The sequence below is a fragment of the Trachemys scripta genome, chromosome 15, assembly GCF_013100865.1.
Source record: "Trachemys scripta elegans isolate TJP31775 chromosome 15, CAS_Tse_1.0, whole genome shotgun sequence".
Taxonomy (NCBI): Eukaryota; Metazoa; Chordata; order Testudines; family Emydidae; genus Trachemys; species Trachemys scripta.
The window spans coordinates 18,906,943-18,978,227 of record NC_048312.1 but is presented as its reverse complement, the minus strand read 5'-3'; the positions used below and the strand labels follow the sequence as shown (position 1 = coordinate 18,978,227).

General features: G+C 51.7%; 1 protein-coding gene across 1 annotated transcript; it reads right to left on the bottom strand.

Moving 5' to 3' along the window:
* Positions 1-21,665: 21,665 nt before the first annotated feature.
* LOC117888219 (carbonic anhydrase 15-like) lies at positions 21,666-48,445 on the bottom strand. The gene is made up of 8 exons (XM_034791451.1): positions 48,385-48,445; positions 34,364-34,399; positions 29,991-30,161; positions 29,338-29,498; positions 28,517-28,609; positions 25,005-25,071; positions 24,161-24,327; positions 21,666-22,109 (listed from the first exon to the last, which is right to left on the bottom strand). The coding sequence occupies exons 1-8, from the start codon at positions 48,443-48,445 to the stop codon at positions 21,888-21,890; spliced, it is 978 nt and encodes a 325-aa protein (XP_034647342.1). The 3' UTR covers positions 21,666-21,887.
* Positions 48,446-71,285: the final 22,840 nt, after the last annotated feature.

Below are 71,285 nucleotides of genomic sequence, written 5' to 3'. Positions count from 1 at the left end.
AGGAGAGGAGAACCAGGGGGCTAAAATTAAATGAACAGGTGGCCTTCAAACGCCCTATCCTTCCCTCAGGACTGAACAAGGGAATCACCAGGCTGGTCTCGTCCAAACCAGCTCTGGGCAGCTGCTCCAGCCGGCTGGCCTCCTTCAGGGACGTTATTTTATCACCCTCGCAGGAGGCACTTTGCTTGGGTTGGGTTTGTTTTTCTGGTCTTTTCCCTCCAGCTGCTGCCTGGGGCAGCGGTTACCAGAACACGTCCCTGTTAGTGCAGCTCCTGTGGAGCTAGACTGCTGCAGGGCCGGGGGCAGGGCTGAGGCAGAAGCACCAGGCCTCTGCATGAGTGGCCCTGGTCTCCCATTGATCCCCCAGGATCCACAGTGTGTGGGACAGGTCCCACGGCCTCCTCCTCGCTGGGGGCAAACCCTGACGCCCAGCAGAAGATTTCCTCCCGGGAGAGGGTAGTGTGACCCTCTTACAGTATTCACACCTGGGATGCTGGAAAGGGTTTGAAATGTTCTGCCCCGTGAGCCTGCTACAGCCATAAATAATACGCCAAGCCCTGAAGGCCTCGCCCAGTCCTTATGGAAACAAAACCCACAGTGACTCCACAAAGAGCTTGGCTGAGGGAAAGCCAAAGGGCTCAGGGCATGGAATAATAATGCTATAATATGCTTCACCCCCAAATAGCCCACTGCATCCAGATATCTCAAAGCACTGCACAGAGGAGAGCAACACTTTACAGATGGGAAACTGAGGCACAGAGGGTGGAGGCCTCCTCCAAGTCCCAGCCTCATTCAGGCACTTGTAAGTCACTCAGCTGCATCAGGTGGCGACATGGAGCCCAATTTTCAAGTGCTCAGCATCCAATTCTTGGAAATCCAGCCACTTATTTTGGTGTGTAAATGGAAGCTGGGCTCGTCTGAATCCGGCCCATAGAGCAGGGTGTCAGCAGTGGGCTGAAGGCCCCCAGCCCACCCCTCCTCATATACACATTGAACAGCAAGCGTGACAAGACAGCACCTTGTGGTACCCCAAAGCCAGCAGGGCACCTGAGCAGCTACCAAGTGCTAGCTTCTGGGACCCCTCACCAGGAATGTTTTGCACCTGTGCACGACGGATGGGCTAGGAATAACAGATGTGTTCACGCTCCCTCAGGATCAATGGTTTTGAAGGTGGCTGATGGATCTAAACTAATCCACAGGTCCATCGACTCTGGGAACTTGGCCCAGAGATTATCCTTAATGAGGGACATGCGCTGTCCATCAGTGCTTTGTTAACCGAGTGCAGGGAAAGCGCTACAATTCCCCACAGGAGCTAACACGAGGCAGTCTAGCTTTTCCCTCTCATGCTTCACCCTCTGCATCACGCCGCTGCTGCGACCCCCCTGAAACCGCTTTTATTTCTTTGATTCCTTGTTAATCAAAAGCCAATTTCCCAGCCACATTCAGGAGGCCTAGTGACTACAGCACTTGGCGTTCACCTCTGCGGAGTCAGGTTCAGGTCCTGAGTGTCAGGAGCCTGATGAATCTCAGCTCAGTCCCTAGCAGAAATAAAAACCTCGACCACACGCAGTTCAGCACAGCTCTCAACCTCGGCCGTCGGAGAGGCCCAGAAATGAGCTGATCCAGAGACTAAGGGGCAAATTCAGCCTTGGCGTCAGCTAGTATGGACTTCAGTGTAGCCTCACCCGTTTGGATGGGGGCTGAAATTGGCCCTTAGGACTTTTCAGCACCTAGAGATGTGGGTCCATCAGGTGAGGTTTACACAGTATTCCGGGAAGGGAGCCCTGGCCTGTACATAAACAGAAATGACTTCAGTTACAGGGGCTGCAGCCTTCCCAGGCATAAGCGACCTCTGTGTTTCCTGAAGGGAGAACGTAAAGAACCAGATACTAACGAATGAGCCGTTCTCTGGCCCCTTCGGCATCTGGCAGGGATTTCATCTTGCTCTCCGGGAGGCAGAGCTGTAGCCGATGGAATATCCGGCTAGCCGATAGCCTGACTGTTGTCTGGGCTCTCTGCTGTCTCCTGGGCCACCCCCTCTTCCTCACCAGCCTGCTGGGATGTTTTGCACCTTTGCACGAGGGATGGGGCCAGCTGTGTGTGGCATGGCTGAGCTGAGTGCTGATGGCAACCTCCAGACCATCAAGGGGAAGAGGAGCCATCAACGAGCAAATCCACAGAGCGCTCCAGGCCCGCTGCTGCTTCCATCGAAGCAATTGGGCGATTGGCCACTGATTTCAGTGGGACCAGGGTCGGATCCCAGCGCGAGCGTGTGTCTATTTCTCTTCTTCTCCTTCTAGCTTCTCCCCTCCCCCGACTCTCCCTGGCTTCGCCAGCCCCTGCTGCCTCTGATCCTCATCTCGCTCTGGGCAGCGCCTTGTTATTCCACTAACAGGCTGGCGAACGTGGTGACTGATTCATAGTGATGCATACCCCCGTTAGGCTGTGCGTATTTTATTAGAGGGACTCGTTTTAATTAGGACGAGGCTGAGAATATAGCGTCTACCTTAATTAACACTCTAGGGGAGCAGTATTCCCGGCATAGCTGCAAGTCATCTCTAGCAGTGAGTGACTCAGATGAGCCTGCGTACTGGTTGTTAGAGGGGAGACGGGCCCTGATGCCTCCCACGCTGCTCGGCCGATGGTCCCTGGTGGATCCCTTTCTCCTTGGCCTTTGCCAGCCTCGGGGTCAAAGGAACTAAGCAGGGCGTCATCAGGATACTGAAGGACTTGTTCACCTGTGAAACAGCCGTGCTGACACCACAGACCCTTGTGTATGATTCGGTTTCACTGCCTCCTCAATGTTTTCCTCTCCCTTTTAATTCCCTGGGGCTGGGAGCTGCTGGCAACTCACCTGACTTCGTTAACATGGTGGCGCTGCTCTTTCCAGGGCCCACAACAAAACAAGCACTGCTGGTGTTTCCCAGCCGCCGCTGCCTTCTCCTGTTTCTCGCCGAAGTTTCACCAGCTTCAGTATCTTGGGGCACTGGCCTGGAACCAAGCTCCAGGGAGACACAAACCTCGTGAGAAAGGTCAGAGCCCTGGGCCCTGCAACGCTCCCCAGTCAATGGCTCTGAGGTAGAAGGCCATGCAGCCTCTACCGAGTGTTTCAGGAGCTCGTTGAAGGAACTTGATAAATGCCCTTTTAGAGTCCTAGGTTTTAACGTCAGTGCTGGCCAGCAATGCAAGGTTATCATTGTACTAGGGCGAAATTCACCCCTGTGCAGAGAGTCTGCACCACTTAAGCCCTCAAAATAGGTTTTAAGTGAGACTTATATGGTGCACAGGCCTTTTACTGGCCTTTGCATAGGGGTGAATTTCCTCCACTACTGAACCTTAGTGATAGCACCATTGCTCTTTCCTGCCAACAATCTGCAAAGAGATTAAACACCTCAGCTGGGGCAGTTCGGCATAGCTCCATCCCAGTCGATGAAACCACACCGATCTGCAGCAGCTGAGGAGCTAGCCCAAGAACTAGGACGACCGAACTTTCAACGGGCACCAAAGGAGCATTTCAGCAGCACGAGGTGTCAGAATCACAGTGTAACTGGCAGTCCAGATCCCCTGAGTCTCAGGCCTAACAACTGCTGGAGGAAGACAAGGCATATTCTTCTAGCCCCTCCAAATAAGAGGATAAAACACCAAAAAAAAAGGGGGGGGGAAACAAAAGAAATGCTGCTGGCCAGTCTGAAGGACCAGGTCCACCTGATGGAAGCAAACCTCTAACACCACATGACATAGACTAGGGAATCACAATCCATCTCAAACAGGGGGCATTATTAAAGAAAATAACTACAAACTACAGATACAAACAAAAAGACCTCCACACAGCTTGAGCTCCAGCTTTGTCTCCCTTCTTCGCCAGGTCCACCAAGTCACCTTGTCTGAGGGGCCTCTACAGCTCACCTAGTGGCTGAATATATGTTGCAAGTAAATGTATTGCACTGCCAATGGCTGTGGGAACCTGAGAAAAACTGTTATAATACTAACAACCAAAGTCCCCTCTCCCACCCACCAAGAAGAAACAACAAGGAAGAACAAACTTGCCGCTGTTGCTCCACCATCTAATCACTGCCTGAGCAATCGGCCATTTGACTAGGGAGAAGGGAAGAGAATCTGTTGATAAGAGTCCAGAGAAAATGGGTGTGAGAGTAAAGCACTGAGCCTCTCATGGTGGAGAATCCCACTCATGCACCTCTCTGTACACAATCCCTCCCTGCTTAAAATTTCTTGCAGATGCTGGTTCACCGTCCAGTCTGGAGACGTGCACATGCTATGGCTGAGCCATTGGAAGAATAAGGTTGGTAACGGCTGCATGGTGACTTACAAAACAGCATTTCAAAAACAAATGGCAAATCTGCTGAGCCGGCGGCCCTGCATTGCGAGCGGTCTCCAGGCCGCAGCGTTCCAGGAATCATGGCACCCAGGGAGAAGAGCCCAGACTTCCATAATATGTGTGCTGCCTCCTCTCATTCAATCTGCACACGCTGTGGCTACTCGGGGGCTCTAATTGCTCTGGTAGCTCAGAGAGCATTTGCTATTGCAGGTCAGAGCTGTATACTCAATCTTTACCTGCTGGAGGTTTCCTTCACACTCAGCCAGGGACTGTGAGGAGAAATGAGAGTCCAATAGGATGGATGAAAAAAAGAGCAGCTCCTTCCTTCTCAGGAGTCTTGCCGACATGGATGTCAAATGCTGCATTTGGGACACAACTCACTGCTCTCCTGTGGACTGGGGGGGGATGAGCAGACATTATCCAGCCCCTGTTCAGCATCTGATCTGGAGTCTGGCTCTTGTACTACAGGGAAAACTGGAATTTACGGCATATTCCCAATGCCAGAGAACTCTAGGGTTACTTTAGGCCTGGAGCGGGGGCTCGATTGTTGGTATTTATTTGTATGGGCTGTGACAACACCAAGGCCCTGCGGGAATTTGTCGAGGGACCCTTAATGAACCTGCGGTAGGGCAAGGAGTGAAAACAGCACCAGGGCTCCCAATTAATGGCCCTGCACCTCAGGTGCAAACAACAGATTGAGTGGGTAATGATTTTGTGATCGGTGTCAGCAGGGGCTATAATTCAGCAGGGCCCTGCTCTGCCCAGGGCTAGAGAGGTCTCCTCAGGGCCTCCTGGAGCAGTGAGAGCCTGGCTCAGGCCTTTCTGATGGCCTCACATACCAGACTGCTCAGCCCCGGGGCCTGCGGAGCAGCAATTTGTGAGGGGATTTGGTAGGTTATACTGTGAGGCCTGCAGGTGAAAATGAGCTGGGTCACCTCAGCCCAACTTCTCGGGACTGGGGGAGAGGCTGGGAGTGGTCTGCGTGTGATGTCGCCTGGCGAGGAACTGCGAAGCCGCCAGCAGGGCAGGTGTGGTGGACATCAGGGCCTCCGTGTTGTTTTGCTGATAGCAACCGGCACAAACAAACAAGGGAACCCAATGCAAAGGCAAACAGGAGAACTGCCAGCCCCACACACCAGGTTTGGCACTCCCCAGCTCCCACACACCAGCTCTGGACACGACCTCTCCTCAGAGGCCAGAGAGCCCACTCCACCGGCCATAGGTGTCGGGTGCGGGCAGGGGAGGTTACACACAGGACCTTGGCCCTGCCAGCTGGGAGGACACTGAGCAGCTTGGCAGGTGGCCCACAATGCCTTTCCCCAGCCCCGCACACACGGTACCAGATCAGCACATTCCCTCACCCCAGAGGGGAAATCCCATTGTCCCTCTGCACACTCTCAGGGTAAGTGCAATGCTCAGCCTGCCGAGTGCCAAGCTGCCCGACCCTCCTCCTGATCCGGGCTGCGCGGATTCAGCACCCTGTGCCGAGGGGCTGGGACTGAGCCCCTCCCTCAGGCATTGGCTGATGCCCCTGGGGATCTGGAGGGGCCAGAGAGCACTTTTGCTTAGTTGGACGAGTCCCTTTGAAAATCGGGCCACTGTTATTCAGATGCCTCATTAAGGACTTCAGTCCCACTTTGCTAACCATCTGGGCTGAACTTCACTACATCTATAATTCCCGGAGCAGAATGCACCGGGCCTCTGGTGTACGGCCAGCATTGCTTCTCCAGGATGGTCTATAGCACAGATAGCTTCTTCCTAGGAGATCCCACCATTAGCCCTTTGTACCCAACGTTACTATTATTTCACTCCTGTCGCTGCCGTGCGTTCCCTGCTGGAGAGATGTTGGGTTTTGTGCAGAGGATTGCAGCCGGAGGGTGAGGGGGTTACTTCCACTCCCTGTTTCTAAAATCTCAGCTCCCCAGCTGGGTTGGTAGAAAAGCCTAGGCCCAAGAGTGGGGTAAGGAAACAGTAACAGAGGAATTCCCTGCATCAGCAACTCAGCTCTTCTGTGTTCCTAAGTTGGCGGTTGTTAAGGTTCCACTTATCAGTAGCTATAGCAGTGATTTTCTGGCACCTCCCCAGTCTCCTCCTTCTCCCTTTGGGATCCCCCAGGTCTCAGCTCAGGGTTAGTCAACACTAACGATCTGCTACACACTCTCAAACACGCAGCCGGCAGTGTACAGGCTGAGCTGCAGTTCGGAGGGCCGGAACATGGCCTCCAAGCCTAACAAAACTTGGAACAACGTGCGTCTGCTTCATTCCATCACCGATGGCCTGCAGAAGGAGGGGGACCCTGCTTCCCCCTCTGCTCAGAACACGGCATCTGCTCACAACAAAGAGAGGAAGCAGCAGAGGAGAACAAATAATTCCGTGAGCCCAGACACAGGCGAAGCCCAGGGTACTGGAGACGAACGGCAGGAGGAAACCCCGACCCCCCGAGACCCCAAGAGACAGAGCGTAGGCGAAGAGCGAATGGCTCAGCTCCGAAGCCAGCTGCGAGCCCAGGTGTCCGTCAGGGAGCCACAGGAGAACCCCAGCCCAGGCAGCCGGGTGATGGAGCTAGTAGAGAAATTCATGCACGGGGAGGCGGATGATGGAGGAGCTCTGTCTCCAAACAGCAGCACAGGCCCCGAGGGCACAGCAGACAGTGCCTGTGCAGTGCGTGGGCAGCACAGCGATCCTGCTGGCTACGCCGGGGAGCTCCCTGCAAAGGTGGAGAAGCTGCAGAAGGAGCTGGCGGCACTGAGAGGGGAGGTGACTGCCAGCATCGAGGCCATGAGGAAGGATGTGACTGAGGAGCTGAACAGCCTGCGTGAGACCCTGCAAGCTTACGGTGAGCATCACGCGCCACTGCCCTCAGAACTGAGCCCACTGGGAGAGGAGGACGAGGCCACATTTGGCCAGCTGAAAGGCACTTACCACAGGGCTGGACAGAGAGAAAAGCCGGGGGGGCAGATCCCATCAACCTTGGAGGAGCAGTTCAAGGCTCGCTCCGTGCCCTCCCTCTGCCCACTGCCAGGCCCCACCAGAAACCAAGTCCTGCTCCGAGCCATGACCCTCGTCACAGCCCAAAAAGCCCTGACTGGTAAACTAGGGCCCCGATCCAACTCCGACCCTGTGGAGCCATTGCAGGGGAAAAGCACCTTTCTACCCCCTGCAAACCTGAAACCCGCTGGCAAGAAGCAGCCTAAAAAGATCATAGCACCTCCAACTTCCAGGGGCCACCAGGAGACAGGAAAGTGTGGCCACAAAATGGCCACCAGAATGGTGATACCTCACCCACCATACGACAGCACCATATGACAGCCCACTGAGCAAGCCAGGCATGGGAGAGGACGGTCAATGGGCTTTTGTTCTGCTAACAGAGCAGCCCCCGCCTCCAATCCTATCTGAATGGAGATGTTAGGAGAGGGAACTAGCCAAGCACTGTGTAAAATACTGAGGCACCAGCATCGAATTCGTGGGCTACAGAGATCACTGCAGAGCACGGATCCTGTAGCCGGCACAATCACCAGGAAATGAGCACACCATGGTGCCCTGCAGGGAAGGAGCGCACAGAGCCTGGCCACAGCTGCACTCTCCGCACGGAAGCCTAGGTGTCCTCCAGACGGGTACACTGCAGCCAGCACAGAAATGCTGTCTTTGATTCCTTCCAGGGCTACTCTCCGTGGAGCGGCAGTGAGCAACGACTGGCCATACTGTTGTTCCAAGCCAGAGCAGTGGCTTTTAAGCTCCTTTTTATGGGCAGCCTGATGCATAATCTGTTTAGTCTTTAATTTTTTTAATTAGCACCTGGTTGTTAAAGCGATAGACACTTAAAAAAACCCCAACAACCTTGCAGTAAAGAAAGGCTGATGCTACGACAGGTATTTAATGCTAAGTAACAATATGCCGCATTGCTAGGAGATGTTCCGGGGACAGCACAGAGTTGGTACAGCTGCAAATTGCTAAATTACAACAGTAGCTTTCAGTCTTCTTCTTGGGTGGAGATGCCTGAAAGGTGAGGGCTCCCATGTGTCATTTACGATCTACAGAGCAGACTGCACTATGTAATGCAACCAAAAGGCTGTGTAAATGATGTGTAACTTACCTAGTAACTGCTCAAGGCAGCAGCGGTTGAAGGGGAAATGTTATGCTGAAACGAGAGATGGTAAAGGGAGACGTATAATGCTTAAATCACAATGCTTATGGTTCACTGGGGATGTGCTGTTACCACCAAGTGAAAGGTTTGGGGTGGGGGGCGGGTTGAGATAACCGAACTGGAGGAATATAGAGTACAGGTGGGCTCAGACCAAAACTCTGGAACCTTAACATATGTTTGAAATCCAGGGCAGGATTCAGAGCCGAACGGGTCATCTTTATAGCTGGCCAAACCAAAACCCTAGATTGTCAAACTCAATAATGAGCCAAACCAAAACGGTGCTTAGATACTAAGATGACAGGCACCTGAACAACAGCTAGAAAGACAGATCTGACTACTCCCCAACTTTGGAATGTCTGAAATCCAGATCTGGATTCAAATCTCATGGCCTAGCCCATCCCTAGTATATATTGTTATCTGTATGCATGTGGTGAGGGGGTGGGCAGCTCTGCAGTGCTGCTCATGCATTAATAACCTGCCCAGGGGATAGCTTGATTTAAGAGGTGTTGAGTAAGAACACCATAGAGTTCAAGGTATTTTGGTAGCTACAGCTCAGGCTGCAGATGCACCAAGCACAGAGTTAGATAGGAGCTCAGTAGATTGCTTTATGTCTCTAGTAACATGCCTGAAAATGAAATGGGGGCAAGGACACGTCCATTTCAATTATAGTAGGGGAATCAAACCTTCCTCCTTCCTTAATTCTAAACCACTCCATATGTCCCTTTTGCCCAGACCCTCCAAGGTATGTAAGTGCCCAACTCCCATTGATTCAATGGGAGATAAGCGTCTAAATATCTTTGAGGTTCTGGGCCTTTCGGACCAGCATGTACATCATGCCCTGAAACAATATCACTAAGGGATTTGCATTGGGTGTGATCTGAGCCTACACACAGGCCTTTCTCTGTACTTATAGCGCAAGTTGTGAGTGTAACATACCAACTGAGCTGGGTATTTTCCTCTCATTGCAGACGTCATTTTAAACCTACTCCCCTCTGCTATTTTAATGAAATTCTGGGATGATTTTTTTTAATTACTGGACAAAGGGAGCCCTCATTTGATGCCATTTACAGCTATTGCCCCATAACAGGAGATAAACCCCCGGCTTGCCTCAGCAGCTGAGGGTTACCAGCAGGGATCCTAGTTTTCCATGATAAAAAAAATTTCTCGGATTACAAAAATATAAAAATCTGTTTTTCCGCGATTTAAATGAAATGCTGAACTTTACTGCCCCTAGCCATAATATATATATAGGGTGTCGGTTGAACACAATGTTTTATTGATATACAGTGGAACCCCGTTTATCCAATCTAATTGGGACCAGGACCATATCAGATAATGAAAAATGTGGATAATCTGGAGAATGGGCAAAGGGCAGCGGCCCCCGCAGCAGGCCTCGGGCTGTCAGCCCCGGTTTGGTTAATATGGAGAGCTGGATAATGGAGGCTCTGATAAACAGGGGTCTACTGCAGTTAATATATGGCTTTATTTTTTCCACAAAATGTAAAAAGTAAAGATTCTCTGTAAAAACACAAACTCTGCATTTTTCTGCCTCTTCCCCGGCAAACGGATTTCTGGGATCCCTGGGTATCAGTCCAAGTGCAGGGCAGGGAGAGGCAGCAGCTTCTGGAACATTTCACGTTTTTGTTGGGTCTCTCAGATGCATTAGCACTGGGCAGTGTAGGTGGAGACCAAGCCACCCCACTGGCTTAGTAGAGGGGGCATGGTCATGAGGTCATCATTGGGCAGGACCAATCTATGTCCAACCTAGATCTAAGGCAGCGGTTCTCAAACACCATTGCACCATGACCAGGGGCGGCTCCATGCACCAAGCGCGTGCCTGGGGCGGCAAGCCGCGGGGGGGGGGGCGGCCTGCTGGTCGCTGTGGGGGCGGCAGTCAGGGAGCCTTTGGTGGCGTGCCTGCGAGAGGTCTGCCAGTCCCACGGCTTCGGCAGTGGGTACACCGAAGCCATAGGACCGGCGGACCTCCCACGGGCATGCCGCCGAATCCACGTTACCAGCGGACCTCCCGCAGGCGCGCCACCGAAAGCCACCTGACTGCCTTGCTTGGGGCAGCAAAAAACAGAGCCACCCCTGACCATGAGCCCCTTCTGACAAAAAAAATTACAGCCCAACCCCACAAGGGGTGCCCAAAGCCTGAACCCACCTAAGCCCTGCTGCCCGGGGCAGGGGGGGAGGGGGGCAAAGCCTAAGGTCTTCAACCCTTGGCAGGGGGCCTGTAGCCGGATACCCACTGCCCAGGACTGAGGCGGCTCGGGCTGAGGCGGCTCAGGCTTCAGACCCGGGCCTCGGCATGTCTAACACCAGTCCTGGTGACCCCCTTAAAACAGGGTCGGGACCCACTTTGGGGTCCCTACCCACATTTTGAGAACCGCTGATCTACGGGATCCGGACACCAGCTACTCAAATAGAAAGGCAGGGAAACTGTATTCAAAGCCCTGAGTGACAGAGGCGTGGAGCATCCGCAGCTCCCAGTGCTTTCATTAGGAATAATGGGTACTCGGCATCTCTGACAGCCAGGTGCCCAGTCCCCACTGTCTCTTATAGCTAATGTCTGTGTATGCGCGAAAGATAAATAAACGCTGAGATGCTCAGTAGCGAATCTAAGCAATTTAGAAAAGCTCTATTCAGGCCTGACTAGGGTGACCAGATGTCCCGATTTTATAGGGACAGTCCCGACTTTTGGGTCTTTTTCTTATATAGTCTCCTATTATCCCCCACCACTTGTCCCAATTTTTCACACTTGCTGTCTGGTCACCCTAGGCCTGACCTGTCCAGCCACCCTGCAGGGCGCTGAGCCTGCCAGCTCCAGCAGCCACAGGTGGTGGCTGTTTTTCTACACGCCCGCTGGCACTGTTGTCACGTGCAGATTAGCCTTTCCCTGCTGGGCCTGCTACAGAAACAGGGTTTGACCCAAAGCTCACTGAAATCAGGGGGAGGCTGTTCCAGTGGCTTCAATTCGCTTTGGATCAGGCCCACAGCAAGGAAATCCTGCTGCTGTGCTCTGATTGCAAAACCCTTTCTCTTGAGTCCAGTGAACGTCAGTGTAACTGCTTGAGGAGGACGACCCTACTCAGGCGAAGTAAGGAGGCCAGAATCTGGCCCCCGGGGAATGGCTCTCTTTTCCAGGCGCTGTTCATACATCTACCGTGTGGCATGAGCCAGGGAATTGACAAGTTGTTAAAACGCTGCAGTCCTTGTACAAAGCATTTAATTATTTTTCTCCGTCAGTGTCAATATGTTACTATTACATCGGTGAGCGCATATGAGCAGTGTCTGGTGAATAATTGATCATGGGGGAATTTCTGCCATCCTTGATGGAGCACCTTGTGCAGCCCAGTAAATCAGGCCGGCTGTCTGACATTGGAATCCTGTTGGTTCAAACTCTCTTCATGCTGCACTTCCATTAAGTGAACTAATATTTCTACCCGTTCTCTCGCTCACTGGGCTCTGGATCTAGGATGTGTCAGTAACTTGAAAGTAGATTTTCTAAAATGCAATATCCCTCAGTCTCCCCACTCCATTATTTCCTAAACAAAGCAGTGATATTTGAATCAAAACGCTTACTGCTCCTTTCATTCTCGCTTCCCCTGAGAGGAAGAAATGCAGCCAGACAAAGGAGAACTGGTTGCAGCTTTTTCACTGAAGTCAGGGGGAGGGAGAGGGGGGAGTTGTATGCGCATCACAAAGATCAGAAATTGGACTTTCATTGGGGCACCCAGTTTAAAACCCCAGACCAAGGTTTTCAAAAGTGACCAGTGAATTTGGGCCTCGCCCTCTGCTGGTGTCCAGTTTGAGACCCCATAAAGGGGCCTAACTTCCAGAAAGTGCTCAGCCTGGGAAAATCAGGGCCCTTTGAGGTGTCTCAAGTTAGACACCCAAAATTACTAGTCACTTTTGAAAGGCTTAGGCCCACTGTCCTGCTCAGTTACCTATTAGCCTCCCGTCCCCTTTCTACCCCTTTCCCCGGGGAGGATGGACATTCATACGATTGAATCATACATGTTAGCCATGACTGGATGCAACGTCCACGTAGGTAATGACTTCAATGGGATTCAGATCCGCCCCCTAGAGCGCTGCCACCGTCCTCTGCCAGGTTGAGCAGTGAGAACCCAAATCTGGAACCTGAACCTGATAACAGCAGAGCTGAGCAAATCCAGCAAAAATTGCTCTTTAATGTTCATTCAAATAAAGGTGTTGAATTCTCAGTTACTATATTTATGCTCGTGTGTGTTTTCCCGTTACACTGCTGTTCTGCTGCACACTTTCAATGGCAGACATGCTTGCCGAAAGACACAAGTGTTACATGAATACTAGAGAATATTTCCAGAAAGCAAATTTCTAGCTCAGACTTGGGGCATTTGCACTGGAATCCTAAACCTAAGTGTTAAACTCATCCAATCAGGGTAGAGAAATAATATCATGTGGCCTACACATCCAATCAAAATGAGCCAATGCCCCTTGAATTTTGGATATTTGCAATGAATGACTCAAAAACAATCTATGGACCAGAATTCAATGGTTCAGTCCAAAAACTGAACACCACAAACTGTTTGTGGACACTTTCCAGGAAAAAGGCATGAGTTCTCCAATAGATTAGTCATTGTGGATTGATTGCTCTGCTCCAGTAGAATCCAGACTACCGCATAAAATGCTACCTCTAGGCACCTAGGCTGGGCCTATGCATCTGTGTTGCAGTGATGATTTCAAAGCTGTAACTAACTCTGAAGAGATGCCCTTAACAGCACACACTAGATATTTTTATGGCATCGTTTGTGGCCAGAACTAAATTATAAAATTCAAAATTATAACAAGAAATACTGAAATACAGTCACAGCAATTTTTATGGCAACAATTGCATGAAACTAACCTAGGTTTGGCCCTGATTCAGCAGGGCACAGACGCATATGCATAACTTTAAGCATATGAATAAGTATGAGCTTGATTTAATGGGACTACTTACATGTTTAAAGTTAGGTATGTGCTTCAGTTCCTTGCTGAATCAGGGCCTACAAAATAAAGCTTTATATTTACTACAATAAGCCAGTGGTTCTCAAGCAGGGGTACATGTACCCCTGGGGTACACAGAGGTCTTCCACAGGGTACAGCAACTCATCTAGCTATTTGCCTAGTTTTACAACAGGCTACACAAAAAGCACTAGCGAAGTCAGTATAAACTAAAATTTCATACAGACAATGACTTGTTTATACTGGTCTATGTACTTACATTTCAGTTTGTAGTATAATATTTCTATTCCAATCAATTTTATAATTACATGGTAAAATGAGAAATCCGCAATTTTTCAGCACTAGTGTTCTGTGGCACTTTTGTCTTTTCATGTCTGATTTTGTAAGCAATTAGTTTTAAAGTGAGGTGAAACTTGGGGATACGCAAGACAAATCAGACTCCTGAAAGGGTACAGTAGCTGGAAAGGTTGAGAGCCACGCCCTAATCCATTGCCTGTTGTCTGACGGCTATTTATTTTGAAGTTATTAAATTATAGTTATTGATTTAGCACAGTGCCATAAGTCATATGTCCTACATATGTAGAAGAAGAGTAGTTTGCCTTATAGGCTACTGAAATCAGAGTTCTACTAGAGCATTTATTTACTTTAAATATTATTTCAATTTTTTTTAAATGGGAGAAAAAGAGTAAGTAGAATTTGCTGATGTGCTCATGTCCCAGAAGAGTTTCCTGATGCCCTTTAACAAATACTATTTAAAAAAAAAAAAAAACCTTTTCTTTTACAATAAAAATCCTGTAGTTACGAGCTAATGGCAGAAGACCAGAGAGCCACAAAGCAAAGGCTCCTGGTGCCAGACAAAAGTCTGCGATCACAACGTTCCGTTCCCTTGGACCGAAAGATTTACGATGTGGGTGGAATGGTTTTCACAGATGGACTCTGGGGCGGGCAGTTGCTCAGTGTTCTCTGCCATTATTGACCTGCTGCGTTTCCCTCATTTACTTATGGAAGAGACTCATTCTGTGTTTTAAACAATCCGAACCAAATGTAGGTCCTGTGGGGGTAGAACCAAGCCCATACCCAGAATACGACCTGCAGTTCCCAAAACAAACTGGACATTGGTGCAGACACCTTATAGGTTTAATCCATCTCTGCCCTCACTAACTAAGGCCCTGCTCCTGCAAGATGTCTGTCCCATGCAGAAGAATCCCAGCGCACAGAGTCCTGCAGCACTCAGCGGTTCCCATACACGGAGCCACTTGAAGGAGTAGGGCCTGGGTGTCTCACTGTTCAATAGAGGTAATTGTGACATTCTATACCTCAGGGGAGCTCCCTGTAACCCTCGTATTCCACATCTATATATAATTGTGATATTGCATATAAAGCAGGCCCGTGTGAGGTATCAGGGGAAAGGTTATGATCTGCTGAAAGCCATTGTTCTATCACATCAATGCATACGAAGGTATAAGAATTATGTTGTATAGTTTTCACTAAAATATGCTGTGGGTTTGGGACGCGCCCAGATCCTAGCTCTCTAGAGACCATGACAAGGGAAGAGGTAACCAATGCCCAGGTGGGTACTGAACAGACATCACCAGCCATTGTCCAGCAAGGGAGTTAAAAGTCAAGGACTCACCTGCATGAGGCCAGCCCAGGGGAACTGCTTAACCTTGCCGGGGGACTCAGCAATGCCCCCCAGACATGCCTGGACTTGTGTTCTCCAAGCACATGGACTAAAGGTATAAAAGAGAACACAGGGGCCACCTGCCGGGCCTTTCTCCTTCCCCCACCTATGCTGCAAGCAACAAGGACACTCAGAAGACTGAAGACTCCAAGAGAGGAGACTGGCTCAGGTTTCAAGGGTGAAACCTGTGTACTCTGAACTACAATATCTAGTGGGGTGAGAAAAACTGCTTAATCTAGATGTTGCCCAGTCTGATCAGGTTGAGAGTGTAGATGGCATGCTTACCAAAATAAAATAAAATGTAACTACCTCTGACTTTTTGCCTATCACTTATAATCACTTAAAATCTACCTTTTGTTGTCAATAAATTTGTTTAACTGTTTATCTTTATCAGTGAGTTTGCCTGAAGTGTTTGGTAAGGGTGTTTGCTCAGGTTTACAAAGGCTGGGGTATATCCACTTTCCATCGATGAAGTGGTGAAGCAATTAATACATTTGCACTGCTCGTCTTTATATTCCTGAGGTACAAGGCTGGGAGCTGTGGGGATTTGGCTGGTGCCTTTATTTGTGTGATTCATGAGTGGCTCTGGGAGCATTCCATGCAATCTAGCTGGGTGTGGAGCTCCACATACGGTTGTGCTGATAACAGCACCTGGAGGGGCTTGCTGCTTGTCACTAGCAAAGCATTGTGAGAGACAGCCCAGGTTGGGGAGTTAAGGGGGCACAGCGGTCCCACAGTCCCAGGCTGCACCCCAGGGATCCCATCACAGTAATCACTAAGAAGAACTTCCTGGAACGTTGTAGACAATAGTGAATTTCTCCCGCTGTCGCACAATGACTGCTCTTTGAAATGTCACAGCACTCTCATTAAATGTAATCTGTCTATGTTTTTCCTAAGACAGCTGACACCTTCAGTGACAAAGGCAGGTGGGGGTGCTCAGAAAAACTTCCTTGGCTATGGCATTTTTATAATTCTCAGTAAACTTCATGTATGTCACAGGAATGTTCAGATACATTTTATCAGTCTTTGCACACGTGAAAATGTGGGGGGAGAACACCTACTGCAAAATATTCCACTATCAACCAAATACAGGGCTCTGTCCTTGGTCCCCTTCTCTTATGGCTCTGGGCTTATTTCTGGGTAATTTCATCCTCAAACACACATTAAACTGCCATCTGTATGCTGAAGACTTATGGATCGACCTCTCTACTCCAGACCTGTCACCTCCTGTCCAAACTAAAATCTTGGCCGGTCTCTGACATCTCCAGCCATCAACTCAAGCTCGATATGGCTAAATAGAACTCTCCATCTCCCTCCTCTTCCAAGTCCACCCTGCTACCTCCTTTCTGAATTGCTAAAGACAACACCACCATCCTGCTTCTCACTCAGGCCTGTAACCTGGGTGTCATCTTCGACTTGGACCTCTCTCTAGGTCCAGGCTATGTCCAAACCTTGCTGATTCTTTCTGAACAACATTTATAAGATACAGCCTTTCTTATCCATCCAGACAGTCAAAATTCTCATCCAAGCTCTCATCTCACATCTCAACTCCTGCAACGTTCTTCTCTCTGCCCTTGACAAATACAATCTTGTCTTCAAAACAGCACAGGAAAGATCATTTTCATAGCCCGTCACTGATTGTGCCATCCCTTTCTTTGCATCCCTCCCCGGGCTCTCCCTTCTCTAGCACATGAAACATAAGTTACTTGGCTTCCCCCCTACTTTCAAGCCCTTCCTCGTCCCCACCCTCCCCACAACAGCTTTCATTCCTTGCAAGATGTCCCTCACCTCCGATCGGCCCCTGATGCCATCCTCGATTAGCTACTTGTTACGTTTTCAAACAAGCACCTTTGTGCTTTCTCCCACGCTTCTCCTCACAGTTGGAAGGGGCTCCCCATAAACATCCACAAAGCTGCCTCATTATCTTCCATCAACTCCTTCTGCAAAACTCTCCTTTGCCGGGATGCCTACAAAAAACTTGAGAAGCGTTAAGCCACTAGTGTTCAGCGACCACTGCCTATCACGAATATTGTCTCATCATTTCCACGTACCCCCACGTCTATTTGTCTGTCTGTCTTACGCTTAGATCAAGGAGTAAGCAGCCATGGCCAAATGAATTCCTATCTTCCCCTACTTTTACCAAAGTTCTGCCTAGGGGAGGGGATCTTTGAAGGGGCAGCCCTCTTTCTCTTCTGCATAATCTGCTTTTTAACCAATGTATAACCAGTGGTCCCCATTTTGAAAGTTGGGCAACTAAAGTTAGGTGCAGAAATCCATATTTAAGCCCCTCACGAAGGGGTCTGATTTTCAGAAGGACCCGGCAGCTGCTACTGAAGTCCCTGGTGCCGTGGGTGCTCAGCACCAATGAAAAATCAAGCAATTTATTACGTGTCTTAATCTGGATGTAGCTGCCTAACTTTAGTCATCCAGTTTAGGAAATCTTGCCCTTTTGATTGTTAATATGTTGCACTTCTCTAGCACCTTCCCTTGGAAGATCTCCAAGCGCTGCATGTATATTCGTTACTTAACCCCACACGGCACCGTTGTGACTTTTTTGCAGCTAATGGTTGAGCGTCCACTAAGCTCGGACGAGACCTCTAGACTCAATCTGGGACCTAAGCCAGGTTTGGACCTCAGACTTTAAAATGCAAAGAAAGGAAGCTTACCTGGGCTGGACCTACCAGCCTCAGCCCTAGAGGTCTCTAATTCATGCAATCAAGCTCGGAAGCATCTCTCTGAAAACGGGCATTTTTAGAGCCGACTGCTGCCCCTCCATAAATAACGGAGCTCTCTGAACGGGGAAAACCAACGATGGGCAGGGAGTGAAAGAGAAAGCCCTTCCCCGGGGAAAAGGCTCAATTGAAAGGCCTGTGTGGATGCAGGGGACTGGGTTATAGGCACTAAAATTGACTGACCTTTTCCAGAGCTAACTTTAGACTCCATTCATTTTTCTCCGGTTCTAAATTTAAACCTGCAATTACTGAGAATAAAAGGAAAAGTTCAGGCTCCTGAGATCAGGTTCGCTCTTTGCAAAAGAGCCAGGTACCTCAGCCCTCTGCGTGTTAACCCCAGAAGGGCAGGCGATTTTTATCTCAATAGTTTTTCCTGCTCTAAACATCTCTGACATTTCCATTATGGGGAATGCACAGGAAAGGGGCTATTAGAGAGACCCAGGGATGCAGATAATCTTATGTTTATTAGCTGGGGATTTAGTTGCCCAAATCCCATTGAAAGTCAGTGGGCTCCCTTAGGCTGCTAGGGAAATCCCAGCCATTGTACCTGTCACTCTGAAGGATCCCCCAAACATGTTTGCAAATCTGACATACGAACTATACTCCGGGTTTCTTTCACTACTAAAATCTGGGATGAAAGCAGCAGCTGCTACGGCATGACAGTGCTAGTTAGGACAGGAAATTAAAAAATAAACAGAATTTCTATTCATTCCTTCCCGCCCATTCTTTCCTCTCTTAGAAGATGATCTGAGTTATTATTTCCAGAATTCAGGAAGGGACAAGACTAAAGTCTGAAATTTCAGCACATAAATGATGAACATCCCAATCCCCCCCCCCCCCCGCCATGGCACCCCCAGTCCCTGTCCTCAGCAATGAAGGGCGGCGGGGAACAGAAGAGCAGGTCTGGCAGGTACACGTTCATTGCATTTCAGTCATTTTAGCCTTAACAGTTTCCTCTAGCAGGCGACCAACTGCGTTCCCCTGCCAGACCAGAGGATTCACCACGTGGAGATGTCGCTCTTGACAGAAATAAAACACAAGGTGAAGGCTGGTACGGCGAATTTGTGTTATGCTCTCGGCAGTGCCTTAAGAGGAGACTGAAAGGCTGGATTCCCCTCTCACTGACAAGTGTGAATCAGGAGTGACTCCAATTAAGTCAATAGATTTGGTGTAAACAAGAGGAGGAATCGGGCCCTTCAACTCAAAGTCCCATGCCTCATCACCCGCAGGAAACACTTAGCCCATGAGGAACACCCTGCAGGAGTGTCCAGAAGCTACAAACCATCCGTGAATGGTGTCCCCCGTGCTTCCTCCCTGATGTGTGGGTCTACACCTGGACTCAGCTGCTTGCAGTTCCATGTCTCCGACGAGAGAATACTCAAGTACCATGTAACCCTCTGGCCTGTGCTTTGAAATGCAGGCTAAAAAATCCAGCCCTGTTTATGGCAAGACTGGGGGATGACAAATTCCTAGTGCTCTAGGTGCCAGGGGCCTAGATAAGGCCACCAAGCCTTCCAGGAAGGGAACCTGAATTTTCATGGGGAAAAAGCAAAACAAAAACAAAAAAACATTTTGATAAAAATAAAAATCTTCCAGGCTTTTTTATCCATCAAAGTAAGGGGTGGGGGAGGGGGAGGCCCAAGCCCCTCTTCATTTGAAAGGTGCTAAAGGGTGAGTCTTTGATCCAAAGATTATCCCAGGCCCACATAAAGTTAACGGATGTGCCATGCACTCTTACAGACTCAAAGGAGAAGGGCAATTAAGCCTGTTTATGTAGAAGAGACACCTATAAAAAATGGAGGGACTGCCCAAGGCACATGGCAGGACAGAGCTAAACCATGTGGACTGAGGGGTTTCCCTGGTTGCAAACCCAGAGAATAGAATGTTGGTTTTGCTACCTGAGCATGGTAGAGGCGGGAAGCCTGGAGAAGCAATTCTGAGCCTGACCCTGGGCAGAGACAGAGCTTCTTGAGCACAGAGGTCACTGTGGGGAGGGCGGAGGGGGAGAGCAGACTTGGGGATTTCCGAGCAAGAATTTCTGCTACTGTTTGTTTCTACTGTGTTCAGGGGGAAAGGACTTTGTGCACATTTTTGGTCACTAAACAAGATCATGCCCAAGAATAAACCTGACTCATATAATTGATTTCGCCTCCTAACGGAAACATCCCCTGCAAGACCTCGAACATTGACTATCCACAAGAGCCAAATGGGGCAACCCCCCTGTGCAGGATGCCGCGGAGACGCACAAAGTATCAAATGGAAACCAACAAAAAGCCAGGTGATTCTGACCAGAGAAGTAAGAACTCTAGATTTATTACAATTGCATTCTGACATCAGTTAAAAATTTCTTCTCATTCAGGGAAAGCACTGTGTGTGTCATATCATCAGTCACTCCAGTATAGCGCAGCTGGCAAAACCAAAGGGGTCACATTTGTCAATATGCCAGTACTGGATGTGAGGCTCCAGTCCTGCAACGCCAGTGCTTAACTTTAAGCAGGTGAGGAATGGGAGAGCTCAATGAGAGTTCTCATGTGCTTAAAGTTACGTGAAAGTCTTGGCAGAATCAAGGTCTTAGTTATTTTTTAAACTAGCAATGAACATTTCTTTTCCTTTGATCCCTCACCATTGGCTCTTAAGCAATGTAGGCAGTCATGGGATAAGAGAGAAGTTCCTCATGGATCAGGAACTGGTTAAAAGATAGGAAACAAAGGGTAGGAATAAACTGTCAGTTTTCACAGTGGAGAAAGGTAAATAGCAGGGTCCCCCCAAAAATCTGTGCCGGGACCTGTGCTGTTCAACATATTCATAAATGATCTGGAAAAAGAGGTAAACGGTGACGTGGCAAAGTTTGCAGACAATACAAAAATATTCAAGATAGTTAAGCCCAAAGCAGACTGTGACGAGCTGTAAAAGGACTCTCACAAAACCCAGTGACTTGGCAACAAAATGGCAGATGACATTCAATGTTGAGAAATGCAAAGTAATGCACATCGGAAAACAGAATCCCAACTATACATACAAAACAATGGGGTGTAAATTAGCTGTTACCCCTCAAGAAAGATCTTGGAGTCATCGTAGATCGTTCTCTGACCATATTTGCTCAATGGACAGCAGCAGTCAAAAAAAATCTAACAGAATGTTAGGAATCATTAGGAAAGGGCTAGATAATAACACAGAAAATATCATAATGCCACTTTATAAATCCATGGTATGCCCATACCTGGAATACTGCATGCAGATCTGGTCACCCATCTCCACAATGATTTATTAGAATTGGAAAAGGTACAGATAATGGTAACAAAAATAATCAGGGGCATGGAACAGCTTCCATATGAGGAGGTATAAAAAGACTGGGACTGTTCAGCTTAGAAAAGAGACAACTAAGGTGGGATATGCTAGAGATCTATAAACTCATGACTGGCGTGGAGAAAGTGAATAAGAAATTGTTATTTACCCCTTCACAACACAAGAACCAGCGGTCACCCAATCAAATTAATAGGCAGCTGGTTTAAAACAAACATTAGGAAGTTGTTCTTCACACAACGCAGTCTACCTGTGAAATTCATTGCCAGGGAATGTTGTGAAGGCCAAAAGGATCACTGGGCTCAAAAAAGAATTAGAGACTTTCACGGAGAATAGGTCCATCAATGGTTATAAGCCAAGATGGTCAGGGATGCAACCCCCGGCTCTGCCTCTCCCTAAGCCTCTGACTACCAGAGCCTGGGATGACGGGATGGATCACGCGAGAATTGCATGTTCTGTTCATTCCCTCTGAGGCACCTGGCATTGGCCACTGTCAGAAGACAGGATACTGGGCTAGATGGACCTTTGGTCTGGACCAGTATGGCCGTTCTTATGTACCCCTCGCCAATCTGCTTTCATTTCATTCGTCGTTTTCAGTCCTGTGGCTAGAAAATGATCACAGTGTGGAATCACGGATATGAAGACATCATAAAATAATCACGAATCATTCATGACAAAGAAGGGAGGGAGTCGGGGGAGGGGCCTTTAGGAGGGGCCTGAGAAGTGGCCAATCTGGAGAGCCAAGAGCAGAGGAAGGAGCGGGAGGCTGACGCTGGGCATGGCACTGCGGCTGATTGTGGCATCTCTGGACGCAGAGACTTTTCGGTTCTTGAGAGGCTGTGGTGGTCGAAAGTTGTTGGTCATTTTCACTAGAGAGGTGCCGGTGCCATTGGCCGGGAAGTGAACTGTGTTGACAAATGCGTTCAGCTGCAGATGTAAGAGACAGAGAGATTTCAAGCCACTTCATTATGTTCAGTCAAAATACTTTTCAGGCCCCTGATTCAGCAAAGATTTTAAGCACATGCTCATCTTTAAATACACGTTTAAGTACTTTCTTGAACAGGGATGGACTTAAACACATGGTTCAGGTTAAGCACATGCTTAACTGCTTTGCTAAAGTGGGGCCTAGGCAGACATCAAAATCCATCCCCATGCTTCCCTGTGACTCAGGGTTGCTCACTCTTGGACAAGGCTCCTGATACTTGGCATTTTTCTTAAAGACCCAGCTCCTGGAGTCAAGTGATCCCACGAGAATCTCGGCTTCCAGTAAAGTTAAAAAAAAAAAAAAAAAAAGTTTAATCTAGTTCTCACACCTGTGGAGAAACCCTTGAAAACAGGACTTGAGTGCACCCAGCAGCTTAGAAACCAGCAGGTCAAACACAATGAACCTCAGATCATAATTTTTGTAAAATCTCATGATTTTTAAGCCAATCTCATTATTTTTGAGGCCCAACGGATGGCTTTGCAACGCACATGGCTGGCCAGGTGGCACCTGCCTCAGGGAAGCTGGGTTTGCAGAGCAGCTCCGAGCCAGGAAAAGAGGACTTTCCACCAGTCTGCCTGTTCCTCTTGGAATCAGGAAAGGGAACCAGCATGTTATCTTGGGACACCGCTGCCCATACGGCCTTTGCCCAGTGGTCCTACGAGGGAACATGCCAGTGCAGCAGAGCAGTGCACCTGGAGCACAACTGACTGAGCTATTTGTTCTGAACAACCTTTGTGGCAAACGTAGCTCACTTTTGGGAATTGCCAGCAACTGATCCCCAATTTATTCAGCAGGGTTTTGGTGGGGAGGTTGCCAGGATGTTTCTGGAGAGTCTGGGAGTGGAGAGCAGCTTTTCTGTTGCTTTGATTTACTGTCTGGCTTAGTTAATTTGTTCCTGTTCCTGGTTGCGGATTGCCGCTGGCAGGCAACGTGCGCTATCCATATGTGATTTTTTAATGTTGCCTAGTGGTCATGATTGATTAAATTGCTAGAAAACTAGTTAGTTATCAGGGCCCTAGAGCTTCTTGTGCAAGTGATTTATTATTGTTTCAATCTAAGAAATAAAACGAGAAGTGGCTACATAAGGCACATGATATTGCTGCAGTCATCCAATCAAGGAGAAGAAACAACTGTATTCACTTTCCGGCACAAAACAGTGAAAATGACCTGGGGCCTCCAGAGCTCGAAGCATGAACTAAACAACTGAGGGTATGTCTACACTACTAGACACGATAAATCGACCCCCGAGCGCTCTCCCATTGACTCCTGTACTCCAGCACCGCGAGAGGCGCCGGCAGAGTCGACGGGGGAGCGGCAGCAGTCGACTCACCGTACTGAAGACACCGCGGTGAGTAGGCCTAAGTATGTCAACTTCAGCTACGTTATTCACGTAGCTGAAGTCACATAACTTAGATCGACCCCCCTAGTGTAGACCACGCCTGAGAGCTGTAACAGGCTGCCATCTTCTGTGGACACAACCCGACAGTGTACCTGACAATTTGGTACACTGGCAACTGCCCAATACTCACTGAAGAGCAAATAATATTACACTACTAATCACAGCAGCAGGAACTCCATGCTCTTATTTTCAAAGATAATAAGAGTGCGAACGCTGGGGGGGAGGGGGGTGTGACTCCCCACTGTTTGCCCAGCTCTGACACAGAATAGTGCAGAGTACCGTCCCCAGGAGGAGATGCACCAGGTGAGAACTGCAAAGCCCGTGTTGTTTGGATGCTATTTCCCTTGGGAGCACATGTACTTGAAATTGCTATTTGTGCCCATCTGGAATGGGTTTCAAGTCCAGCACCTGCAGCAGATGGTCCTGTGTGGTATTTCAGTGGGCACGGATGGTAAGAGGAGACAAATTGAGCAGTATCTCTGCTCCCTGAACTGCTGCCCACAAGCTGGGATTGGGAAGGACCTCTGCATACTGAAGACCCTCTGCTGGATTCACCAGAGCAGTAGTTACAACAGAACTGTGATGCACTTTTACCTGAGACTGGCTGATAGGGATGGGCTCCTCAAACAGCGTCCAGACGACAACCTCCGCGCAATCCGGGGTGGTCAAGGAGCCCTGATAGCGGTAGTACTTGGACAGCTTGGCCATGCTGGGAAGAAGGTTGTTCAAGCAAAATGTGGATGCTAAATCCACAAAATCCCCTTTAGAGAGAGAGAGAGAATGAAAAGCCATCATCATAAAAGCCCATCCGGGGGATGGATGGCTTGGAAGAGCTGACGTTTCTAAAGCTACAGCGGGCACCATTCAACCCTGCCTCACACCTTGCATCCTTTGCCACCACAGATGCTGCTAGACCGCCAGGTGCAACAGCAGCATCTTGGCTCTGCTTGGCAGACCCTGTGGAGGCTGCCCTCACTGCACCTCCACAAGTCAGTCTACAGGTTACAGTGTGAGCACGGGCAGAAGGGCATCAGGCATGGCTCCTCCCCAGCACAGAATGAGAACCCAACACGGCATCAGCGGGTCATTGGCTCAGACAGCCCGAAACTGGCCCTGGGTTCCAGACTTTCCACACCAGGCATGGACCCCAGGAAGCTCAGTGCCACCGATTCTTAAAAGGGGCTGTTCACAGCAGAGCATCCTTGAATTAGACAATAGGCAGGCCATATAGATTGATGGCAGGAACACACCTGTGCCCACGTTGTGTTAACCCACTGGGAACAACTCAGTTACACTGTGGCATGGAAATGAGTCAAGGGGTCCTTGAAACCAATGACTGGTGCCCCTGCCTATCCCCTTCCCTCCTGCTTCCGGGTTCCTCTCCTCCTCTATTCTGCCTGCCCTGGAGTGGAGATGACAGAGGAGCGGGAGGACTCACCTTGATGGGAAATGTTCTTCAGGCCAGCTACAATCGTGTTGTAATTGGAGTTATCAGCATCCGACACCTGCCAAGCATTACAGGGGGAGAATGAACGACCAGCCCAGGGCAGATCTCAAGGATTCTATTTACCAGGGGAGTCCAAATGGTTCCAGACAAAAACTGGGTCCCCCGGAACCCGGGTGCGTTTGCAGCTCTTGTGGACAGCGATGAGTGTCTGGACACCTATGCTTGTGCTGTGCTTCCCCACCTTGGACAATGATGGAGATTTTTATTTCGACAGCACCTGCTAATCTCAAATGATCCAAAGTGCTTACAAACTAACGTGTGAACTATAAAGTTGGCTCACGTCCACCTTCACTGAAACTCAGCCACCTGCAAGGTTTGTGCAATCATTGCTCAGCGACACGCAGCGACTCTACCCAGCAGTGAATAACTGTGTCCTACAGACGCTGCAGGAGTTCTCAGAAGACTGAGGTCAATACCAAGAGGGAATTGGGCCCCGGCACTGGAGTTACCACCCACCTCTTATGAAACATGCCGGAGGATCTTTAGTGACATTTCCCACATGAGGATGCTTTGAAACTTCCTTTACACGCCTATTGGAGATTTCACTGCTGCTCCCTAAGCCATGCCCACAGCGAGCTGCTATTCTGCAAGGGGAAGCAGTACAATAGAAAGCCGGGATGTCAACTGCAGTTCTTAAACAGTAGTTTAATGCTGTCTGCTCAAGCTGTCAGTCAAAACTGCCCTTTCTCTGCCCTGATCTACAGCGGAATGGGGGTGGGGGCGTATTTTTAAATCTCCAAGATTCGGTATGTTTTTGAGTGACAGCTTAATGGGGGAACACTCCAGCAGCCATGTATTGCAGACAAAACTGCAGCCCACGGCTATGATGGGATAAGGATCCCATTCTGATCACAAGACAAAACCAATCTCAGGTTGCTAGATCATAAGCTCCTCTGTGGGGCGGGCGAGATCACTGAACCAGACAACCTCCTGATTACAATCCTATCCCAGCAAACAGCAAAGTAGGTGACTAGGGAGGCCCCCAGGAGACTTGAAGCTCCCACCCGGTGTGCTGCCTGGATAGCTGGTGGGTTAAGCGTCTTTGTGAGACGCGATGCTGGTTTTCACCTCACCGGTACACAACTGAGTCATAGCTACCAGCAAAGAGGCAGAGAGAGAGCAGCAGGGGACCAAAACACTTCTCTTTTTTGGGCTGAGAACGAAGCCAAGAAGGCTGAGAGAAAGCGTGGTCTCCTGGTTATAGCAGAGGACTGCAAGTCAAAAGCCGTGGGTTCGATTTCTATACTGCTACCTCTGATTCACAAGGTGACCTTGGGCAAATCACATTGCTACTCAGGGCCTCGGTTTCCCTGCCTATAAACAAGGAATAATAATCCCCCTTCATCTCTAGTGTTTCAAAGCACTTTGAGGTCCATGGACAGAAAGCACTATAGAAACGCAAGGTTTATTATTATTATTAACAAGATTTTTTTCCATGCTTTGCGTTCTCCCCGTGGAGAGAACAGAGGCAGCTTTCTAAGTGCAGTCACCGTACGTAAACATTTGCACTCCTTTCCTCTTCCCTTATGTCTCACACACACTCCTAGCTTCAGAGAAATGGCGCTGCACTGATATAAACCACACAGGTTCACTCCCACGTCAGTTAATTGAAGTTTTCCCAGAACCCTTAAGCCATTGCGTGCGACTTTCTTTCATAAGCAGCATAATGGGCAGTCAGGAAAGCTATTTTCAATGGTGTTGGCAGGCATCTGGAGCCCCAGCTGCTAACACCATTGTCGGAAGGGGGGTATCATGTAACTGATTGAAACAAGTCTGATTCAGCCCTCACCATTCACCTGTACTTTGGAGAGCTGGTTACAATGCGACCCGGACTCCAACCATGCTGGCTTTGCACAGTTCATATCCAGGGGAGCAGGGGAAGAGAGCACTGCCCCAGCTGCAACAATGGTCTCTCAAACCTATAAACTCCCAGCTGACCTCCCACTACCTATCTGCTTAACCTTTCAATAGTATTCTTTAAGGTTTATAAAATGTTTTGGACAGAGAGAGCAATCTGACTGGCTGATGATCTCTGTTACGGCACATGTGGTAATGTAGAAGGTTTTGTCTTCTGTGCATTGCACCTTTACATTTCTAAAAATCTACTGGGCTCCATTAGCCGCAGAAGAGACACCCACACTGTGCTCTCTCCTGGAGACTTTAGTTTTGTTCTTTCTTGTTTTATTGCTGCTTCTTAATCACAAATCAGAAGTAATTTAGACTATAAGTGTGTCGTTACTCGGTGTATGGAAAACGTAACTTACGTAATTAATGGACCAAAACCTGCAATGATCAAAACTCAGATACAGAAATGCACCTGCAGCGTTCAAGTGCTTTACTGAGTCTGGAACGTTACTTGCAATCCAGAAAAGGCTAAGTGTGTGCTAAAGCCTATTCTTTCTAGAAGGAAATGATCAATAGGGTCCATCTAACACCATGACCCTCTTTATGCATTCCAGGTCGTTTTTCACTCTTGGGCACGTCAAACTGCAGCAAAAAGCACATGGTTCTTAGGAGCTGCAATGACAGCCAGAAGGTGAATGTTTTCAGAAATGGAAATGTGTGACTTTCCGCACGCTAAGTGGCCTGGCGCTGGAATGAGCAATGGGGCAGCTCTCGGGACGGAACAGCCTTTGAACGAAATGAGAACTTGGCTACATTCTAGGCAGCTCCCGACAGCAGGGTGAACCAGGCTGTGTTAAAATACACATTTGTCCATTTGCTTTACAAAAACAGGGAACCCCCATGACCGCCTCAAGATGCCACATTCGGTTTAGCGGCAGTTCAACTCAGTGGTGATTTCTACTCTGTCCAGAGGGTTTGCGTTCTTGGGTTATTCTTCCGTTGGGATGAATTTCAAACCTTTCCCTGCTGCATTCCATCGGATGCACCGGGCACAGAGGCTGCATTTTGCCCTGTTCCCCAGCACTCGATGCAGCAGTTACATGGTAAATTAAAATCTCAAATCAGAGATTAAACCAATAGTTACCGCGAGGGTACAGTGAACACAGTGACTTTGAAGCGAGCCACAGACGTGTTTCTCAGGCCTGGCAACACACAGCCTGCGAACTGAGGATTCGCAGCACACCTGAGCTGTGGCAATCAGAGCCCAGGGCACCGCGGCTGTGCTGCGGGAATGTTTCCATCCACATTGGAGGCAAAGTGCCATTTCTGGTGCTGGTTAAAGGGGCTGACTTGGCAGCGTCAAGGGTCTTTAGACCCAGAGTGGGTACTCTCCGGGCAATGTCCCGCCTGCGTGCCCCAGCCTGAGGGTCTCTCTCTAGATTGATGCCATGGTGCCATGTGCCAGTTCAACACAATCAAGGGGATTTTTGTTTATTAAAGGGCCTAGCACGCAGGCTACTCTGTGCCACCTCCTCAGGGTCACTTGGAGGAATCTGGCCGTGAACGTGCAAGCCAGGGGCAGGATGTTTTTGACATACCTTGTACAAGAAGCCCAGGACAGCCAGCCCATTCGGATGCCCTTTGGCCTCGTTGAAAGTTTTGTACTTGGTGTTCATGTGAACAAGGTGCAGCTAAAGAGGAAGAGACATAGAAGGAGGATGAGACCTGTTCCAGGCCATTGTGGTATTTCATAGGTGCCAACTTTCTCCAGTGCCGGTGGGTGCTCGCGCCACCTCCGCCCTGGCCCCGCCCCCATTCCAACCCCTTCCCCAAAGTCCCTGCTGCAACTCAGCTCCCCCCCCCCCGCCCCTATTGGATCCCTTCTGCAAATCCCCGCCCCAGCCCTGCCTCTTCCCCCAGCGCGCCACGTTCCCTCTCCTCCCCCCTCCCTCCCTGCCCCGCAAAACAGCTGTTTCGCGGTGCAAGCACTGGTAGGGAGGGGGGAGAAGCAGGATGCAGCGGCGCGCTTGTGGAGGAGGCAGAGGCGAGCTGGAGCAGGGGGCAGGGCCACAGGAGCTGCCGGCACTAATTTTTCTCCGTGGGTGCTCTAGCGCCGGGGTACTTTGTTTTAAGGCTCTAGCCCCTTTGGTGTTTTAAGGCTGCATTAAAATTTCATTCATTTTTTCATTGAAGTTTTCCAGGGGGACAGGGGAGGATATTTTCCAACCAGCTCTGCCAAACACAAAATCCAGAGAGATGTGGGTTCACCAGAGGTTTGCTGAACCTAAGATATACACATTTATCTGGGGTCTTGTGCACAGTCTGAATCATTATCTTTGTCAGCAACAGGTGGAGTTCTCAGCAATATGCAACTATGAACTACAACTCCCATGAGGCATGACCACCTCTCCCCACTTACCTCCATGGGGAACTGGTGTCCGTCAATGGTGTGCTCCGAGCCGTTCCCCTTGAGGTTCCCCCAGTGGAAATGAAACTGCAGGGCTCGGTACTTCTCATGAAGCACCCCAATAGTGATATTGATATGTTCGCTCACAGACACGCCTTCCAGTCTCATCACCACTGTAAACGGACCAGGGCGAAGTTACAGAGGGGAAACACATGGCTGCAATCCCACCAGCCTCACCCAGGACAGCGGCGACCTCTCATGTACACAAAGCAGATGGGGTAGGGGTGGCTGGGAGCGTGGGAGTGAATGCATGTGAATGGAGGAGCACATAAAAGAGTCCAATCAGCCAGCTCACCCCTCTGTAATTTCCATGCAGCTGGGCAAACCTCAAGGCCATTCTTCTCGGGCACAATGCATTCTCAGGTTAATAACAGAGCCAGATGCAAGACTGTGAGCTGCTCTGGGCAGGGATCATGTTCTGTGTTTGTCCACCCCCTAGCACGCACCATGGGGTCCTGGGCCATGCCAGGGCTCCCAGGTGCTACCACAGTAGAAATAATAAATACATCATACTGACGGGAATCCTGCGGCGAGTCAAGCCCTGGATCAGAGAGTTTGAGGGGCCAAGGAAGGAGGGAGAGGGGGAGTCTGGCACAAATACCCACCCGTGTGCCCGTTGTTCATGAGCCTCCACTTGCCCGGCGGGGCGTGGTCATAACCCTCAAAGAGGACATCTCCTAGGTTCCTGTCCCTCTGCACTTTACGCCTGTCAATGTTAATGGGCGACTGGTTATCTCCTCCACAGCCCGCTGCCAGATCCTTCCAGTACCTGGGGCCTGGAGAGAGAGAGAGAGTGGGGGGAAGGGAAGTGGGTAAAACATGGGCCACATGGGGACAACCTACTGTGAAGTGAAGGGTCCTGGTGTCGTCCCATGAGGACGCCAGGGAGAGCAGCTTCTTGGGGCATATGTTAAAATGGAGCTGGGTTTGCCAAGGGCTCCTGGCTTTCCTGCTTTCAACGAGCAAGTGCTGGTAAATGCAGCACGTCCGCCCGCGAGTGCTCTCTGGCCGCAAAGGACACAGCGCACGCCAGCGCTTTCATTAGCCTCTCCCTCCATGGCCCCCCGCCCCACCCCACGAGAGACGGCCGCTCGCTTAGCCGACCTTCATGAATAGTAATGAGACAGGTCTTAGTCAAGCCTCATTCATAATTCAGCAGGATTTCCTCGCTGGGCCAGGGCCTATATTTAGCCTGACAGGCGGCCCCTATTCTCTGAGCTAGAGTTACAGACCCTGAAGAGCAGGCTGCTTCCACTAGTAGCTTCCTCGCTGGGTTTGGTTTCTTCTTCCCCCCGCTCCTCCCACGTCTCCCCTGGAGAGGTTCTTCGCACCCAGCCGCACCCCTCTCAGCCCCACCCCTTCGCCCTGCTTCGGCCGTCTTTCCTCGCCACACACAGCCCCCTCAGACACCGAGGCCTCCTCACCCTGTCTGGTCAGGGCTGTTCTCATGGGTCTGTGCACTAGCAACCATTTGGGTTCTCCACAGCTACCATGATGGTCACCTGTAAGCCTGAGGCCTTCGCACCAAGGCAGCGCAAACTCTTGCCCTACACCTCTGATAAGCCGTCCCATAAGGCCACGAACACAAACGCGTCACTGGGCTACCGCAGTCGGCACCGCCTCGGCGATGGAACGTAGCAATGGAAGGGAACCGGTGCCCAGTGACTGAGGAACCATCACAACACCACCGGTGAGCCCGATGGCAGCAAACGGCTGGCTCTGCTGTCTACAGCTGTAGGCTGCCAGGGAGCTGGGATTGTTTCAGTGGAAACCATGGTGAGTAACACTAATCTGCGAGGTGCGTAACCTTGTAACGAGGAAGGAAGCCAGACAGTCTCCCTGATCGGTAATGTTTTGGCTGCTGAAATCCAGCCGCTGCACTTTAGAATGAGCGGCACAATGGAACATCTGCTTTACTGAAGCGGCCCAGAGGCTGGGAGGAGGAGATACCACAATTAAAGCAGAACACTAAGCCCACACATCAGCAGTCCGCCCACTTGCCACATCAGCTGGAGCCCAGGAACGACGTCACCGAGATTTGGCTGTCTCTGAACTGAAGGGGGAGTCAGGGCCTTACTCCTGTCACTGGACAGTCAGGAAGGCACTTGGACGCCCAGGGGGCAAAGCGGCTGGGTCCTTTCCTTTTGCGCCACACCTGATCAGCGTCAGGCACTGAAACAGCATTCCAGAGGGAGTGGTGCTATTAGCCCCATTTTACAGATGGGAAACAGAGGCCGAAAGCCACTAAGTGACTTGCCCAAAGGCCCACAAGAAATCTGCGGCAGATCAGGGAACTGAATCATGCTCTCCCAAAGCTGGCGCCCAAACCACTGGGCCATATTACCACTCACGCATAGAAGGACTGTGAGGAGCATGACCATATGTCTCAATACACATGTGTTTCATTGATACAACTAAGAGTGATAGGATGGAGGTCTATAAAATCATGAATGGTGTGGAGAAAGTGAATAAGGAAGTGTTATTAAGGTTTTTAAGATCAGGCTTGACAAAGCCCTGGCTGGGATGATTTAGTTGGGGGATTGGTCCTGCTTTGAGCAGGGGCTTGGACTAGATGACCTCCTGAGGTCCATTCCAACCCTGATATTCTATTTACCCCTTCACGTAACACAAAAACCAGGGGTCACCTAATGAAATTAATAGGCAGCAGGTTTAAAACAAACCAAAGGAAGTACTTCTTCACACAATGCCAGTCAACGTTGCGGAACTCATTGCCACAGGATGTTGTGAAGGCCAAAAGGATCACTGGGCTCAAAAAAGAAATAGAGAAGTTCATGGAGGATAAATCCATCAATGGCTATTAGCCAAGATGGTCAGGGATACCTCCCCATGCTCCAGGTGTCCCTAATCCTCTGACTGCCAGCTGCTGAGACTGGACGACAGGGGATGGATCACTCGAGAATTGCCCTATTCTGCTCATTCCCTCTGAAGCACCTATCATTGACCACTGTTGGAAGACTGGATACTGGGCTAGATGGACCATTGGTCTGACCCAGCGTGGCCGTTCTTATAACAACATGTACTAAATGGCAGGCTTCAAAAAAATCACATTAGTCCTTACAGGGCCACATATATGTCAGAAATAAAATACCGCACAGATACACAAATAAGTCCTCAAAGAAGTCACTCTCCTGTATAAGTCCAATACTGGCATATAAAATGTACACTAGTTATATACCATTCCCATGGAAGTTACCCGTTTTGGTTACACTTATATATTAAGACTCCATTTTATAAATAGTTTATAAAGAGTTAATAAATGATTCATAGATGTTATAAGTATGTTACAGACATGAACAGTACGTGTGATAGATGGTTATCAGCACATCATTCAGAGGCATTATAAATGGCTATACGCCATGGTTATAAACAACCTGCTGAACTCTAACAATTGATTAACCAGTCATTTAAACATTTATTAAGCTTTTTAACACTTTATAAACTATTTATAACCGCTCCTTTGATATCAAGTGTGACTGACATTTTAGATGTATAATTATATTTTAGTATGGGTAAAGCAACCAGTTTATTTTCCTGGTGACATAGCAAAGGGCGTATCTGGCCTCTGAAATGTAACCGTCCACCCCACGCAGTGTTTCCCAGGCTCTTCCCAGCGCAGAGCTGGGCGGTGAGCATACACGTCAGACTGCCGGGCTGACGTTTCACATCCCATCTCTGTTTTCTCTTTAGGGTAGCAGGATATTGACTAATGTTGCTGACTTCTGGCCTCTGCTCAGAGCCTGGCACCATTCGCACTGCTCAACAGCCATTTTCTATTTACAAATCAAATCTTGTCCTCAGCAAAAATGGGGAAGCCGAGTGCAAATGGCTCCTTTCCCTCAGCCTGGCCCTGCAGTCCTCTGTACAGGGGGTCCCATTCCAACGCACCCCCCTGCTGTCCAGGGAAGCTCTGACCACACGCATCCACAGCACTCTGAGCATGACACTTAAAACCAAATCCCACGCCTGGGGGAAGTGAAGGACTCCCAACCGAGCGAGCGAGACATGTGACAAATGAACGGGGCCTGGCAGGGCTGCCGTAGCTCTCGACTCAGTGTCGGCTCAGAGCAAAGCGATGCAACAGTTGCTCTGAATTTAATGAGACCCTGAAATCCTTTTGGGCCAGGAGCAAAGAGAGCCATGGAGTTAGGCATGACAAAGAGGAGACAGTCACTGGAAAAAACACATGGTGCTGAGCTTCTCCCGAGAGCCATGTCAGGAGTGAACATGCACAATACTTCGGTGTTGAAGTGACGGGGAAACCTCCTGATCCCAGGGGCCAACACAGGCCTCATCTCCACAGCAATGCAGAATATAGACTCCCCTGCTAACTGCCTCTCAAGCTGTCCCTGAGGTCACTGACCCCAGCTCGGACAGATCTGTTTATTTGATATATTAGCAGGTGGGCAACTTAGGCTTCAATGTGCACCCAAATAATTCACACGTTAGCACCATATGGGTTCACTTCTCCTTCCCTTAGTCGGGTTTCCCACGGTGAATTAGATCACACGTTGTCCCAGTGCTCGCACCGCTGTTCCAGGGCTCTACCTGGCCCAGAATATTTATGCAAAAAATTAAAAAGACCCAAAATGCCTGACTCTGGGCGGATGTATTCTGCTCCTGCACCAGTGCAAAGGCCCTGACTTCAGGGGAGACAGCCCTGATTTAGCCTGGGGGGGAGAGGGAGCTGGATTAGGCTCAATGGGAATAACCACGTAGGTGCTTTGCAAAAAGTAATTTAAAAATCTCTCTGAACTCTAGGGTTGCAAGGGCAGTTTTAGGTACTGCAGCTACCGTGATCTCTGCCCCCCGGGGCCATGCACGCACGTTCACACCCCACGAATGTTCACATACCACGCACGTTCACACTGTCTTCAGACCCGGGCGTGCACACGGACACACTGCCCCAGCACACTTGCCCTCCGCACACACCCCCACTTGAAACAATTTCTGTACTCACCACACTTGGGATCCTGTGAATCGTAGCACCAGGGAACTGCAAGAGAGAGAAGAATTCAGAATACAGGCTGGTAGGAATGGAAAAAGTTGGCGTTAAAATCCACAGGTTTTCGCAGGGGCAAAGAGCTCGTTGCGGTCTCACTTTTCCTGACCCATCATTCTAAGCAGCCATGAAGGGTTTGCAGAAAAACATGCAGTTAGATGCACAGGGCTTGACGTGGGCCTGATTCTACAGGGCCATAGCCTCAAAAGCCCCCAGGTGACTTAGCGGAGTTGCTCCTTAGCAGCCCAGGAATTTAAATGAGACGGATCCACATGGAGCCCTCTTGTGGTCACCCATCAGAATAACAGTCCCCACAAGCAGGAGATACAGAGATACTGCAGCTACCATGATCTCTGCCCCCTGCGCCGAGCGCCAGGCTTCCTGACCTGCCTGTGACTGATGTGTCGGGGGATGGAGGAGATCACAGGAATTACCCAGCACTGTTTTCACAGCAGATTCTTGCCCGGTTTCAGCAAGTTGTCCATTCCTACCTGGGCTGGGCTGTCACTGAAATGTACCCGTGGTCATTTTGGCAACAGGTTATCGTGGTTTTGGTGACATTTTCTCTTTTTTTGCAGACACTGGATTTTGCTAAAACCAGCCGTTTTAGAGGTAAATTTGGACCAATAATTAGCTGAATTATCAAAACCTCTGTCACTAACGCGGTGTGGCCACCCCTTAAATAACGTGACCCTAGCAGTAACATTAGCGTAGTGAATGCGATCAGACCTCCTTCTCACAGCAGTGCCCAGCCAGTATAAAAGCTTGCCACTTACTGAGCACAACAGGTGCTCTCCTTCCGCACCAGCGGTACAGACTAGGGCTGCAGGGTTTGAACCTGCCAACCAGGGCCGGCTCCAGGCACCAGCGCAGCAAGCAGGTGCTTGGGGCAGCCAACGGAGAGGGGCGGCACATCCAGCTCTTCGGCGGCGGGTCCCTCAGACCCTCTCGGAGGGAAGGACCCGCCGCCAAATTGCCGCCAAAGAATGAAGCGGCGGCAGTAGAGCTGCCGCCGAAGTGCCGCCGATCGCGGCTTTTTTATTTTAATTTTTTTCGCCGCTTGGGGTGGCAAAAATGCTGAAGCCGCCCCTGCTGCCAATGGCCAGAACGTGAGTGGTCCCACTGACTTCTAGCGGACTAGTCACTGAAGTGAAACATATGCCCGTTTGCAGGACTGGACCGGTATGTGGCTACAGCTTGTTCTATGAGCACCATATTTTATTGCCGTTATTTCGGTGAATGCCTCAGTGACCTTCTGATTACAAAGGCTTTGGAAATGACCGGTGATGGTAGCCCCCGTTCTCCGGGGCATGGCCGGGCTGCGAGGAGGATTAGCTCCACCCCAAGCTCCATCCCAAGCCCATCCCCCCACCACATTCACACCCGAGTGCCCAAAAGCCAGCATGCAACAACATACCTGCCCCCTTTCTCCTGGGGCCTACAGCAGCGGAGCAGGAAAGTGAAGGGGAAGAGGGTTGAAAATCAGTACATGATACACCTAATCCAGCATCACACCGATGCACTCCATGCAGTTCACATGGAACAGGTCTGTCCTCCAGGTCGTCATTACTATAACTAGCATTGGAGCAGCTACATTGGTAATCTGGGGTTTCATCTTTGTCCAGAAATATTTGCCCAAAGGAAAAACTGATGCTAAACCCATAGAGAAGGGGGATATGTGAAGAACAAACCTACCAAAACCCCTTATTACCGAGCATTTTAAATCTTATTCTTTCTGCATCCAGTACCAGGCCCATAGTACTGGCCTTCTGCTTGCTACCGTTCAGCATCTTCTGTCCGAGACGCGGCACGAGGAAGGACTGAGCTATCCAACAGCAAACACCTCTCATGCTCACGCAGGACATCTCACGCATGCTCATGCAGGTTTTTGGAGCCTCTCGGGGCAGCACCAGAGGGTTCAGTCCAAAAGCACTTTGGGCTGTAGCCTGTCTTCCTTCCACAGGCCTCATTCCATTCACCGCCAGGGGAGTTTTGCCTCAAAACCATTGATGGGCTTGAGCCTTTCTTGTACTTCATGGGACTGCGGATCTCCTCTTCCCTGCAGCGTACAGCAACTGCCCAGGCCCTTCACACACACATATAAGGGAGACACACATTAAACTGAATCTCATTTGTATAGATCACACTCATAGTTCTAGCCTCGCTAGATCCCTGTGTGTTAATTCTCTGTCCTCGCCAGCAATTGCGACGCCACCCAAATATCACCTGTACATTTCAATCATGTGCTTTTCACCCCTTCTTCCAGATGACTGTAGAAGATGCTAATTAAGACTGGATCTACCCTCTATCCCTGCAATACCCACCCTAGAATCGCCTGCCAGGCTGATACGCTGCCATGCATCACTGCTTTGTTTAGAGTGCTGCCACAGGTTTGGATCTGTGTCACTAATCCTGGCCGGTCCGGCTGGAATTAATTATGAGAGCAAGATTTCATGAGACCCTATATCAACATGCTTTAGTGAACGTCAAACACAATAGGCAGTTGTCTGCATGCCTTTCATCCACTGACACCATTGTTCTGCTATCAAAGGAACACACTAGTTCATCGGGCCGGATCTGTTCTTGAATCCATCCTGCTTAGTGCTCATGAACTATGGTTCTCTTCTCTCTAGGTGTTTCATGATTCAGTCCCCGCTTTATAACTGTTGTGCTGTTTTACTAGGAAGATCTGCAGGTTGGCAATTGCCAGGATCACTCCTACTTCATTTTCTCTGTGCTTTTTCTCCAGTCTTCCATCAACTCTCCAGCATCATCCTCGTTGTCAGTTCTGAACACATCCGGGTTTTGTGATGCAGAGTAAGCAATCTGCATACGTTCCAATTAGTCCCCTACTTGTTCTTTAGGGACAGTTCATTTTACATGTCACCCTAAATTAATTATTATCTAGCAATGATCATCATCGCTATTATGACAGTAGTACCTAGGTGTCACACCTGACTTCAGGGCACCGTTGTGAGAGGTGCTGGGAAAACCCATAGTCAGAAACAGTCCCTGCCCTAAAGAGCTCACCATCAAAGTAGACATGACAGACAGAAGGCAGGAGACAAGAACTGAGCTCCTCATCCCTGCTCCAGCCCCTGTACGCCAGGTGAAAGGGATGTGGCAGCATCCAAGGGCTCTACATGCCCTGTTGCTGGCTAATAAAGAATTCTCCCATCCAGACAGGGTGGGAGACAGCCAGAGGGCTGCTTTCAAGGGGAGGAGGAGGACAGACTATGGCAGGGGAAAGAGCGGATGAAGGGGACAGGCTAGGAGGAGAGCTGGGGAGGACACACTGGAGGGGGAAGAATAGGGGGCAACAGCTTCCTGTCCAATTACAATAAACGCCTTCCTGTCTCAGGCATTTCTTCTTCCCACCCCAAAAAGACAGCAACAAGCTCTCATAAAATCCACCCTCTCTTTAGCACTTGTGTTCAATTCCTCATCATCATTTTTACTGGACCAATTTTCCCTTTTATCTTCTGCCTATTAATAATAGATCTAAAGAGACCTTTCTTAGGAGCGGAGATCTTCGCTGCAATCCAGCATTCAATATTAGCTTTTGCTCCTCTAATTATCCCTGTAACCTGCTTTTGTTTATTTTTATAGCTCTCGCAATCCTCTCCCTGAGCAGATTGATTAGATTTTTAACCTCCTTATAATTGCTTGTCCTGTTCTTTACATCTCCACTTAACCAGACAGGCCTTTGTTGCCCTTTTGTGTGTTTACTCTGGATTTAATCAAGATGAAAAATTCAGCAACAGTCCCCTCCCGCCTCGTTTCACATATTTCCACATTCCATTTCCAGACACCCCTTTCTCCTTCCCACAACGCTTCGCACTTCTCAGCCACGGAGAGCAAAGCCCCTTCCGTGGCAGCACAGAGTTTTAATGGACTTGCTCAAGGTCATACAGAAAGTCAGTGGCAGAGATGTGAACAAGGCTCAGGAGGGCTGTTTCCCATGCTGGTGCCATGCCAGCTGGGCCATGGGGTCTCTCTAACTTCCCATTACTGTTGTTATTCGTATATTACAGTTGTCCCCAGAGGCCTCAGTCAGAGCCCCATTGCACAAAGTACTGTGTGTACGCGCACACTAGATTGTGAGTTCTTTGGGGCAGGGACTAAGTACAGAATGAGAGAACAGGTAGCTATAACAGATGGGGCAGCACAAGGTAACAAGGACATGATTAAAGCTCAGTAAGGAGCAGTCACAGCACGCCAGCCTTCAATGATCCAGCAATGATGGACTCACACGACCCTCAAGGTTCTACAACCTACCCCACCCATCACTCATCCATGGCTCGATGGCTAACGAGGTGACCACCTTGGCTGCTGCAGTGAATCGTGTCCCCCCAGGAGAAAGCTCTCTTGCTGAGTTCTCACAATCCGTAACTGATCATTAGAACCTACAGTCCTCGTTTCTAACCCTGGCACTGGGGAATAAACCTTCTGGTCCATTGGCTTGAGGCTCCTACAGCAATAGATAAGTGTCACCCAACCTACCACACTGTCCTTTTCTGATGCCGTGTTAAAGCGAACTGTTTCCTTCCTTTCTCTCTCCATGGCCCTTCGCAGGTTTCGTTAGTCTTCTCTCCGAAAATGAAAGCCACCCGTAGCCACTTTCTCTAGTCCTGGGGTCTTTGTCCCAAAACTACCCATGGAAATTGTGATTCTGTTTCTCACTTTGCCCTGGTTATTGGTAGCTTGGCTGTTTTTCTTACCCCCCTCCCCCTTTAACCTCCCACATACACACACCCAACTGTCTCCAAGGAAATCCACTGGTTATTTATTTGTTCTCTTTTCAGAAACTGCCGAGCTGGCAGGCAGGCAGCATGCAGCCCCGTATTCATCATTTTCTAATTTACTGCAGCTAAACTATCACTCGGTCCCCAGGGCTACAATGGATCCTGCTCCAGCTTCATCACGTTGGCTGATATGTTTCTCTCCAAAGCTCTGGGACGACGCACTGAAACGTCTTGGCACTCAGTCATTCTCCTGCTCCCTGGACCTCTGTCCCCCGAGCCAGAGGTGGGGATGAATTTCAGTTTGGGCGCAAGGAACTGTCCAGGTGGTTTGGGGAAATGTTGATCTCCTGCCTTTGGGACCTCTGCATCTGTCCGTGTGAGCTTTGAGTCTGATCCGTCTCAAAACCAAACATCTGCCAAGCCCTGCTTCCTCCCACCCCTCCCAGACACAGCTGCCCTGGCCCCCAGTGACTTGCCATCTCCTGCCCTCCTCTCACACATACACACAGTGGAGTGGCAGCCTGAGCCATCACCATTAGCTTAGGCCTAGGTGATAAGCGACCTGCATAGCACAGTGAAAGAGGCCATGCTGGCTAGTTGTTAGCACATGGTGCTGGGAGTCAGGACTCCTGCGTTCTACTCCCATCTCTGATGCTGCCTTGCTGTGCAATCACTCAGGGACAAATCTGACCTCAGTTGTCTCCAAAAGCCAAACTCATGAACACAGAGCCAGGTCCCCTGTGGCCCTTCCCTGCTGTGTGCCTCAGTTTGCCCATTTGTCAAGCAAGGATAACAATCCTTCCCTGCCTCCACAGAGGGTTGTGAGGCTAAACCCATTAGTCACTTTGATCTCTGCCAAGAGAAGGCATTATGCTGCAGAACTGCAAAGGTAATTACTTACTAGTCCTCTCTCTCTGCCCCCATAACTCTGTATGGCCAGAGCCCATCAGAGCTACAGGCTAGCTTGCAGCAGAGAGTGCATGATGCTAATCCCCCTGTGCTCTGGGTTATGTTCACAGCATACATGCAGAGAAGTTTGCTGAAAACAGCAATACACTTGCCAGAAGGTGCACCATAACACTGCTTTATCGCTTAGAATTCGGTACACCACCACACAGGAACCCCAAAACAAAGGAAGCTAGAACAGGCTGCTCCCTAAAAACGGAGTCACAACTCACCCCATCTTGCTCTAGAACGGACTCTGATCGCACGCATCCCTACAGAGCCCCCTAGCCCGTAAGCAGGACCAGGAAGACTGAGAATTTCAAAGACAGACCATAATTTTAACCTAAATTGCAAAACATCATGTGCTGGGACACTGAGGAAACCTCTTCAATGCACCCTGAGGCTCTCACACACTTCTGGAGCAGTCTGTACATCACCGTGCCCCATCGAAGTATCACCATCCAGACCCAGCAAAGGCAAATTACCAGGGAAAGCAACGGCTCCTCCAGCTTCTCCCCACAGAACAGGGTGGAGCAGGCTTGTTGCTAATAAGTGTGCAGGGTGTGATTGCCAGGGCCCACTGGGGTCACTCGCCTCCTGCTGCACACAGCTGGCTGTCACCTCCCTCGCCCTGGCTGCAGCCAGAGCTGTCCTGTCCATAGGACGGATCAGGGCAACCGCCCTGGGCCCCACGCTTCGGGGGGGCAGGTCCAGGGCAGCCTGAGGGGTTAGCAGGGGGCCTGGCGCCAGCAGCAATGAGCAACCCGGCCCCAGCCCACCCCACCCCGCCGGTTCTTGGCGTCGCTCGGAGGAGGGGGCGGAAGCCAGAAAAAGGCAGGGCAGGGGCTTGAGAGAAGGTGCGGAGTGGGGGCGGGTCCCGGGCCCCCTAGGGACAACCCTGCCTGCAGCTGACGTTTCCAGGTAAAAATTTGTGCTGATCTCCCAACCCATTCATTTCTCCAAACTCCCCTCTGCCTATGCTACCGCCCCTCCCAAAGATTAAATCAGCTGTTGGATGCAAGAGCTGTCAAAACCCCCCTCTGTCACAGTTCGTATTGTATTTCCACGCCTGAGCACGCAGGGCCAAGACGTGCTCTGAGCCCCACGAAATAGTCGCTCCTAGTGCACCTGAGCAGGGGGCATTTAGCTGGTGAGCACCAGGGCATGCAGCACCCGCCTCAGCAACAGTGTGGCCCCTGTCCGTAAGCTCGGAGCCGCCTGCCTTGACAAGGCCTCAAGATCATTCACGTAACCTCATCTGGCACATTCTTCATTGCACAGGTCTCCAGCCAGACACACCAGAGCAATTAACAAGGGTCAGTGCCCCGCTGGCCCCAATCTCTGCACCGACAGCGCTGGCTTCATTTGCAACATGGCCTCAGCATGGCAGGGAAGTGCAGCACTGCACACTGCAGGAATGCAAAATAAGGCAAGTGACTGGAGCCAGCACTTCCCCTCCCCCCCACCACTCCCACCAGCAGCCCGGCCGAGCACTGTCCAGTCTGCATCCTCCCCTTCCAGGCCATCAATGCTTAGGCAGGGGACTAGGTGGGTTCGTTGTGTCTAGGTAGGTGCCCGGAATGGGAGGCGTGTGGGGAGAGACTATACAGGGTGGAAGCTGGAGGGGAAGTGTCCCAGGCTGGGGGGCATACAAGGAAGGGTGCATGGGGAGGCGGATGTGGAGGATGGGCAGGGATAGGCTCCACGGGGTGGTGAGTCCACACAGATGGGACGTGCCTGGAAAGGGGCACCCAGGGAGCCAGGGTTTGGGGGGCGAGGCACGGGGAAGGGCACATGGCGACCTGGTCACCATGGTGCATGCAGGAGACGTTTCTCTCCTCTGAGCTCTGATGGCCAAACTCAGTCCTGGCAGACGCTGCGTTAACCAGCCCAAGTCCAGGGCAGCGTGAGGCGTACTTACGCCGGGGCTGAATTGGCTGCTGAAGGTTCCGCAAACACCCTGAGCAGAGAACTCTGCTCCCCGCTCTCCCTTTCCCTGTGCTGTGCGCTATCCCGCCCTAAGCACAGCCGCTGAGCCCCGCCCCGCCCCGGGGCTTTCCCACCCCAGGAGCAAAGGGGCCGGCCCAGCTTTCACGAGGGCGACACGGACAGTGCTGCTGCACGGCTGGTTGCTCACAAACAGCCCCAGTGCGGGCTCTGCTCCTTCCCCCCCTTTGCCATTGGTTCTGCTCCCCGCTCTCCCCACCAAGAAAAGCTAAAGGCCCTTCATGTTTTTTTTCAGGGCCCATTTCCTCAGGCAGGCAAAAGTCCCACTGACACACCCAGTGATACATCCAGAGCGACCAGCCATCTCAAAGGATGCTCTGCACCCTGTCCTGACACCCCCTCACCCCTGGAAGCACAGCAAACTCAGGGTGTGTCGGACCAAAGGGGAGTGAACCCCGCCATTTATCTCGGCATTTTATCCTGCGTCCCCCAGCGTGGTATTGGAGAGCTTTGCACGTTTACTCCAGGGCCCACGTGAAGTTTTCTGCATCTCTCTGCCTAGCTGTGCGGGGGAGGGGAGGGGGGAGAGTATGAGAAAGCCAGGAGAGAACTCCCTTCCTCAGCCCCCAGGCATTGCTTAGGTTGTGAGCTCCTTGGGGCAGGGACTGTCTCTTTGTTCTGGGTTTGTACAGCACCTAGTGCAACAAGGTCCTGGCCATGACTAGGCTCCTGGCACTATATAAATAATAGGCGATATCCTCCAAGGGCTGTGAGCTTGAAATGTTGCATCCCGCTATGGGGCCGACTGTGCCTCTCTCTTCCAGCTGTGCTCAGGTAAAGCAAAGAGTCATAGCTACAGGCCAACTAAACTACTCCTGAGAGTTATCTAAGGATATCAGTCCTGCCCCTACCGCCCAATGCCCTCTGAGGGGACATGCCAACCACACGTCAAGCACACTGACATCCGGGAGGATGAGAAGCCCAGGTGAGCCCTGTAGGGAATCTGTCCCAGATCTAGATGTGATATTTGGAAAGAACACTCTTGTTTTAGGGACAGCCATTGGCTTTTATTCCTGTCCATCAGCTCAACAGTGACAATGGGGCCAAATGAAGTCTTTCCACCACATTCTGTCTTGTACCAGCTTCACAGTTCTGTTCATCTTTAAACCTTTTTGTCCTGTGTCATTTTTCACCATGTCTATCCAATGCATCCTCAGTCTTCCCCTGTATCTAGCTTTTTGCACTCTAGTATGTATCACCATGTATAGTATACTTTCTGGGTCAATTCAGGTCGTGTGTCCGAACCACCCACAGTCATCTTTCTTCGGTAACAGGGTTATTACTTGCTTAGCTGTTTTCTTCTCATTTATCTTTTGTTTCGTGTTCAAGTTCTCAGTAACTGAGTCATTAGAACCTACAGTCCTCGTTTCCTCATTACAAGGACATGCCTTGAAACTCTCAGTGTTCCCCTCAGCAAGTCCATTTCTTCAGTCAACACCTTTCGTTCGTTGGCTTTCCTCACACTCCAACCCATAGAACAGCATTGGCAGGACAACTGTCTCACATATGCTGATTTTTGCTTTGATTGAAATATCTTTGGCCTTCCAGATGTTACAGAATTTTATGAATGCAGTAGCAGCTAGTTCAATTCTTCTTTTTATGCCATCTTCACAGTTTCCATTCTTCAGTACCTCCAAGGTACACACATTTCTGTTAGTCTTAAAGGTGCCACAGGACCCTCTTGCTTTTTACAGATTCAGACTAACACGGCTACCCCTCTGATACATTTTTTCCACTTGTTCTAGTTCTTTGTCTCTGGGTTTTATCTTTACCTCTCTCTCGTGTCTTCCAGTTGCCATAATTTTTGTCTTCTCTGTGCTGATCTTCAGTCTGACTTTTTCTGATCCACCTTGTCAGCTATTCTCTGTAAATCCTTCTTGGTCAATATCATCTGCGAAAATAAAGTTGTTCACTGTCCTCCCACACAACATGACGCCTCCCATTGCATCTCTCAATGCAACAGCCACTACTGCTTCCAGTACCAAGTTGAATAATTCTGGTGATAACGTGCATCCTTGCTCCTAGCTCATCCTGACCCATTCCATCAGATTCTTGTCTATTCCCACCACTCATCACTTTGCTGTAGATGTTTTTCATCAGCTTGACCCGTTTCTTGGGGACGCCAGACATTCTCAAGACTAGCCATAACCCTCTCTGCCAAATGCTATCAAAAGATAAAGTCCTTCCGATTTAGGGGCAGTAGACAGGTTGTGATACCTTCAATCAGCAAAGTAAGTTCATCACTGTGGTTGGTCTAGTCAGGAATTCAAAGTACTGAACAATACACACTCCTGCCATTGCTACAAACTCCCATGTTTGTGCTGTTACTCACAATTTCTTAAGAATTCATTCATTCCGCCCAAGCACCCCCCCACACACACACACACACACACTATGGACATCATCCAAAACCCATTGAAGTCAATGGAAAGATTCCCATTGACTTTGGATCAGGCCCTCTAACCCCACCTGTCCTAGCCCAAGCTAGTCTATAATTCCACCGGTTCTCAATTTCCAGCAGATCCTAGAACAGTGGGATCACAAATTCCAGTCGGGTCCTCTACGCACTGCACTCAGATGACCCGGACCTGAAACAACCTCCAGTAATGCACTCCGAGCATTCCCAGGCATCTCCATTTGCATGTGGTGAAATCTGCATGAAAATGTTCATTTGCGTTTGCAGACCAGGTCATCAGAAGCCTAACTAGCCAATCAATTCACCTGGGGATTTAGTTGGCACATTAATGGGAGGCCATTGTGTTCCTTCTGCTGCCCACTGGGGCAGAGCATCAATTGCCCTTTCAGGTTCTTCTGTGAACTCCTGCAATAGTGACTTCAATTCTCCAGCATGATCCCCACAGCCCAGCAGGGAAACCTCCTGTGCTTTGGAGGGGCTTGAGTTTGCTCTGACAGGAGCAGAGCTGTGCTGCAGGCCAACTTCCCTGTTTGTAGATATCCTAGGACACTGGACATCTGCTGATCCCCTGGGCAGGAACAAGGACCTGGTAGGGGGGCTGTGCAAAGAGCCACCGATCCAAACAGACCGAGGACACGTCTGGGTGCTGAATGCACCATTTCAAGGGGCTCTGAAGTTGTCTAATTAGGTGCAAGTCAGGCAAAGCCAGAGTAGAAGCAGTGTTACATCTCACACACACCATTCCCCACCAGTAAGGGCCTGTACCTAGGGGCAGTTCAGTCTTTACACCCAGTTCAGTTCTTGGCTCGTCTACCGGAAGTGCCAAATGCAACAGACAGACACTTGTCTGGACTGGAGCAAGTGTCAGCCAGGGAGCTGGACTGGAGCTGTCAATCATACATTGCCACAAGCCTCCAGAGCAGTTTCCTGACTCCGGTCACTCACGGACCTCCTGGGATGGCTTGGAACCAGTCACTTGGCAGCGAGAGCCAAGAAATCTCAGTGCCGACCCCTTGAGTCCCCCACCCTGCACTAGGCAGCCTTCCCAGTGCACAGCGATGTGCTGCAAGGTCCCTCATCTTGCAGTCCGAGTGGCTGAGCAAAGGCTCTACAAACTTTTTGGCCCAAGGGCCACATCTGGGTAAGGAAATTGTATGGCAGCCCATGAATGCTCACGAAACTGAGGGTTGAGGTGCGGCAGGGGATGAGGGCTTCAGCTGGGGGTGTGGGTTCTGGGGTGGGGCTGGGGATGAGGGGTTGGGGGTGCAGGAGGGTGCTCCGGGCTGGGACCAAAGGGTTCGGAGGGCAGGAGGGGGATCAGAGCTGGGGCAAGGGGTTGGGGTGCAGGAGGGATGAGGGGTGCAGGCTCCGGGCTGCGTTTACCTCAAGCAGCTCCCGGAAGCAGCAGCATGTGCCCCCTCCTGCCCCTACGCATAGGAGGGACATGCCGCTGCTTCCGGGAGCTGCGTGGAGACCTGGCATGCATGGAGCCGGGCAAGCCCCGGACCCCGCTCCCCAGCTGGAGATTGAGGGCCGGATTAAAACGTCTGAAGGGCCAGATGTGGCCCTCAGGCTGTAGTCTGCCCACCCCTGCTCTACATCCAGGTTTGTGGGTTTTCAGGCTAGTCTGGCCAACCGCAGCTGCTGCACCATTTAAAGCGTCCACGTGTGATGAAGAGAAGTAGGAGCGGACGTTGAACCGAATGGCTCAGAGGCTCAGCAATCAGATATGGCTCTTCTCGCCTGGAGCGCCCTGGTCCCACGGGTCAGTAGTTCCATAAACAAAAAGTATTAGCAGCTGGGGTCTGATCAGGGCCTTCTGCGAAAGGAGTTGGGAGCCTGGCTGTTCCTGTGTAACCTCAGCACTGACTACACATTTATTGGCATCCCCGGCTGAGACGCCAAAGCTTGGCTGGGCTGTGGAGACAGCTCTTCCCCCTCACACCCGACATGGTCCCTGCAGATCAGGTGTGAGCCTCATTGGTGGGACAGGGCAAAAGGCTCACACGGCCTCTGCCTACGTGGTACTTGGGCACAGCAAACCAGCCTGCTGAGCTGTGAAGCCAGCACCTCTCACAAGGACGCCTCAGAGAACTTCAGGCTCAAACCCAGGAGCTGCTGGCAGGACACAATCCACGCCGGAAGCCTCCTCCCCTGGTGGGGCAGGAGTCCTGGTCTCTAGCGATTTGAGAGCCAGAAAACTCAGTTCTGGATGCATCTTGGGGTGTCTAAATGGAAGCAGAGCTCTTTAGAAGATCTGCCCCTAGCAACTCCCCCAAGGTCACCTGTAGCAGAGACGCGCATTAAACCCAGAACTCCTGCATCCTGGGCCAGCACCTTAACCACTCTTACTGCCAGGCACCTGCTGAGTGTTGTTATTGCCAGTAGCAGAGCTGGGCAGCAAATGGAAAATATCACAAATATTTCCATGAGATTCAGTTGGTCTTTCATTGAAATTTCATTTGCTGACATTTTCCAGCCAGTTCTAATTAATAACGAGAATGAGCCAAACCCCTGAACTCCATCACTGGCCTGGATCCGCACTGACCTCAGTGGAGTTACCGTGAATTTACACCAACGGCTGGGAGAGCAGAATCTGGCCACTGGCTGTGCACTTGATCCAGTCACAGTAAATCCCTAGACGCAGCTGCGGCTTCTCCACAGCTTGGCAGGAAACAGCCTCGCTAAGGCAAGAAACAACCCGGTACGAGGCTTTATGGAAATGAGCCCCCCTCTCCCACTGAAATGACCCTGGTGCCACCAGTCTGCTGGCAGCTCAGCCCTGCCCGGGGGAGCCAGCAATTCCATGGCCAGCCTCTGAGCCGGTTGGGACTCAGCACCAAAGCGAGGGCAAGCCACTCGCCCCAGCTGCTGCGCCTCTGTCCTGCCCCGCCCGGGGGGGTTACGAATGGCAGGGGATGCTGGGGCACTCGGGCCTTGCCAGAGGGGCATGGCTGTTTGTATCCCGCAGAGAAGCTGGGAATGCCAGGGGCTGAGAGCAGCAGGTGGAAGGCTCCTGAGCTACCAGTGCTGTTCGCAGGCAGGTCCTAGGACAGGTGATGCCAGTGTCTGTGTGCCACCCTGCCCGCAAAGCCAGAGGGGAGACGAGAGCCCTGCTCCCCGGGGCCGTCTCTAAACCCTTCCACACACAGCCAGAGGGGAGACGGAGCCAGCCCTGCTCCCCGGGTCCGTCTCTAAACCCTCCCACCCACCTGCCCCCTTCCACACACAGCCAGAGGGGAGATGGAGCCAGCCCTGCTCCCCGGTCCGTCTCTAAATCCTCCCAGCCATCTGCCCCCTTCCACACACAGCCAGAGGGGAGACGGAGCCAGCCCTGCTCCCCGGGTCCGTCTCTAAACTCTGCCACCTACCTGCCCCCTTCCACACACAGCCAGAGGGGAGACGGAGCCAGCCCTGCTCCGTCTCTAAATCCTCCCAGCCATCTGCTCCCTTCCACACACAGCCAGAGGGGAGACGGAGCCAGCCCTGCTCCCCGGGTCCATCTCTAAACCCTCCCACCCACCTGCCCCCTTCCACACACAGCCAGAGCGGAGGAAAGAGGACGAGCCCCTGGCCCCAGCTGGAGAAGCGCAGGAAAAGCAGCGGCAGCAGGCGGGGACCGAGGCCAGGTAGCTGCAGAGTCTGGAAGAAGCGAGCTGGGCAGGGGCACCAGGCAGAGTCCCGCTCCCCCCGCGGGGCCATGCCCGGGGCGCTGGGGGGCAGAGCGCCGCAGTCATCAGACAACAGGGCCCGATCCCGAGGGGGTCGCTCGGTCCTGACCCAGGCAAGTCCCCGCGTCCCGTCCCGTCCCGGGCTGCAGCCGGGGCCGGTCCCTGAGCCCCGGGGCGCAGGCAGGGGCTGCTCACCTCCCAGGGCGGCGCGGAGCACCAGCGGCAAAGCGAGGAAAGTTAGCGCCAGGCGCCGCATCCTCCGGCCGGCTGCTGTCCCCGGGGCCACCCCGCGCTCTGCGGCTCGCGCCCAGCCTCGGCCGTCCGGGGCTCGAGGGGAACCCGGGGCTGCGCCGCCGCCTGCGCGCGGCTCTTAAATATTCAGCGCCGGGAGCCGGGCTGAGCTTAACCCCTCGCGCGCCGGCCCGGCCCGGCCCACCTGCCCCCGCCGCGGGGGGGGGCATAGCTCGGCGGGCTGGGGCGGGGCGGGCGCATGGCCCAGGGGAGCCCAGCAAGCCCCGGCCTCCCCTGCAGGGGCCATGGGAGCGTCGGGCTACTGCAGGGAGACACGGGGGAAGCCCAGGCCAGGGCCCCTCCTCCCAGAGCCCGGCTCCTCGCTCTCCACAGGCTATGGTGCCCAGTGGTTAGAGCTGCAGCCTGGCCACTAGGACTCCCGGGCCCCAGCTGCCTGCTCTGCCCGCACCAGGGCTGCAGGGTTCTGGCAAAGCCAGTCACTGTTGGAGCTGGGCGGGGGCCTGTGCCCATCAGCACGACCCCCCAGCCGCGGCTCTCCTAGGGGCTTACGCCCTTCCTGAGCCCCTGCAGCCACACCCGGAGACATGCCAAGGATCAGCCTTATTTTGAACAGGGGCACGGCCAGGGCCACTCCAGCTGCGTGTCCCCCACACCGCTGACCACACCTTTGCGCAAAGCAACAACTCCCTTCTTGGTAAACGGGGGCACCCCAGGATATCCTAGAGTGCCACCCCCTCCCCACACCCAGCAAGTGCCATGCTGCCTGCAGGCCAGGCCAGAGCTAAGATAGCCGCTGCTAGGGTCGGCACGTTTCCATGAGCTCACTGGACTGACACCCCACTTCGCTGTCCCTTGGATGGGCGAGCTAGACACAACAAATTTGCCCAAAGAGCAGGGGTCTGCCGGAGAGGAGGGCGAAAGCCAGTTCCTTCCCCGAGGCAGTGTTAGCCCATTGGGGGCCTAGCAGGGGGAGGGAGAGAGAGAGAAAGAGAGCACGCGCGCGCGCACACACACACCCCACAGCAAATAAGAGGCCCCCTTAAACACGGCTGCCCAAAAGGGGGGGCAAGTGGGGCAATTTGCCCCAGGGGTCCCGTGAGCCCTGGCCCGGCGGCAGTCCGGGTCTTCGGCAGCATTTCGGTGGCGGGTCTTTCAGTGTTGCCGCAGACGCGGAGCAACTGAAGGGCCCCCTGCCGCCGAAATGCCGCCAAAGACCCGGACTGCCACTGGGTGTGTACAAGCGCCATAGCTACCCCACTTTGCCCCAGGCCCCCTGAATCCTCTGGCCGGCCCTGCCCTTAAGCTGTTCAGGGCTCTAAGCAACTGCTTAGTCTGCCTGTGTCTAGCGCCAACTCTGGCCTTCTAGAAACATCTAACACAGGAGCTATAGCCCCATGCGGACGTCCTGGGGCTCTGACTGGATGGTGCAGGCACAGCCATATAAATTAAACTCTCCCACCCTCGCTCACACCCCATTGATGGGCTGCAGGGGTTAGGCCCTGGCCACGCCTAGCCAGTGGGCTAAGGAGGGCTGGGGGCAAGGGGGACAGGGCGCCATCCCTACAGGGAAGTTGCAGGGGGAGAGGGGAGGTTGTTTTTTAGCGTGTGTTGATTTTAGTGCTAAAAGGAACAACCAAGCTGTGCTCATTCCAGTAAACTTGCAGGGGGCGGGGGTTCCTAGGAGAGGTCCAGGCACAAGTGGAGCCAAAAATAAAGGGAAAGGAGGAAAACAAGAGCAATGAAACAGGAGAGACGCTCACTGGGCCTTAGAGCAGGGGTGGGCAAACTTTTTGGCCCAAGGGCCACACCAGGGAATAGAAATTGTATGCTCACAAAATTGGAGTTAGGGTGCAGGAGGGGGTGCAGGCTCTGGAGTGGAGCTGGGATGAGAGGTTTGAGGTGTAGGAGGGTGCTCTGGGCTGGGATCGAGGGGTTTGGAGAGCAGGAGGGGGATCAGGGCTGGGGTAGGGGGTTGCGGCGTGGGGAGAGTCTCGGGGGTGCAGGCTCCAAGCAGCACTTACCTCAAGCGGCTCTTGGAAGCCGCAGCATGTCCCTTCTCCAGCTCCTACGCAGAGGCACAGCCAGGTGGCTCTGCACACTGCCCCGCCTGCAGCTCCCATTGGAGCACGTAAAAGCCAGAGTGGGGCTATGTGCAGCTTCCGGGAGCCATGTGGTGCAGCCCCCGACCCAGTGCCCCAGCCAAAGCGCCAGAGCCACATGGTGCGGCTCGCAGGCCACAGTTTGCCCACCCCGTCTTAGTGTGTGCTGGTATGAGACAGTCATCACTCTATCGGACCTACAGGCCCCCGCCTCAAAGGAAACTTGCCCAATACTTGGACCGGACAGAGATGCTGGATTCATGGCTCATTACAACAACCTGTAACTCACTAATTTCCCTTTTTGTCCTGTGACTGCAGAGGGGTTAAGGGGCCACTCCCCTGTGAATGGGCCCTTAGAACATGTGCTAGCTACTTATGCTAAATAATCTGTTCCACCTTGCAGTGTGCTATGATGCTCTGAGTACCTTCCCACACCTGAAGAGCAGCTCTGCATTGCCCAAAAGCTTGTTAGTCTCCCCAATGGAAGTTGGTCCCATAAAAGATATTACCCCCCCCCCCCCCCCCCGTCTCTCTAATATACGGGACTGACATGGCTACAACTACCCCGCATAACAGACCTGGAAGCCAATGAAGCAAGCCCAAGAAAAATCACTGCTCAGACTGGTGCTTCCCCAGTCTTCTTCAGTTGCTCCAAAAATCTGGTCAGGAACCTGGAGGGGGACCGGCCTGGCATGAGAAAAAACGGATCATTGATTGTCTTGTCTCAGCATCTGTCTGCAGCTGAAACACACGTGAGGTAATTGCACAAGTGAGTGGTGAGTTAGAGGCTGCCCTCTGCTAACCCACCTAACAAACCACACTAGAAATGGAGTAGCCCATCCCTACCCCCGCCAAGCGCTAATCAGCTGATGGATTTATGTTGCCAACATCCACACTGACAATCTGCTCCCCCCCTCTCTGAGTCATCGGGAGACATACCTGGAATTGTATTTCTATCCCTAGCCCATGGACAACGCCCCTCGTAGGGGCTGAAACTAGGGGTGCTGCTCTGGGTGGGCAAGAAATGAGGCTGCACATCTCAAGAACTGGCGCTCTCAGCTGGAGCTGAGATTCTAAAGGCAGGGAAGCGACCGCACTGCTGGGGAAGCTCTCTGGGGCAGAAGCAAATGAGCCACTGATGGCTACTTAGCGTGACAAGGCGGGTGAGGTAATAGCTTTTATTGGACCAACTTCTATTGACGAGAGAGAGAAGCTGTCAAGTGAAGAGCTCAGTGTGGTTCGAAAGCTGGTCTCTTTCGCAAGCAGAAGCTGGTCCAATAAAAGATATTCCCTCACCCACCTTGTCTCTCTTCCATCCTGGGACTGACACAGCTACAACACCACCGCAGGCCACTCACGGCCACTTATGAAATAAACATTCCAGGCTTTGCAGGGAGAGAGAGAGGTGTGTGCGCCTGCAGATGCGATCAAAGCCTGTGAAGTTACCCCTCCAGAGAGCCCTGCGTGCACTTGTTCTTGCTGCTGGAGTCTTGGCACTCCTGGGTCGGCTCAGCCTGCAGTGACCAGGGGGAGTTAAACCAACAGGGCTCCCCTCGGAGTCACCTGTTTGTCAGGGAAAAGAGGCCGTTTTTTTCCTATAAAGCTGGTTTATTTGGTTGGAGCTGGAACAACCCACCTGTTTGAGAGAGAGAGAGAGAGAGAGAGAGAGAGAGAGACAGACTGACCCCTTTCATCAGCATTCAGCCTCCTCTCTGCATCAGCCCCAGGCCTGGCCCTCCGGGACTGTGCCACTCCAACGCTCAGCCGGCCTCCGCAGAGGGCAAATGAGATGATTGACATTCATCAGCAGCTCACCTGGCCCCTGTCGATGCCCCAGTGTCCTCCCACGTTCATCATCAGTTCAGGAAGCATCTGTGTGGGTTACGCTGACACCAGCTCCCTGTTGGGCTGATGAGAAGCGATGCCAGCATGGGATGACCTGGGAATGGCGGGCGCTGCAGCTGACTTTACAGGGAGGGGTTTATCAGCTCACCAAGGGCTGCTGGCTGTCAGAAAAGAGAGAGAGAAAGGAGAAAGGGTTTTATTGTCTCCGCAGCAAGAGATTGTGCAATTGTCTCTTCCATCCCAAATGGGGGATTTTCCCCCCTGCCACTCACCAGCCAGAGAATTAGCCTCCGGCAAATGCCATTTTTACAGCCACTTTCCCAAGTCCCAGCACACTTAAGCCTGCAGTTTGGACTCTCGGATGCTGCAGTAACATCAGGCAGTTAGCCAACAACTGAGGCTGGTGTGACGGAGTGGGCGTTTTCTGTAATAATTTGTATGACTATACGGTACGTGCCTCAGTTTCCCCCTATGTGCTGCCTGGTTAACTAAGTGGTGGGAAAAGGTCTTTGCAGAGACCCAGAGATCCAGGAGTGACTGACGCCTGGCTGTCTAGGGCCTGGGCCCCCAATCCATGGAGAATCCGAGAAGACAATGGCCACTTCAATTGCCTGGACATTTGGCACCTAGCAACTAACGACCCTGGGATGGCCGACCCTCCATGGGAAGCCAGCTGGTTTGACCAGTTGGAGAACAGGGCAGAGGAGGGGCCAGGCACCCGTGTTAAGTGTGGGCTGCTGGAGACTCTTGTGAACTAGGACAAGGGAGGGGTCAGAGGGCTCTGAGCTCTGGGCTGACCAAGACGGCCATGCTGTAACTTTGTTCTCTGTGCTAACCGAGGACTTTCTCTGCTGTGTTCCAGACGTCTAATAAACCCCCCCACCCACCTCCCACTTCTACAACACTGGCTGAGAGTCACTCCCGCTTAAGGGAAGTGGAGGGTACATTGCTCCCTTTGGGGGTACAAGCCTCTCTCAGGTGTCCATCTCAGGTGGACTCGCTGAAGGGAGCTCCCAGCATAGAGCAGGGTGCTGAAGACTGTGGTGCAGTCCAAGGAGGCAAGTGAAGCCAAGTGGCCTACCCTCCTGGGAGTGGGCGGGCCCACGGAGACTGTTCCAGAGCCCTGGACCTATGGATCCGCGTCAGCGGGCTGTTCTCTCCTAGCCTCGTTCCAGGTCAGCCTGCCAGCAGGACGCACCCGCGCTGCACGCACAACAGGGAAGGGGGTTTCGGTCTCTGGTTCTAAACAGATGTTTCACTGGGCAGCTGCTTCTCCAGCAGCTGTTCAGGAGACATGGACACACACAAGCCTGCATTCAGCCTTCTCTCAACAGCCCCAGCCCTTCCTCCCCACCAACCCCACCCCCCAGAATGGGGCTCTTTGCAGCTAAACTGCTGGTACATTACTCTATCGCTGGTGTCCTGGGGAGCCCCAGAAAAAGGGCCCCCTGCTCCTCAGCTGTTTGCTGGGGAGCAGGGAAGGCCCAGGTCCTTGGTGCACCCCAACGGGCCGAGGGGCAGTCTGAGAGCTGCATTCATTCGTGCCCAGGCATAGCTGAGTCTTGTGCTCAGTGACGCAGCAGAGGAGGTCCTAGGCTGGCCTGGGGCTCTCTCTAGTTAGCCAGGGTAGCCGCCCACCACGGCAGGGGTCAATACCCAGGGATTTCTTTATGGGCACATGAGCACCAATGCATGTGCCACACAAGACATAGGTGCTGTTGCTTTAGTTCGCCGCCACCAGTGGGTATCTGCGCATCATCTGAAAGTGGCAGGGCCCTGGAATCAGCTAATTCAGTTATTCAATCTGAAAAACCCTCTAGTTTTGACACCATCCCAGTGGAGGTAACATGGGCTGACACACGGCTGTTGTAACTCCACTGAAGTGACTGGGCAGATGTGGTCCCTGGAGTTGGCTTCAGGATCTGCAGAGAGATCACCAAGACGGCCTGGGCACCGGGGGCAGACAGCTCCATGCATGGCATGTGCTGGAGCTGTCACAGCACAGTCGGATTGCTCTCTGGAGTGAAGCCAGAGGGGTTGTTTTGTGGCCCTCTTAGCAGAGGGCTTCCCCGTTCTGCTCCCATGGTTGCATCACAACATTCTCCCTTGGCCCAGGCCCCTTGCTGCTGCCGCTCAGTGCTGTCCCTTGCCTGACCACAGCAGTCACTGGAGAGCAAGACAAAACATTCTCTCCTCTGAAACCTGTCATTCTCTCCATGGGGGCTGGACCAGATTCTGAGCCCAGTTACCCCCGTGCAAACCTACAGGCACTCCGCTGAGCTGAACGGGGTCACTCTGCTCGTACAGCTTTGAGATCCCAAACGGGCTCGCTGCTTCTTGAGCATTTCAGCCTAACCCAGCGTAGCTAGAACATACCAAGCAGTGTGGTGTCTCAAGCGATTCACCTTCCTTCATAGTTCCATCTCTCAGGTACTGTCGTCCCCCCTCCCACCCCCCGCTGCTCATGTCCTTATACCCATGCCAGACGGCTGACGGCCACTGTCCACTTACCATCCCCCTAATGCTGATCCCCCTTTGCAGATAGAGTTAGAACAGTGGTTCCCAAACAGGTTCGTGAACCCCTGGGGGGTTGCGAAATGTTACAGGGGGTTCTTGGGGTAAAAATTCCCTAATGGCGGACAGAGCTGTCCCTAGGGACCCCCTGGCAGCACGGGGCCAGCAGCTCAGAGGCCCTGGACTTCCACGAGCTAAGCAGATCAAAGCAAGCATATCTATCACACTGAGGAGATTTAAACTTCAAGACGCCTTATAAGAAATGGAAAGGGAGGTGGATATTTTTGGCTGTTTTTAAAATTAAATAGGCAGCTAGTATTGTTTTTAAATTATTATGAAGAACAAGTTTAAGCTTTGTTGTAACGCGAGTTATTTGCCTGGACTGCTCAAGACCTGAATGCTTGTATAGGAGGAACTCTTTGAGTTGGCTTCTTAAATACCTTCCTGCTGTTTCACATCTGATACTCCTTGATGAAACATAGGAGCCTTGTCTTGTAACAGGCTTATTCAAAGTGATACAAGCTACGAAAGTGAGATCTTGGAAGAGTGTTGCTATTTTCTTAATGTAATAAAAATACTGTAATGATTAATAATAAATAGCATGTAATAAGCATGTCATAAAAACAAATTTTATATTTCCAAGCTCACTGCTTTTATAATTTATACTCCGGTAAAGGAGAAAATCCCTGGAAATATTCGTTTTTAGGAGGGGGTTCGCTAGACTGGACATTTTAGTGAAAGGGGTTCACAGGTTGTTAACTCAGAACGAGCTCCCCACTGCAGAGAAGCTAAGAGGGGCAGAAGAGAGAAGGTAAAGCCGGGCAGCACCCCTGCCCCCAGCTCCCACTACCTTGCTAATTGCAGGACGTCTCTCTCTTTAGGTAGAAAAAGCTTTTGCTGGCAAAGGAAGCTTCCTCTGAGCAGTCAGCTGGCATGAATCATGCACGGGAAGGGCCTAGAGTGGCAGGTGCACACAAGGGGAGGGGGACGGCTGGGTGCCACCCCAGCTTTGAACTCCATCCTCCAAGGCCACACAATGAAAATCAATGAGCCCAGGGAGCAGCCTGAGAGATGCCTCCCCCGCTTCCCCCCCAGCTTGGGAATGGAGAATGGGAGCCGAAAAGAATGGACAAGTTCAGTCTAAATTTCCCAGTTGTGGGTGGGAAGGGCTGGATGTAGCGACCTCCTGTTTAGCTTGGCTCCTGTTGCGTGGGATAGCTGGTCTGAGCCTCTTCTGTGCGTTTCTAGAGCCCAGGGTGGGAAGAGAGAAAGAAGCCAAGAACAATTTCCCCTGCAGCGTGGCGCTGCAGTCCTGCTGCGATCGATTGGGAAGCTGGGGTTTTCTGCCTGGTTATTCTTAGTGTCTAAACTAACACGCCCCTCTGTGCTCCTTCAGCAGTGCACGCGGGCAGGCCCCGTCCCTCCCTCACCAAGGGCAGCGAACACGCCTCGCAGCCTGTCAATAATTCATAGCCGATGTAGAGCAGCATAAAGCTAAGAGGGAGTTATGAGCCCTGTCTCCTTGCAGGCGGACACAAGACGCTGGGTCCAGACAAACCTCCCCAGCCACGCGAGAGGAGGACAGTCGGGCTAGGCCAGAGACAGCCGCTCTCGGGAGGGAGGGCGCGCTGATGTGGCAACAAGATCCAAAGAGCGGGCGGGAAGATGATCACGTGTGCACTGGCTGTCCAGACACCTTCCTGCCAGGAACGGCCTCTGGCAGGTGTTCAGAAGGGAGCCCCAGAGGAGAGCCCCCCCCCCAGCAGGAAATCCCGGCCTGCGCCCTGTGCGTGACACGTTAGTCAAGATCCACTGATCAGGACTCTGTCTTCAGGGGAGAGAAAGGGGCAGCCAGCCTTTAACACCCACCGAACCTCCCCCCAGCCTTGTCCACATACCCCAGGGAGGGACTAACGCAGCCAGCGTGGCTGGCCAAGGGCAGCTGGTGGGACTGTGCAAACCCAAGCCTGGAAAAGCCTGCGCTCCGCTCCTGCTACGCCACCCAAGTAAGAATGCCAGAGGGATTAGGCTTTGCTAGATGCCTTCAGGCCATAATGGGTGGGAAGAGATTTACAACGGCCCTGCCTAACTAGATCAGACCAGGGGACCATCAAGTCAGTAGCTGCTGGAGACAGAAGTCCAATTTCCTGGCAGTGGAAAAAAGCAAATCCACCCTCCCCTCATTATGGTCCCCGCTGCTTGTGTAGTGCTGCACAGATTCTAAGGGCAGAAGGGACCCGGCTGGCCTCCCGCATAAGCCGGGCCAGGGAACTCCCCCAAAATAATCCCTAGAGCAGATTTTAGAAAGACATCCAGTCCCAGGGTGGGATCCCTTCCCTTCCCTGCTGATGGCCAGCAGAATGAGAACCGTTGACAGAAGCTCCCTTGCCAGTCCCTTGGTGCCTGGGGGTTTCACCTCGCCCCAGAAGCGCCACCGTAGAACTGATGAATGAAATTGTTTTTAATTGTTCACTTTATTAATGTAACTTCATAAGTAAAGTTTTATGAATGAAACAATATTCATTGATAAAACCGGTTACCCCAATAACTGGCTAATTAACAATTAAGATGCTTGTTAAGAGCCATAGCTGTTCAGTCAGCTGCCTTTGTAAATTTCACTATCAATCCAATTCCTGCTTAAATCATCAAGACTTGCACTGCTTCAGTATTGAACAGAAGTTACACCATTTATTACACTTGCCTATAGTGTAACCTCTATTCACCGTTTGCCATATTGTAATTCAAACCCCATTTTAAAAACGCTTACTCCATTTTGTAAGGGCTTGCTGCAACCTTCATTTTTGCAAACCCTGCTGTAATCTTATTAGTTTAGATGTGGGAATGAGGTATGTATGGATGATGGAATCAACCTCCAGCCCCAGCCTGTCCTGATTAAATAAAGTTCAAACACCAACGGCTGAAAATGCAGACAAGAGCCCTAACAAAGTAAAAAGAATCCACCCTAAAAAGAAAAGGTACAATAGAAGGAAGATCAAAGCCCGGTCCAAGGCTGAAAGTTATGTCTGCAATTGATGGGTGATCAGGCAGCGTGACACAGCAAGACCTATAGACTCTGGATTCAAACTAAAGCCTACAAAAAGAATGGGTGAGATGAAAAACTTTGGAGGAGGGTAACATTCTGCTGCCAACATGGAAGGGCATTGGTGCATGCCCAACAGAGACCCAGCTCGTCCTTGTGCCCGGCTTTCCTGGCCAGTTAGCCGCCACAAGCTATGAACCCAAGCTGCAAACTCAAGCAGGACTGGTAACAATGCAGCACCTGCAGAACATCTGGTGGATGTGTGCGTGTGTAAATGTGTGTGTGTGTGTATAGGTATTAGGTATAATGTGTGTGTATAAGGATTAAGATATTAGTTATTGGTCATAAATCAAATGGTTATAATAAATGTGGCATCTTTATCTTGTCCCCTTTAATAAGATCCTGCTAGTTTTTATTGGTATACCACCACTCCCCAGAGCCACAGGGTGGGAAACGCTGAAGGACACTGAGGTGCCGCAGTCAGGAAGGCAGCACAGCCGGGAGGGGTGTGAGAATTGTAGAGGTACCCGCTAGGAGCGGAAAGCACTCCCCATCACACTGAGAAAGGGGCCTGGTTACCCCAGTGACAGGGCGCCCCGGGGACTAGGACAGGGACACACGTCACTTGTCCAATCCAGCCCAGGTTAGCAATGGTCAGAGGTTTGTGGCAATAGTCTGAGGAACGGCGATTCCATGGCCCACTTGGAGTGAGCTGCTGCTCTCGGTTCCAAGTGGCCAGGGCCTTGCTTTACAGACAACAGCCACAGGCCTAGTGCTCCAGCAGGTAGGCCAAAGACTGAGCAGGCCCTGGACATGGCTCCACTCTCACGCTGAGGGGTGGCTCCCTCCAGGTCAGGGTTGAGGCACCCTGGCAGGGCTGGGGGAGGAAAGATGTCCCTGCTACGGCCCATGTCTCCAGGGCGGTCAATCAGTCACCATCCCTGTGCATTGCATTCACTGAATACAGAGCATGGGGTAGATGATCCATTCCCCTCTCTCCTTGAGCAGGCGAAGGGCATTAAGCCACAGTGCCCCCCTGTGTCTGAGGTGATAACACCGGCTGTCCTAAGGCCTGAGAAGTCCAGACTCAGCAGCTGAAGGCCAGGATTGTGACGCAGGCACAAAGAAAACAAGCCCCAGCCTGCCTCGCCTCCAGGGTGGTTGATTTATAACTGGGCTGCCCATCGTGCCGATATTATTCATCTTCATTTCACTGGGACGTGATGATGTCGCGGTCGCCCGCAGAGAATGTTTCTGGGCCTGTGGAGAACGTGCGCAAACACTGAAGAAAACATTCCCATGGCGGCTGGGAGGAGCAATTGGTCCTCGAGCGGCAATAACCAAGTGCTTGAAAGAACTTGCGGAGCGGTCCTTAGGGAACAGAGTTAACTCCGTTATGCCAGATCCTATGGCGAATGTGTGTGGCTACAGGCTATGCTGGGATCAGTTTATGAGCTCTAGGATTAAAGAAATTGCAGATTAATTTGCACAGGGGGCTGGAGGAGGCTGAGAGACACATCTCATCTACACCCTGGTTCCTGAGATGAGGGCACTGGTGAAACAGCAGCCCTGTTCTGTGCGTACAAGACAAGAGAGCAGGTACTAAGCTCCATCTCCTGCTTCAGCAAACTCAGCTATTCGAGCGAGCCCCAGATGAACTGCTGGGTGGATTTCCTGCAGCGATAGTGCAGGGTAGGAATGGTCTCCAACAATGGAGTAGATCAACGGGCTCAAATCCAGCCCAGGCCACCAAAAGCTGCTCAGGTGATGGCTGTTCAGGGCTGGCTAAACAACAGGCAAGCGTCTGGTTCACAAAAATTCCCCCCCCCCCCCCTTCGTTCACTTGTACTCTGAGTGCCAACGGGACATGGCAGGTGAACTCCTTGGGGACTTCTACAGCTGGGTGCCCCAGGCTAGGAGTGAGGTCCAGTAGAGGGGCAGGCTCAGGTGTGCTTTAGCCCACGGTTACCCACACTGTGCCTGTTCTAGGGCTAGAAGACTCCCAATGCCAGCAGATCGAGGAACGTGATCATTCCCCTTTATTCGACATTGGTGAGGCCTCATCTGGAGTACTGTGTCCAGTTTTGGGCCCCACACTACAAGAAGGATGTGGAAATATTGGAAAGAGTCCAACGGAGGGCAACAAAAATGGTTAGGGATCTGGAGCACATGACTCATGAGGAGAGGCTGAGGGAACTGGGATTGTTTAGTCTCCAGAAGAGAAGAATGAGGGGGGATTTGATAGCTGCTTTCAACTACCTGAAGGGGGGTTCCAAAGAGGCTGGAGCTCGGCTATTCTCGGTGATGGCAGATGACAGAACAAGGAGCAATGGTCTCAAGTTGCAGTGGGGGAGGGCTAGGTTGGATATTAGGAAACACTATTTCACCAGGGTGGTGAAGCACTGGAATACGTTACCTAGGAAGGTGGTGGAATCTCCTTCCTTGGAGGTTTTTAAGGCCTGGCTTGACAAAGCCCTGGCTGGAATGATTTAGTTAGGAATTGGTCCTGCTTTGAGCAGGGGATTGGACTAGATGATCTCCTGAGGTCCCTTCCAACCCTGATATTCTATGATTCTATGATCTCCATGGCTGTCCCAGCATGACCGTCCTGTGGGAAAGGACTGTCCTTTAAAAGCACGGATGGGAAAGGAAGTTCACAAGAGGTGTCCTTCTTGCCGTCCTACCCTGCATTGCTGTACAGCACCAGGCAGCTACTATGTTCCACCCCAGAGCTGGCTGCATTTGCAGGGCAGTCTGATATTTCCTCTCCATGCCCTCTGCAAGGCTCTTCCAGAGTGCAAGGTGCTGCATAAATGGGAAGCAGGGATCACAGACCCTGCCTCACTAGGCCAGAGCCCAAACCATCTCATCAAACCGCTTGGTTCCCAATCTGGGAGCTTCGCTGCCATCTGCAGCCCATCTCCCCCGCGTCCTGGGAGGAGGGCTGGGCTGGCCGCAGTGGGGAGGGGCCAGCTGAGCTGCTGGGAAGGGGGAAGCCCCAGGACAGCAATAAGCTCTGATAACTTGATCACAGACAGGAGCACTGCGAGCGCACACACACACACACACACACACACACCCTGACCTCTCCAGAGGTAGTCCAGCTAGGGCCCTGCCCCCCTTCAGCCCCACCCCCTGCAAAAATGGGGCGGAGGAGGAGTTTGCAACCCCCAGCAAAGCGCTAGCCGAGACAGCTGCCCCATCAGCTCCAGCATGAGAGAGAAGAGGTGGGCAAGGGTTAATTGCCCTCCACAGCAGCCCTTTTGTGCTGCCCTGCAGCTGCAGGCGGCTCTCTTCCAAGGGCAGGGCTGAGTAGAAAGGGCCCGGGAGGGGGGCAGGGGGGGGGGGGGGGGGGAGAGAGAATCTAAGAGCAGCTGAGGGTCCTGGCAGGGATGGTAACAGGGCATTCATGGCCAGTGACTTCTGGTGGCCCTTTTCCACCCCAGCTAGCCACCGTAAGGCCAGGGCTGCCCCCACGTTCGTTAGCAGGGCAGCAGGCCGAAGGACGAGCATAACTAGACCTAAGGGGCCGCTGGCTCAGCCAGCTCACCTGGGGGATCACCATGCTGTCAGGCGGGACGCCGGCCATGCCCTTGAACAAGGGCATTTTGCTCCTCGCAGCAGGAATGGCGACGTGGGCCTTCAACACCCTAACGAGCAGCCTTCCAAGGCAATGCGTCACATGCCAGCCTCGCGTCCCATACATCAGCCCGGCATCACAGAGCCTCACGGAGGGAGCAATTACTGCCAAAGAATGGCCCTTTCCCTGCACTGCGCAGGTCGGAACGCACGATTGGCTGCCTGTCTCGTTGCCCTAAAATATCTCCAGCCTCCTGACACTCTCAGCGGCCAGGAAAACAGAGAACGGGGCCCATTACTCTTCTCCAAGTGCTAATATTTTGTGCTTACAACCCTTGGCTTAGATGCCTTTGCAGATCTATTGCTGGGATAAATATCCCCCGTCTGAGCTCAGGGATCCAGCCTGATGGAAGCTTGGCTGCAAACAGCTCTTTGGCATCAATTTGTTCCATAGGAAAAAGGAAGAGTTGGATTTCCCTTGATAAATACTCAGTGATATTCTCCCCCGAGCGCTTTGGGACGAGTCACTGCCGGGGACCAATCCGAACCGGCAGGCCTGCACTTGGCCACCGCCCTCTCTTCGTGGCATAAAGCAGGGGCAACTGCACCGATTTCTGCTGAGTTCATCTGGATTTACTCTAGTTAACCTGAGCAGAATTCGGCCCCTTGTTGTCCAGCCCTGAGACAGGTGCACTTCTACAAACAGGAGAACGCACAATAACTGCACAAGCCATGGAGAGCAGAGGCCATGCTAAGGCAGAGAGCCTGGAGCCTCCACAGCAACGGTTCTCAACCTGTATGGCCCAATCAGCACACAGCTGCGGCCCATGTGACATGCTGAGGGCCATACGGGGAGTGTATCTATTGTGTGGATGTGGCCCATTGTAACAAGTCGAGCACTCACTGTCGCGGCGCCGCCTGCTGGTCGTCCGGGAATTGGCGCATCCCAATCTCAAAGCGCCTCCTGTTGGCCGGTGTCTCTCCTGCTGTCGCTACTTCTCTTTTCATTATCAATCTCCACCACTTTACTTCAGGCCCCGCGTCCCTCCTGGCCCGTGGCGCTCCTTCTCCTGGGTACTGCCCTGCAGCAGTACCCCCTCACTCAGGGTCCTCCCCTGACCAGGGAACCCCAATCCCCTAATCCCACCTCGCCTCAGTGACCCACTGCCAGTCTTCATCTAGCCCCTTCCCCCAGGGGCAAAGAGCAGTCTGAAGTGGCCACTCATCGGCCAGGGGGGTGGACCTTCCCTGGCTGCCTCTCCACAGCCCTGGTACCTCCTCCAGCCCTTAAAGCAAGGCCTCTGACTGGGGGTTTGCCCGGCTGGAGCTCCTCCTGCACTTCCCCAGCACTGCGCTGTCTAAAGTACCTTTTTCTCTTTCAGGCAGCCAAGTCCATCTCTCACCCAGGCTGGAGAGACACTGAGTGCCTTGTGGCCCCGCAGAAGGCAGTCAGTCTAATTTGATAAAAAAAATGGGAGGGGGGAACCCTCCGGTGCCTTCTGTGTATGGCAACAAGCCCCCCCAAGAGCCCTTTGTCTTTAACAAAGGGAGGGGGTGGGGAGCCAACACCCCAGCTGTGAACCGTGCAGAGGTGGAAGCTGTCATTTCCTGCTCGGTGGCATGAGGTTCGGTAACGACTTTCTGGAGGGCTGGAAAAGTCTTGTGCAGCGACAGGTGCTAGTCTTCTAAAAAGGCAAAGCCCCTCCGCTCCCTTTGCAGCCTGGCGGGTGTAAACGGACCTTTGTGAGGCCCACAGGGAACCGAGGAGAGGCTGTTTGTGTAGTGCAGACACCTTGCAGCCACATTCACGCTCTTCTCAGAAACAGCCACATCGCTGCTTTGACACCAACGCCCTGCGCTTCACCACAGAACAGGATGGAATGTGGCTTTGGACACTTGCCCCCCTGATGTTTTTGGTGCTGCAGCACCAACAAAACCCCAACTGCGTAAAGCAGGTCAGCTGTAGAACCGCAGCAGAATCCCGGATTTATGGGCTTTAATAGAGAAAATTTGAAGAGCAAATATACGGGGACAATAAGCAACATGACGTTTAGACACAGTCTGCCAGGGGCTGAGAGTATTCGATTGTCAAAGAACACTTGGATACTAGCAGAGCTCACTGCCTGGGATTGCTGGTGGCTGCAGGCTGGGCAGCAGCTAACGTAAGAGCAATAGAGCTGGACGGCCCTCCAGCTCCAAGCAGAGATAGCGCCTCTGACATCAGAGACGAAAGACGGGCTTCTCTATGCACCATGAAAGATGCCAGGCCAAAGGGGAATGTACCCTTCTCTAGATCACCTTCCAGCTCAGAATCCCCATGTGACAAGTGTTACCCCAGCTTCCATGGGGGTGTCTGTGTGGGGGGGCACAGATGTCACATCAGAGTCAGCAGTGGCAGAAACAGAAGCCATTTGTGCCCACGGAGCAGCCCTGGAGCAAGGAATGCTGAGATCCGGATGAAAACTGGAGGATCTGCTCCTGGGCCCAAGAATGGGACTTGAGCCACATTTGCGAAGTGCCCTGCAAGTTTACAGTGGTAGAAAAGCAAGTGTCAACACCACACAAAGCCTCGACCCAGGGGAGTCGACCCGCTGAAGGCAGAAGTACATTGGAAGAACAACTAAAGGCAAGAACGGGCGACCCGAGTGCTGGGAATCCCTGCTGAGGTCTGACCGGTTGCTTTAGATGGATGTGAGGAGGAGCCAGTTCTCAGGGTGCTGGAATAAAACACACAGGAAGAGACAGTGCTCTTGGAGAGAGGGATCGAGTTCCCTCCAGACACCTGGCCTCCGAGTCTTGCGGAGGGCACAACTGCAGCCCCCTGACTGGGCAGGGTAGAGAAGTGAAAAGCAAGGTCTGGAGGCACCGAGCTTTCTCTCTGGGCAGGTGGGACTGCACCGGGCTGGGGAAGCAGCTTGCCTCAGGGTTGTCTACACTGGCACTTTACAGCACTGCAACTGTCTCACTCAGGGGTGTGGAAAAACACCCCCAAGCGCAGCAAGTTGCAGCGTTGTAAAGCACCAGTGTAGACAGTGCACCAGCCCCGCCCCTTGTGGAGGGGAGTTTTTTAGCGCTCTGGGCGAGCTCTCGCCCAGCGCTCTGCCACGACTACACAAGCCATGTGGAAAGCGCTGCCACGGCAGCAGTGTAGACAAGCCCTCAGTCTTCTCCCCAGCAGCACAGAGCGGTGACAGCCTGTAAAACGTGCCTCTTCCAGGCTGCCAAAGCAATTAAGAAATTGCTGTAAAAGGCCTGAGGGCGGCTGAACAGTGACAGGCGGCGGGATGAGGAAATAGAGGGAGGCAGAGCCTCAGAGAGACTTTACAGGGACCCAGTGAAACCTGGGCAGAAAACTTACCTTTTACCAACCGCCAGTTATGCCGGTAGCCCAGTGGCACCGAGATGTCCCGAGCGAGACCAAGGCCTCTCACGCTAGGCACTGTCCAAACAGAGCCAGCCAGCCTGCTGCAAAGAGCCACCAATCGAAATCAGCCAGAAATAGGAGAAAGGGAGCGTTCTTGTCCCCATTTTACAGATCAAGCTGTTCCATTTAAAGAGCGACTTAATATGGACCTTTTGGGAAGGGCCACCCAGCAGAGTCTCAAAATCCAGAGCTTCGGCCTTCTTGGGGTAATCACGAAGCCCCCAGCACCCCCGGGAGCGGTCACATGGGGGACGAACCGCACAATTGAATGGTCTCTCCCTGGGCACAGATACTGCACACAGCACCATGGAGGGTGAGCCGCTGTCGTTCTCCCGCTGGTTTCATTTGGATACGGCAATAGGCTATTGGTAGCAGCACTATGTGCTCTCAAGGCCCAAGCCCGGTCCCTCTGACTTCAGCGGGAGTTGGATCAGGCCCTCAAACAGCTGCTGCGCTCTCCCCCAGAGAAGCCTGCATTTTAGTGGGCTGAGGTGATCCCTCTGTGCATTTCCTCAGGCAGGGGTAAGTTGCGGCTCAAATTGCAAAAGCTTTCCCAACTTCTCCAAGGAGAAGCAGCCCTTTCTCTCCCAGGGTTTCAGACCAAGACGACAGCCCCTGGGCTCCCCCAGCCACTGGTGCATGGCAGAGGATTCCCACAACACAATCAATACGGACTGACGTCAAGGGCAAGACCAGAAAACGTTGCTGAAGGGCAAAACCAGTGGCTTCAGTTGTGAGATATTGATCGCAGCCTTTGGGCAACGTGCAGCACACCCAGGAGTTCCCTTCTGCCTGCGCCATCTGCAAACATTTAGGTGTGCAAGTCTTAGTAACATGAGCCCTGGCACAGAGGGTGGGAGGCGCACAGGTACCTTACTCCTGGAAAGCAAATCTTCCCCCTCTTTTCTGGGAGCATTCCCATGAGAACCCCAATGAGAGAGCTGGGGGCAGGTACAATCCCATGGGACTTGACGGATCAGTGCTAACCCCCACAATTCACATGGTCAAGGGTAATTGGAATTTTTAACAAAAAAAGTTGAATAATTTCAATAGCCACAAAAATGGACATTTTGTGAACAGAAAGAGAAGCCAGTTCCATCAAACTAAGTGACCTGTTGCAGATTTGCCGAGATCTAAAGCACCTGCAGAACACCCGGGGTGATGGAACAAGACACTTATCACGGGGGATAATCAGTGACCTTGAAAGCACTGCAGTGCCAGATCCATGTACTAGAAAGTGTTAAAACAGCCCCTCTCCCAAGCCCCTGATCACTTTTAACAGGGGGTGGAGCTGGGAGGTAAAGACCGTCGTACACATACACTCGTAAGCGAACCAGAATAGATGACAATGGAGGCAGTGTCGAGAGCAGATGTATGTGAGCTGAAGGCTGACTTCACAACCCACTCATTCACGGCGCCGCTTCCCTCCACCAGTTGTGAGCAGTGACGTCTTTCAATCTCCGCAAACAAATCCAGGCTCAACCCTGCACCCGGCCTGTGTGCCGGAGAAAGGGGGAGCTCGCTCGCCGAGGCCTCTTGTGACCCAGGCGCTCAGCCAGGAGGTTTGCTGTCAACGTTCTGCTCTTCAGCCCTGCTACCGTCAGCCCAGTTCAACCCACACCACCACCCGCAGGCGCCAGCAGCGACAAGGTGCTCTGGAGCGAGTGCCCAAACCCCCTGGTGTTCTCCTCCACCCCGGAACATTCAAAACAGGTAACAATGTGAAATAGAGACACGACAGGAGATGCATTTCCTGGAGTAGCACCTGATTGCAAAGCTCAAGAGCTGCTCTCCTGTGTGAGCCTTGCCCTCCCCCAAACACACACCACAGCAGCTTTCTTACTGACCTGCCCTGAAGGAGCCTGGGCAGTAGCCGTTGGGATATGAACTAGTGATATGTGCACTTGATCCCTTTGTTTAGGCAGAGATCCCAGTCACGGTGTAACGTGGCGGCAGTGACATCCCCGCCAGTGAGGCAGCCAGGCCATACGGCTTTAGCTTTTAACGTGCTCAGTTATCAGACAGAGATGCTCTGAATCCCTGAATAAAAACTACGACAAGGTGCCCTAGGAGTCTATATCTGCACAGCAGCTCCTCAGATGGGGATTACATTTCCACTTGGGTTTAAGCCCATCTCCAACTAGTCCAGACCAGGATGAGACCTGTTGGGGCGGCAGGGGCAGATTATTCCACAGTTCAACCCGTTCTCTGAAACCTCTGTGCTAGCCACGGTCAGACACAGGATGCTGGACCAGACGGGCCTTGGTTCTGATCCAATCTGACAATTCCTATACCTTGCACCAGACCACACACAACAGCTTCGTACAGCAGGATTTCCCTTTGTCAGGTGGCTGCCATAAAGAAAGGGTATTTGTACTATAGCAAGTTGCTGGGCCACTAACCAAGTCCTGTGCATGGTCCAATTTTAGCAGGACGAATTTGCCGTTGTCCAGAGCCATATTGTTTTAGGCTGGAAGAAACTGAGGCTGAAGTAGCAACATTTTAAAGTGCTAAGGGCCCCTCAGTGCCGACTGGCAGAGGGCCTACAGTTCTGTAACTCCTCTCAGGCCTGACAACTCACCACACCTAGCATACTGCCACCCCAATATTTATCTGTAAAGAACATTGTGTAAGGTGTCAAATGAAAACATACCTCAGCCTGGTCCCCACAGGTCATCCATGTACGGGTGTTAATTAAAAAATATTCATCTCCCCACCGGACCGGGGGATGTTGATGGACAGGTCTGCCTTGGAATCAGTTGTGAATCAAGTACTATGAAACCAAAACAAAGGACGCTTCATCTGCATTTTAAGTCAACAGAAGAGCAAGTTATCAGACAGAGAACACAGCACGGCACCGGCTCTTGGAGCACAAACCGCAGGGGAGAAGCACTTCATGCGGGGATACTTCTAAAGAACACAGTTCAAAGGGTTAGTGGACTGTAAGAGGAAGGGGAGAGAATCCCTTTGTTATCCATGACTTCAGGGTCACAAAGAAGTCAACATGCTCTCTTTGAACAGAGAATCCCTAACCCTGTGGGTTGAGGATGCTGAGAAGTAGCTGTAGGTGAGAAAAGTGCCTTAGAGAAAGTTTGGAGCCTGCTAAGTTCACATGTAATCGCTCAGAACTGCTTTCTACTTTTGTTTTCTTTGTCACCATTTTCTGTTTCTATTATCTCTGCTTTGTATCCTGTCAATCTGTTCTCAAGTAATAGACTTATCCTTGTTTTAGTATAAACTCCTCTGGAGGCTGTTCTGTTAAAGCCAGACGTCCATCCTCAGTGGAGCCAGCCGGCTGGGGGGTGTTCCTGGTCTTTGGAGACGGCAGGGTTGGTAACTGCAGTGCATGGACCATGACAGGGGCTGGATACTGCAGAGGAATGCTCATCCAGGTCGTTCAGGAATGGGGGGCAGGGGCTCATCTGGTCCAACGTCCTGTGTCTGACAGTGGCTAGCACCAGAGGTTTCAGAGGAAGGGATGATCTGTGGAATAATCTGCCCCTACTTCCCCCGCCCCCCCATCCATCCCCTAACAGGTCTTGGGAAGAGTTCCCTGCAAGGCAAGGCAAGGCAAGGCTAGACTGGCAGTGGCCTGAGAAGTTTGCTGGCCTGGCTAACAGACCGGAGCAGCAGGGAGCTGACACAGCAGCAAATCTCTCTCTCACTAAGGCAGAGGGGTAACAGGATCACCCACAATTCTGGACGCCTGCAGAAAGCGTCACAGGAACTTGATTTAACAGCAAGCCTGATTCAGAGACTGCAGCCAGAACACATTGCGCCTGCTGCTGCTGCCCTCTGGAGGCAGACAGCGACATGGCAGGCGCTTTCCATGGTACTCAAATGGACGGATGGAAGAAATGAAGGAGCTGGGTGACACTATCAGACACTGGGTGATTCCCCGCAGTTATGAGCACAGCTCGGTGGGAGTGGGGGACCTGGTTCTGGAATGGCCCCTGCAAATTAGAAAACAGTTCAGGGATGCGGATGCCTGAAAGATAAATTAATTTCATAGCAGGTGGCTTCCAATGGGTCCGTGAAGTGGGCGCAGCATAGTCCAGATGTAAAGCTTTACAACTAGCGGAGAATCTGGCCCATCACGCCAAGTCTGAAATCTGGAGCACATTTGAACTCTGCATTGTTCGGCCCCAACCATGTAAACGAAACGGGAAAGGGAAACTGAAAGCAGGAGTAGTGTGTGTTCACACTGGACACACTAGTGTAACCGTGATTAGCGAGAACCGTCCTTTGGTGGATGCTTTCAGCTCCAGTTTAACTACTAGGCCCCTTTCCCCCTTATCGTTACCCATAAATTATAACGTCTATTTATCAACTTCCAGGACATGCTTGATCATTTTCTTGTCACTCCTCACAAATAAAAGAAGAATGGTCTGAAGGATAGAAAAATGTATCACCAGCAATAGGAGACAGCTGCATAAATGCAGTTTTTCCATTCAGAGACAGTCTCAGATTGGATAGGGCAAAGTTTCAGTTTGCTGCAAGGATTGCATTCTCTGGATGGATCCTGGAAAGCAAACCCCACAGCAGTGACCAATGTACAGGAATGAAGAAAGTCAAGATCTGGGGGATAAAACGGACACCTGCTAAACTGTACCCATAAAGGCGAGAAAAGCAAAATCTGTCATTGGGACCCTCCCATCAGAGACCTAGAACGTCAATAAAACAACAAGTTTTACACACACATCAACGTACTAGACAGAGCGTTTCTCATTCAATGACACCCCAAAGGACTTCACGGGGGGCGGGGAGACATACAGGAGCATGTTAAAGTGAGAGAAACCCAATGAAACTGTTAAAAAATGCATCTTAAATTGAAGGTCTAGAAAGAGACCTGCTTTCTGAATTCAAGAGACTGTACCATACACTTCACAATCAGATGGGCAGCTTTTCATGATGGTTTAGCTTAGATTTTCAAGGTGTAATTCACTAGCTCCTTAGAGAACCTTGCGCCGGTGTAATTCTGAGCTCTGCGTTGGAAAAGCAGGGCTGGTGTGTTCTCTCTCCCAAGGGTAACAGAAGAGAGTGGCAGCCTCCTTAAATACTCCCAAATGTCTCCCACTTATTTTGATCATTCTAAAGAGGAAGCCCCATTACAATAAAAGAGGAATTCAGTGTGTCATAGATAAAGGCCACAGAATAGGAAGTCTCCCATGTGTCCAAATATCGAATCCTAGGGAGGCCAAGAGAAACGGTATGGAACTACGGGGTCTACTGCCCAGGTGAACACTGCTGGATAGGGACAGATCTGTGTCTCCATCCTTCTATACTGCACTATTGGGAAACTATTGATACAACAGGCCCACGCCCAGAGCTTTTCAGTAACGTGCGTGGGGAAGCAGCTGTGGCCTGACAGAGCGAAGACTGATGCCACTAAAGTCTGCAGTGCCACAGCACAAACATCATCTAACGCTCCTCTCAGAGCCCCATGGTACCTACCTTAGCTCTGGATTTCCTGGTTCTCCGAGGCTTAAGAACAGGCACACTCGGTGTCCTGGAAGGGCCCAGGGCTCTGCCCATCTCTGCATTAACAAATTTTGGGGCAGCGGTTTAAGTGTTCACAGCACTGCAGGGAGTCAAAGCAAAAACACACTACGCCGGAAACCAACCCAGCCAATTAACTGACTTAGAAAAATCCGCCATGTGCGGGGGGGCATGAACAGTGCTGCCTCCCATGGGCTATTTTCAGTCTAGTGGGCTTACAGCGAGCTGCTTTCGCAATGAACCCCGCATCACACCGGATCAGGGCTAGGCCCCAGCTTTTAAACATGACCTTGGAGGAATCTCTTCAGTTTGCCCGACCCCCAAAGGGTCCCACACTTCCTCAAGGGTAGGCCACATGGCCTCAAAACCTCCAAGACCGAGCCGGAGGGCTCCAGCACTCCTGTTTCACACAGGAAGCTCTGCCTATGAGTCCAATGGAGACAGACGCCCATTCAGAGACTTTTTGCCCTTTCAGGGATCAATGCATCGCAGCATGTATTTGCAGGGACAAAGTAGGAATTACTCATCAGCCGGATGCAGCACTGGGCAGTCCTGAGGTTAGCACTGAGAAGCAAAGGTGAAGACAGTTCATGCTGGCCAAGCCAGGGTGCTTTTGAGCCACGCTGCTGTAGGAACCATCTTGGTTTGCTGTCTCTGTGGCTCAATCCCTGGTAGGAGCTCCTATGTTTCTCTGCAGGCTCAGCTCGTAACAGCCATGTGACACCCTTCCTCTCTGTTCTCCATCTCCGGACCTTCGCTCTGTCTCCCAGCAGTAGGTGATGGAGCTCTCCTTCCCCTGGGCTGTCAGTCATTGGATGGGAATGCCTCTGCCCTTGGGGCTTCC

Excerpts from the sequence above, each read along its gene's own strand:
- LOC117888219 (XM_034791451.1), bottom strand. The coding sequence starts at position 48,445 with ATGCGGCGCCTGGCGCTAACTTTCCTCGCTTTGCCGCTGGTGCTCCGC. Across the intron at positions 30,162-34,363 it reads TTCACAGGATCCCAAGTGTG|GCCCCAGGTACTGGAAGGAT; the intron begins GTGAGTACAGAA and ends CTCTCTCTCCAG. Across the intron at positions 29,499-29,990 it reads CATGAACAACGGGCACACGG|TGGTGATGAGACTGGAAGGC; the intron begins GTGGGTATTTGT and ends GTCCGTTTACAG.